At 34.2% G+C, this 72,089-nt stretch overlaps 4 protein-coding genes and 2 pseudogenes across 5 annotated transcripts; 4 read left to right on the forward strand and 2 right to left on the reverse strand.

Moving 5' to 3' along the window:
• Window positions 1–6,528: 6,528 nt before the first annotated feature.
• Window positions 6,529–7,100, forward strand: LOC120176483 (probable protein S-acyltransferase 15). Its single transcript, XM_039182911.1, has 3 exons — window positions 6,529–6,639; window positions 6,730–6,825; window positions 6,891–7,100. The coding sequence occupies exons 1-3, from the start codon at window positions 6,556–6,558 to the stop codon at window positions 6,984–6,986; spliced, it is 276 nt and encodes a 91-aa protein (XP_039038842.1). The 5' UTR covers window positions 6,529–6,555; the 3' UTR covers window positions 6,987–7,100.
• A 7,501-nt stretch (window positions 7,101–14,601) lies between these two features.
• On the forward strand, window positions 14,602–17,281 carry LOC120176556 (annotated as a pseudogene).
• On the reverse strand, window positions 16,790–20,435 carry LOC120176692 (serine/threonine-protein kinase PCRK1-like). Its single transcript, XM_039183072.1, has 6 exons — window positions 20,193–20,435; window positions 19,319–19,739; window positions 18,491–18,751; window positions 18,274–18,396; window positions 17,570–18,162; window positions 16,790–16,800 (listed from the first exon to the last, which is right to left on the reverse strand). Exons 2-5 carry the CDS (start codon window positions 19,703–19,705, stop codon window positions 17,644–17,646), a joined length of 1,290 nt encoding a protein of 429 aa, XP_039039003.1. The 5' UTR covers window positions 19,706–19,739; window positions 20,193–20,435; the 3' UTR covers window positions 16,790–16,800; window positions 17,570–17,643.
• Window positions 20,436–29,984: 9,549 nt separating this feature from the next.
• On the reverse strand, window positions 29,985–52,735 carry LOC120176691 (phenylalanine ammonia-lyase G4-like). 2 transcript variants are annotated; one of them, XM_039183071.1, is made up of 7 exons: window positions 52,720–52,735; window positions 50,201–50,205; window positions 46,828–47,232; window positions 41,461–43,210; window positions 39,068–39,075; window positions 35,140–35,145; window positions 29,985–29,994 (listed from the first exon to the last, which is right to left on the reverse strand). In XM_039183071.1, exons 3-4 carry the CDS (start codon window positions 47,223–47,225, stop codon window positions 41,461–41,463), a joined length of 2,148 nt encoding a protein of 715 aa, XP_039039002.1. In that variant the 5' UTR covers window positions 47,226–47,232; window positions 50,201–50,205; window positions 52,720–52,735; the 3' UTR covers window positions 29,985–29,994; window positions 35,140–35,145; window positions 39,068–39,075. The 2 variants fall into 2 exon arrangements, with proteins under 2 accessions (XP_039039002.1, XP_039039001.1); XM_039183070.1 differs by lacking the exons at window positions 29,985–29,994; window positions 35,140–35,145; window positions 39,068–39,075 and having other exon boundaries at window positions 41,460–43,210.
• On the forward strand, window positions 33,858–37,933 carry LOC120176557 (annotated as a pseudogene).
• LOC120176559 (ATPase GET3B-like) lies at window positions 37,964–41,236 on the forward strand. The gene is made up of 13 exons (XM_039182970.1): window positions 37,964–38,165; window positions 38,233–38,300; window positions 38,397–38,542; window positions 38,741–39,032; window positions 39,126–39,188; window positions 39,367–39,477; window positions 39,886–39,976; window positions 40,098–40,117; window positions 40,201–40,266; window positions 40,508–40,582; window positions 40,658–40,756; window positions 40,864–40,995; window positions 41,099–41,236. The coding sequence occupies exons 1-13, from the start codon at window positions 37,964–37,966 to the stop codon at window positions 41,234–41,236; spliced, it is 1,503 nt and encodes a 500-aa protein (XP_039038901.1).
• Window positions 52,736–72,089: the final 19,354 nt, after the last annotated feature.

Below are 72,089 nucleotides of genomic sequence, written 5' to 3' on the forward strand. Positions count from 1 at the left end.
GAGGCCCGAATACTCACGAAGAGTGGATTAATGATGTTAGTGTTGTGTGGTCTTTGGACCTTAAACATATATGTATAGTTGCATTAGTCCAATACAACATATATCTTAAAGCTTGGCTTGAAGGCTAAATGAGACCGAGCCAATGTTTTAGTTGAGCGGGAATTGCATCGATACTATGTGACACCGGGTTCCCCCTCCATGATCTACCTGATGGCTATGTGTTGAACTATGTTTTGATATAACAATTTAAGGCAAAATGGTTTTTGGACTTGAATTGAATTTACAAAATGTTTTTGGACTTAATTGAATTTATTCAAAGTTTTGAAAGGTTTCAAAAATAATTCAAAGTCCATTAAAATCAGATTTGAGCAAAAATGCTAAAGGGTGTCAAAGTGCATCCATGCATCCCTGCAGTGCATCCATGCATCCCTGCAATGCATCCATGCATCTTCACTAATGCATCGATGCATCATGCAATGCATCCATGCATCCAAACATCGAATGCAATTAGTGCATCGATGCATCTTGCTATGCATCGATGCATCCTTGCCATGCATCGATGCATCCTGCCATGCATCCATGCATCAAGGCTGCGACGGCTAGTAACGGCTAGTTTATTTGAATTTAATGAAGGGGTATCGATGCACCTTGATCATGCATCGATGCATCATGTTATGGGAAGCCTTTTTGAGTAGAAAAATCATCCCCAAACGACTCCAAAACATCCCCAACGGTTATATACGACATCGAACACATTCCAAGCTATAAAAACAAGCTAAAGACACTTGAAGAAGTAAGAGAACAACCATCCAAGCAATCAAACACAAGAGAAGAGTTTTTCATTCTTATTTCATCTTTCTCTTGTAAATATTTTGTTCTTGTGAGCTTAATTCTTGTAAACACCTACCTTAGAGAGGTTTTCTTGTTTACATTTCTTATCCTTTTGTAAAGGGGAAAGGTTCTAGTTTTGCCCGAAAAAACTAGGGAGTTGTAAGGTTATCTCTTTGTCCTCAAAAGAAAGAACAAATTAGTGAATTTGTTGGAAAATCCTTGGTGAGGAGCTAAGGTAGTGGATGTAGACTTTGGTTGATAAAGTCGAACCACTCTAAATCGCTGTGCAATTTTCTATCTTTCAATCTCCTTACTCCCTAAACTTAAAACCATTCCGACCCCTCTTTGCAAACCATTCCGATTGTAGATTCGAGCTTCCGAAAATCCTAACAATTGGCATCAGAGCCTAACTCGTTAAGAAGGTTTAACCACTTTGAGACGATCCTCGAAGAAGCTCTACCAATTTCCGACGCAACCGACAAAGAAATGACTTTTTCCTCCGGTGCTTATTATCTTGAAGAATATCCTATTATGGATTCACAACCGGTCAACAAGCCACCCTTCTTTAATGGAGCAAATTATGCACATTGGAAGAATAAGATGATGTACTTTATTCAATCCTATAATCTAGGAGCTTGGAACTCAATCATGGACGGTTACTCCTCTCCACCCGGCAAGTACAACGATTGGAGTAGAGAAGAGCAGAAAAATTTCCAGCTTAATTCTAAGGCTATACATATTCTATTATGTGCTTTAGGGCCAAATGAATATAGAAGAATATCATCTTGTTCCAGTGCCAAAGAAATTTGGGATAAGCTCCAAGTCACTCATGAAGGAACCAACGAAGTGAGGGAATCAAAGAAAAGTCTTCTCAACCATAGCTACGAGAACTTCAAGATGAAACCCAATGAAGACATCAAAGCTATGACGGATAGATTTTCCGTGATTGTCAACGATCTCAAGGGATATGGAGAAGTAATCCCTAATGAGAAGCTTGTGAGGAAGGTGATCTACTCTCTTCCAAAGGAGTGGCAATCAAAGAAGACGGCTATTATCGAAGCTAAAAACCTAGAGTCTCTCACCCTTGAAGAGCTAATTGGTTCCCTTCTCAATCATGAGATGATGGTAAAGGAAGATGAAGAAAGGGAAGATAAGAAAGAGGTAGGCATTACCTTCAAATCCACCAATGAAAACTATCAAGAATCAAGTGATGAGGTGGATGAAGAAGATGATGAACAAGAAGAAGAGATGGTCAAGCTCTTGAAGGAACTCAAGAGATTCATGATTTCCAAGGAAGTGAAATATGAATCAACCAAGAAGAAGAGTCCTCCGGTGTGCTTCAATTGTCAAAGAAAAGGGCATGTCAAATATGAATGTCATCTTCTAAAGAAAAAGGGGAAGAAGGCATTTGTTGAATCTTGGAGTGATGAAGATGATTCCAATGATGAAGATGAAGTAGTCAACCTATGCCTCATGGCCACTCATGAAGAAGTTGAGGTATCTTCTAACTCAAATGAATTTAATTCATTTACTTTTGATGAGTTACAAGATGCTTATAATAGGTTGTATTTGGGATTTGAGACCATGAATTCCAAATATACGAAATTAATTTCAAAACTCAAAATTAAAGATAATTTGATTTTGAAAGCAAAAGTTGATTTTGAAAATCAAAATGAAATTTTGAAAAATGATTTAGAACTTTCAAAAATCAAAATAAATGATTTAGAAAAGAAAAATTTTGAGTTAGAAGTTAAGCTTGAAGGCTTAACAAAAGAAAAAGAATTAATTTCTAAAAACAACCTATTATGTTTAAATATGGCAAAATGCTCACATTGCCATTTTCATGGTCATTTGGAACATACTTGTCCTTTGAGGAAAGGAAAATGTTTTAAAATTAGACAAGTATGGGTTCCGAAAGGAACAAGGGGCATTGAAACTAACGTTCAAGGATCCAAAGCAATTTGGATACCAAAATCGAAATAAATGTCTCTTGTAGGTGTGTTGGAGCAATGGTGATAAAAATGATGATATTCAAGATGCTCTAGCCACACTTGAAAAAGGAATGGGTAACCTCTAAGCTTAATGCTTTTAATTTTGGTTATATGGTTGCTCATTTGATTTTAAGCATGCATGAGTTTTTATATTGAATGATTATGTTTTGTTTAATCTCATGTATGTTAAAAAGGTTTTATGATGAACATTTTAAAGTTTTAATGATTTTTCATAATTTTTAGTTCATCATAATGAATTTTGGTCAAAATTGGTTTTAATGCAAATGATATCTCTCTAACAATTGATATCAAATTTTAAAGGCTTTGATTTTATAAATTTTAATTTTTGGCCTAAATTTGAATGTTTATGCTTGTGGTCTAAATGAAAATGATATCTCTCTAGCAATTGATATCAAATTTTTCAAAATGCATAACATTTTGGAAAACTTTATGCAAATGCACTTAATTTTAACAATTGGTATTAACATCAAATTTCAACAATTGGTATTGCATTAAGTATTTAAGACTTGGATATATTGAATTTCATGTGCCTCTAACATGTTTGTTATTCTTTGTAGAAATTCAATATTTTGTTTAAGTGTCAAGAACTTAAAAGCTAAATTTTGTTTGGAATGCATTTATTGAGGGGGAGCTTTGATTTTTCAAATGATTTTTAAATGTCAAATTTACTACTTACTCTCCAAAGTTATTTTGAACTTCAAAGATTGAATTATTTTTTATATAACAAAAAGGGGGAGAAGTTTGTGGTTTGAAAAATTCAATTTCTTAATGAAAAAGGGGGAGCTTAACATTTTCATATATTTTCCAACAATTGGTAACAATTGATATCTTTTTCATTAAACAATTTATTAAGGGGGAGTTTTGCCAAAAACAATTTTTCAAATGTTTTGTTATATCAAAAAGGGGGAGATTGTTGAACTATGTTTTGATATAACAATTTAAGGCAAAATGGTTTTTGGACTTGAATTGAATTTACAAAATGTTTTTGGACTTAATTGAATTTATTCAAAGTTTTAAAAGGTTTAAAAAATAATTCAAAGTCCATTAAAATCGGATTTGAGCAAAAATGCTAAAGGGTGTCAAAGTGCATCCATGCATCCCTGCAGTGCATCCATGCATCCCTGCAATGCATCCATGCATCTTCACTAATGCATCGATGCATCATGCAATGTATCCATGCATCCAAACATCGAATGCAATTAGTGCATCGATGCATCTTGCTATGCATCGATGCATCCTTGACATGCATCGATGCATACTGCCATGCATCCATGCATCAAGGCTGCAACGGCTAGTAACGGCTAGTTTATTTGAATTTAATGAAGGGGTATCGATGCACCTTGATCATGCATCGATGCATCATGTTATGGGCAGCCTTTTTGAGTAGAAAAATCATCCCCAAACGACTCCAAAACATCCCCAACGGTTATATACGACATCGAACACATTCCAAGCTATAAAAACAAGCTAAAGACACTTGAAGAAGTAAGAGAACAACCATCCAAGCAATCAAACACAAGAGAAGAGTTTTTCATTCTTATTTCATCTTTCTCTTGTAAATATTTTGTTCTTGTGAGCTTAATTCTTGTAAACACCTACCTTAGAGAGGTTTTCTTGTTTACATTTCTTATCCTTTTGTAAAGGGGAAAGGTTCTAGTTTTGCCCGAAAAAACTAGGGAGTTGTAAGGTTATCTCTTTGTCCTCAAAAGAAAGAACAAATTAGTGAATTTGTTGGAAAATCCTTGGTGAGGAGCTAAGGTAGTGGATGTAGACTTTGGTTGATAAAGTCGAACCACTCTAAATCGCTGTGCAATTTTCTATCTTTCAATCTCCTTACTCCCTAAACTTAAAACCATTCCGACCCCTCTTTGCAAACCATTCCGATTGTCGATTCGAGCTTCCGAAAATCCTAACACTATGTGAGACTAGGAGATCATTTAACAACTTAGTGGGAATTTCACTGATGCTATGTGACACCGGGTTCTCCCTCCATGATCTACCTGATGGCTAAGTGAGACTATATACAAGTCAGGTTTGCATTTAGATAATGCACATCAGAGTTAGTGTTGCATTCAGATAAAGCACAAGAGTGTCATAGTCACATTTAGAGAATGCATAGCAGTTACAGTCAGTGTGGGTAGAAACCTAATAGAGGTGTACTCATGGCGAGGCCCTTAGCAAAGGATTAAGGGAAGCATGAGACTCATACTTTAGAGATAGAACAGTAAAACCCCATATAAGTAGCACTTGGTCGAGATCATGCATGTACCTATTGCTTAATACCATGTCTTTAGCATGCTTGTGTTTATAGAACTCATAATACTGCTCTAGATTAACGATTATACTATTAGGCTTTGCAAGCTCAACGTTCGATTGTTTCCGTTTGCAGTTTGTTAGCATGGGTCGTTCGTGGAGCACTGTTGCAGCATGACTTCCAGTATCTCTTTTATAGTAATGTATTGTAGTTTCAGTAGGCATATGTATTCATAGAACCTTATTCATTTATTCAATTTGTTAAACTCAGAGTTTATATTTTTTTTGATTTTGAATTATGTGTTACAGAACTCCGATTTTTATAAAGTGTTTTCATAACATATAAGCTTTAGAGGACTAAAATTATTATATTAAGCTATATTTGGTGTCTTTCTCAATTTTAATGATGAAGTGACCTATTTGTAATAATATTTTATTTAACTAAATAAATTATAACATGTTTAAAAATTTTATGAAAAAAGAATTGTCAACCGAAAATATCATAAAGAATGTAATATTTTAGAATGCACAAAAAATATTAAGAAAAAATAATATTTTAAGTTACATATATGCTAAAATATTACATTTTGTTTTATAATATTTACGATCGCGTCCCTTTTTCAACATTTTTTAGCCTTAAATTTAAAGTTGTACTGCATGACTGCTCCATAGACTGGCTAGGGTAAAACAACCTTAACATATACGAAACCACTCTTGACTACCTCGGAAAAAATGAAGAATTATAAAGTTACTTTAAAGATTAAAAAACAAAAAAAATATGTTGGTTATCGGAACTATAAAGCTTTCTTCGATCTCATACTTTACGCCACCATTGGTAGAATCCACTCGACAGTATGTATCCTGGCTCCTTGTCTTGTTCCTTTCTTTTAACTTTTCGATGTTGCCCCGAGTTATAACATGAAACATGTCATTCATACGTAATTGTAATAAGCTGTACACGTCAGAAGGACTGGAGTAACAGAAGAACTCCCCTCAAATTTTTTATGTAAGTTGTAGTTAAGTATGTGCATCTGCAATTTATTGTAGTTTCTGTTAATATCGTTTATCAAGTGCATTAAGTTAAGCTCGAATGCTTGATTTACAGTCTCCTGTTTCTAAATATGTTGGTATGTGAGGAGAATCATGTGTGCTGTAAGCTGTTTACTAGCAGAATGATCATGTATTATTCATGGCTGAGTATGAAGAAAATCTCTGTTATCTGGTCTCGGGAGTGAGTGTCGGATACGGATATGAGCCCAACATGGATATGCTCAGTTTTTAAAAACTTTTTACATTTGTTTGAAGAGTCAGTATGCCCTAGACATACTTGTTTGCAACACTCACCCGAGCCTGGTAACATAGCTTGTGTTCTTTCTTCTTGCCCTTCGATTAATTTGTATGCAAGTTTATAAGATATTTAATAAATTCTCAGAATGTGTTGTAGCTTGCTTGTGGTATAATGACGCCTGCGTTATCGGTAACACTCGGGACTCTCTTAGGCTGGCATATCTACCTTATAACTCACAATATGACAACCATAGAGGTACACCGTCGACCGACCATTTGCAGTCAACGGCTTGAATTTTACCCCTCCATAATTTTCTAAACCACCTACAAATTATCCTTTTGCCAGTATTACGAAGGAATACGAGCCGCATGGTTGGCGAAGAAATCCGGGCTCTGCTATCGTCATCCGTTCGATCTGAGTGTTTACAAAAACATTACCTTGGTAATCCTCCCTCCCTCTTTCTCCTTATTCTCCTATCGTCTCTTATTTATCAGCCTGTGAATCAGGTATTGGGTCCCAAAGCACTGAAATGGTTTTGTCCGATATCGACGAGCCATCTGAAGGACGGAGTTAGCTTCCCGGCTTTGCGTGATAGTTCGTAGATGTTTTCGGCTTCCACCGGAGTCGTACCTCATCTCATCACATTGTTTAAAAGGAGAAAGGATGGCTTCAACGTGTTGGCCTCAGTAGGTAAAATGGTCACCCATAGATGTACGCTTTGCTATTTTAATTTCATTGATTCATTTAAGTTTATTCCATTTTTAGACTCTCTTTTTTTTTCTTTTTCTTTTTTTGGTACATTTAAAAGTTTAGGTCAATGGTTGCTCCCGGTCCAGGGTCAGGGTATACTTAAGGCCAAATTGGAATTTACGTAGAACTTTTCTTTTTTATATTTTTACTTGGAATTGAAATTTGAATAATTTGTATAATTTATTAATTATAACGAAAATTAAATTTATCATAATGATTTGATTATTAAGTCTAAATTCATTTGACTTCCTTTAAAACTAAACCATAATAATAAATTTATCTTTAATATTCTTCTAAAATTAAGAACATCAAAAATCTAAAGCAAAATTATAATCAAATCATAATTTTTTGTGATATTTAAAATATTAGTTATAAATTTGTTTTTTAAGCACACATCTTGCTTCTGATTTTTTGAATTTGTATTTTTATGATCTTATGTTTAAGAAAATATAAATATTATTATATTTTTCACTGAAAATATGTTGAATAAATAATTGCAGACTTAAACTAACGAAAGACAATCGAAGAATTTTTCAAGTAAAGTGTTTAAAACTTTGCTTAAAGTTTTTTTTCATTTTAGTACACGTTAAAAATTTAACGTTAAATTTTAAAAAGAATTGAAAGTTTAGATACTAAAACGGACCAAAACTAATAGTTTAAGTACTAACGCGTTAAGTTTTAATAATGGGGTAGTAAAATGAAATAAAAACTAAACGTCGGGTATGATTTTAAAAAAATTGAAAGTTCAGATACTAAAACAAACCATAACCAATAGTTTAGGTTCTAAATTCGTAGTTTATCCTAAAAATTTTAACACTTTTTAGTAATTTATTATCTATCATTTTCTATATTATATATTATGATATTATGATATTTTAAATTTTAAATATTTTGTTTTTTAGTTTTATTATTTTTATGTTTAGCTTTTCAATATTTCAATATTCTTTTATATTTTAAATTTAAATAATTTTATCATTTTTTTACTTATAAACTTTAAAAAAATTGAAAAATCAATCAAACTCTCAAACTTTTCTAAAAAAATCAATTAAGTCCTATACCATGCCATCATACATCGTAATTATTACATCAATGATATAAATCATTTAATAGTGCAAGGTCCAAAAAAAATTCAGTTTAAAGGTCACATTTGATAGTAAGTTTAGGTACTACAACTGATAGAGCCCGTACCTACACCTCAAAAAAATTTATCATATAAATTATTTATATGATATAAAAGAAGAACAATGACACCTTTTAAAAATATTTTGATCTATGTAAAAAGTATATAGCAAAATTCTTTTTAAAAAATCCAAGTCGAAACCATCCGGAACTGGATCTCTAGACCCGTCGGCCGAGTGAATTGCACTCCAAACCTCTTCTTCAAACTCCTTGAGGACGACTTGAAGTTTGTTCAGCTTGACTTGAAATTTTTTCGATGGCAGAGTTGAAGATTTGTTATAGCTTTTTCTAAAATAATTTTCAAAGGTCAAGTGTTGTTCTTTTTTAATTCTCCACGTTCAGTGTGATCATTGATCATACCCACCTTCATCTTGCTGTGAAGTAACTCACCCTCCAGAACTATAACTCTCCTTGACACTTGCGGAAATGTCTTCGATGCCTCTAATATTAACATAGCCACCTTCATCTTTGGAGCGTTCTTTGAAGGGAAACTAGATTGTTCGACCATAAATCATTCCTTCATCGCTTTGGTTCCAAAGAAGAAGTCCCCGGAGTACGTGAAAGACTTTAGACCTATCTCCTTGGTATGTAGCATGTACAAGATCCTGGCCCGTGTGTTGGAAAGAAGATTGGCAGGGTGATTAACGAAGTAGTTGGTAATTCACAATCTGCTTTCATCGCAGGGAGACAAATTGCAGACTGCGCACTCATCGCAAACGAATTGGTTGATGATATGCATAGAAGAAAGAGAAAAACAATGGTTCTTAAAGCAGATTTTCAAAAAGCGTAATCATGACTAGGTCGATTGGAGTTTTTTGGACCTGATTCTTCGTCGAATGGGATTTGGCAAAAGATGGAGACGGTGGATGAATCAATGTATTGGCACAGCCTCCACTTGTGTCCTTGTGAATGGCGTCCCATCAAATAACTTCAAGATAAGCAGAGTCCTCCGTCAGGGTTGCCCTCTATCTCCTATGTTATTTAATCTGGTGGGTGAAGCGTTGAGCAGATTGATCAGTAAAGCGGTTATTATTGGTTTGATTGATGAAGTTCGTGTCGACTGCAGTGACTCGATAATGTCACATATTCAGTTTGCGGATGACCTTATAGTGTTTCCTAGTAAGAATTCGAGGAACTAAGGAGATTTGGAAGCCTATTACAGAGAAAAACCGCTCTCGCCTGGAGGGTAGGATAACACTGGTTAAGTCCGTTCTCTCTAATCTACCGGTGTATTACCTCTCACTTTTTCAATTACCAAGCGTCTTGGCAAGTAAGTTAAGCAGTTGTATCGTAAATTTCTTATGGGGGCAAACGTCGTCGTAGTGCCGTTGTCATCATGGCAGCCGATGCTAAAGTGGAATAATTGTGTTATGTGCGGTGATACTGTAAGCAGGCGTTTCAGGTGCAGAGTTAGGTTGCATCCCCCGTTGTGCTGCATCGCCTAAATCTAGTCTAGTACGAAGAAGCCTGTTGCCGCCTAGGTTTAATAGCTATTATCAATGCAAGTCTCTTCTCTTCATTAGCTAGGTTTGATGTGTTTGAGTAGCGTTTTGTTGTGATCAAAGCCTTTTGCACCTCTGAAGTTGTTGCGTTCTTCTTGTTTAGGTTAATGGGGCTGACATCGAGTGGGACTGTAATTCAGTGTATTTGGTTGAGTATGAAGTGTACTGCCAACACCCCTAATCTATATGTCTAAATGTTGCGTCTCCTATGCACTTTAGGGTATTTGTGGTGCCACTCCTATAGTTGCAGGGTGTTTCAGTATACATCTAATTGAGTGCTATTATTTAGATTTCTCAAATGAGGTTGGAAGGGATAGTGAAGTTTGTGGGTTATGACATGTTTTGAGTGTTATGTTCTAATAATGTATTGTATCGATATCGGTTCGGAGCACTCTTTTTCCACCAACTAGGGTTAGGAAGGTTTTTTATTGAGTCCCTTATCGATGCCTTGTTATGTGTGTTTCTCCCTATTGAGTATGAAGTGTAGTGCCAACACCCCTAATCTACTTTGTCTAAATCTTGCGTCTCCTATGCACTTTAGGGGGTGTTTGGATCAAGGAATGTGGGATTCCCATGAGAATGGAATCCACATTCTCATGTTTGGTTGGTCGAGAATCTCATTTCCGGTAATGTTTTATTACCAATAGTAGATATTTTGGGGTATATTACTGATAATGTCCTTATCTCACTTTCCTTAGGTATTGTTGGATTACCGGCGTTTTGGACTAAAATGCCATTGAATTTTTCTTTCTTTCAAAAATATCATTCTTCTGTCATTGAATAATAAAAATTCTACGAAGGTTAAATTACAAATTTATCCTTAAAATATTTTAGATTTACAAAAAAAGTCTATAATTAAAATTTTATATGAAGTTCAGGGGTTAAAATAAAATTTTACCCTTTCATTAAACCTTTTTATATTTTCAATTTTGTAAAAAAATATATAAATTTTATGAATTTAAATTTTTTAAAGAAAATATATAAATATTTTCCAAGTTGTTAAAAAAATAAATATATAATAAGGATAATTTTGTCAAATATACATTCCAATAATCTTTTATTCCTTTAACCAAACACGGTAATCTTACATTCCTGCTAAATCAACCAAACACAAAATACAACATTCTCAGTAATCATATTCCCTGATAATCTTACATTCCGTGAACCAAATGCACCCTTAAGGTGTTTGTGGTGCCAACCCTATAGTTGCAGGGTGTTTCAGTATACATCTAATTGAGTGCTATTCTTTAGATTTCTCAAATGAGGGTGGAGGGGATAGTGAAGCTTGTGGGTTATGACATGTTTTTAGCCTCTAAAGTGGGAGTGGAACCACATCGGTTCGGAGCACTTTTTTTCCTCCAACTAGGATTAAGAAGGTTTTTTAACGAAACCCTTATCGATGCTCTGTTTTGTGTTTCTCCCTATTAATACATAAAAAAAACTCCCTCTTTTCAGAAAAAAATAAAATTAAAACTTAATTTTCTCACTTAAAAAAAAATCTTCACGTAAGTTTTAAATTTGACACTTTAAAACAAATTTTCTACCTCCATCCTTGAGTACTACATCGATTGGTTTTTTAACGAGGCCCTTATCGATGCCATGTTTTGTGTGTTTCTCCCTATTAATACATAGAAAGCTCCCTTTTTTCGAAAATAAAATAAATTAAAACTCAATTTTCTCACTTAAAAAAGAAAATCTTCACGTAAGTTTTAAATTTGACACTTTAAAACAAATTTTCTACCTCCATCCCTGAGTACTACATCGATTGAGATTTTAACGAGGCCCTTATCGATGCCCTGTTTTGTGTGTTTCTCCCTGTTAATACATAGAAAACTCCCTCTTTTCAGGGGAAAAAATAAAATTAAAACTCAATTTTCTCACTTAAAAAGAAAATCTTCACGTAAGTTTTAAATTTGACACTTTAAAATAAATTTTCTACCTCCATCCCTGAGTAATACATCGATTGGTTTTTTAACGAAGCCGTTATCGATGCACTGATTTGTGTGTTTCCCCCTATTGATACATAGAAAACACCCTCTTTTCGGGAAAATAAAAATAAAATTAAAACTCAATTTTCTCACTTAAAAAAGAAAATCTTCATTTAAGTTTTAAATTTGACACTTTAGAATAAATTTTCTAACTCCGTCCCTGAGTACTACATCGACTTTTCTTCAAAAGTTTGAGGGCTTCTAGATACCATTCAACCGAAACGGATTAAAACACAATTTAAATAAATCGAATTGACTTTATTATTGAAATCGAAATAATTGTCTAAACTGTCAATTCAAATTGATAAATTTCAATTTTCAAATTTATATATAAATAAAAATTATCATTTTAGATTTAAATGTTTACACAATGAATTAAATAATTCGACCATGTTATTTTATATTTGAATAATTAATTTCATATATGTATAATTTTTTATTTTGAAAAAATAATCGGTTTAAATTTCGAAAACTAAAACTAAATCGAATTAATTGTCAAAATCAAATAAAATGAAACTTTCATTTAAATTAATTCAAATCATTTACCTAATTCGGTTTAATCAACTTTTTTCCCACTGCATTCAAATATGCTAAATATTGTTTGGTCGAATATAAATCAATTGAATAAAGCTCGAGGCATAATGCAATCTGTATTTAATGAGAATATTGAAAATAAAATAGAGTAAATTATGTGTTTAATACCTAAAATATCAATTTTGATCCGTTTTAGTACATAAGCTTCTATTTTTTTCAAAATCATACCTAAGATGTAGTTTTTATTTCATTTCAAAATATCGTTCAAAATTTGACATTAAGTTTTTAAAATAAATTTAGGTACTAAAACGAATCAAACCTAATAGTTTATGTACTCAATGCGTAGTTTATCCATACAAAATGTGTTTAAAAGCACCACAATATAAATTTTATTATAAAATATATTAAAAATACAAGGTTTAAAAATATTGGATAGAGTTAAATAATTAATATGGAGATCCTATTATTAAGACAAAAATAAAAATATGCAATTAGGGATGGGTATGGGTCGGGTTGGGTCGGGTTTTTGGTCCACCCGACCCGAGAACAAGAGAGTCTCCACCCGAGACTCAACCCGATCAAAACAAGGTTTCACCCGACTCGACCCGACTCGAATATATGACATAGAAACTCGCCCCAAAATAATAATAAAATATTTTTATTCAATAAAAACAATGACTTAATTGAAAAAAATTATATATAGAGAGGTATTATTGTAATTATCCCTAAATATATAGGGTAAAATTATATATTTTTTCCGGGTCGGGTAGGGTCATATTTTTTTCACCCTAAACCCGAACCCAACCCGACCCGAACACCATATAAAAAAAAACCTGACCCGAACCTAAATTTTTTTTAAAAAAATCAGACCCGATCGGATCGGGTCGGGTTTAAATGCCCATCCCTATATGCAATAGCGTTTAAAAAAATTATCCACACAAGATATTATCGATAATATAAAAGGAAAATATTCAAATAAAATTTAAATAATAAAAAATTTGATTTTACTTGATAAAAAAATCATAAATGGTTATGAATCAGGGTGAAGTACACAAATGGTCAATCAAGAGTGTTGTTTTGTTAAGTCTTCAATTATTAAAAATTACAGAATAGTCCCTTAATTATAGTGTATTACTTTGTTAAGTTCTATGATAATTAAAAGTTGTAAAATGGTCACTTGATTATTAATATATTCTAAACTCGTCTTTTTCGTCAAAAAATTGACAATAGTCTGAGTTTGATGTTAATTTATTGACTGAGATATGATAAAATCTTATCTTAAAACCATTTGAGTTATGTTTTATAGATCGACTCTCTGTTTACATTATGTCGTCCAACCAATGCTTGAAACATTATATTGTTAAGTCAGTACTTGAAAACAACAACGATGCTAAAAGATATCATTAAAATGTGACATTATCATAGCCCAATCAACAGATTGACGTCCAATTCAAAAGGTCGTCAAATTTTTAACGAAAAAAACAAGTTTAGAATAAAAAATGTCTTATAATCGAAAGATCATTTTGTAACTTTTAATAGTTGATAACTCACAAAACAACGTTATATAACCCGGGAGAGCATTTATGTAACCTATAAATTAATGTAAAAAATGTGTATATATATATAGTACTTGGTTTAAGTCCTACATATTTGTTCTGTTTCTTGATTCAGATCTTCATCTCCAGAGAGAACCCAGTTAATTTTATGTACCAGATGTCGAGAAAAAGGTTTACTTTTATGATTCTAATGTGTGTGTATATATATATAATCAAGGAAGAAGCCATCTCAGGGTGATTATCAAGACACGGTTTTTTCAATATGGTCGATGGTTTCTGTTTAATTTAACCCAGAAAATTTTCTGGGAAAAGTTTGGTTTTTAGAGTTCTCTTGTTCAATGCACTCAAGATTTGTTTGTTTGGTTGCCGAGAAAACCAAAGAAATCATTTTTGAAAACTTCAAATTCAATCCCCTACAAATATGGCCTGCCTTTACATTGGAACATTCAATTTTCCCATCAAATTTATTCATTCAAACGAATTCCTACGCGTTATCTTATCCAATTTATTGACATTTTTAGGTGAAAACTAATTTCCATTCCAATCCATATCACATAGAAGGATTAAATTCTGCCATTAAGGTATGGTTGAAGTCCTTATATTTTTCTGATTTCTACTCATAATAACATCCATTACATTCGTAATCATAAACTGCCTATGTGTTGAGATCATAGGATTTTCAGGAGATTAAAGGATACGTAGACGATAATGAAGACCTCGGTTTCGGATCAGAGTTTCTACATCGAAAGCGAAGATGAAGACGAAGAAGTGGAGGAATTCGAGTTTAACAGACATGAAGAAGATGATGGACATGACATTTATAGTTATTTTTCTCCAGCTGAAAACCGGCAACAAAGGAAACCAAGTTCTCTGGCCACTCAATGGTCTCAACGTTACAGGTGATCTGTTTTTCTCGATGGTCCGACACATATTCGAATCCGACAATTTAAATATTAATGTTAGAGTATGATCATCCGGCACATAAAATTCGAAATGCTTTTAGCTTTATGTTAATGTTCCTTTTTTCAGGCATTCTATTGATTTGTACAGTAGTGTACCATCTCCGACCATCGGGTTCTTGGGCACTCCTACGCTGTCGAGACTGGGGAGTTCGTTCTTTCGTCGTCGTTAACCCGAAGATTTACACCAGAAACACAACACACGCCGGCGAGGAAACCGTTGCTACCACCATTGGTAGACTATGAAATACAGCAGGATAAACGTAGCATGCACTCTTTGGTGACTTCTGCGCCGCCATCAAGGTGAACATCCGTGAGATTCGATGACAAAGTGTACGAGGTCGACCACGCGCATGGACTTCCCCTTGCTCGCCAGAGTACCTATGGCCAAGCAGTGATGAATGGTTAGTTCGAATTCGATTTGTTCGGTCGAGGTTAACGAGAAACATTTGTTAAAAATAAGCTAAAATTCTACATTTTGTGCAGGGATCAATGTGCTATGTGATGTTGGAATCCTTTCCACCCCATATGCAGCCAAAGAAGGAGGATGGTTAGGGCTTATAATATTACTAACATTCGTATTGCTTCCTTATTACACTGGCCTGCTTCTGCGCCAATGTCTGGATAGCTCACCCGAGCTCGAAAATTACCCCTGATATCGGTCAAGCTGCATTCGGTGCCGCCGGTAGAATCACCCTTTCGGAAAGTCATAACCACTATATTGTTCCGATTCTTCATTTTTCTCGAAATACTCGTCTTTGAACCCATATCCAATACATATCTTGGCATATGACCACTGATTTTAAATTTGCTCTTGCTTCCTTTTATGTGGATGCAGATAATTTTGTATGTGGAATTATATGTAAGTGCAGCTTTCCTTTTCCTAAAATAATTATGTATGTATACATGTATTTGCCTTGTTACACTGTTAACATGAGAAATAAGCATTGTATGCATGGATGTATGCATACATGGATGCTTGCATGTGATAGATACTACTTTGAACATTGATTCTCATCTTCAATGTAGGCTTCTTGTATTGACTATATAATTCTAGAGGGTGATAACTTATCATCCTTATTCCCGAATCCGCATCTTAGTTTGGGCAGATTCGAGTTGAGCTCGCATCGTTTCTTCTGTCTGATGACTACCCTCGCTGTTCTTCCCACCGTTTGGCTCAGAGACCTCAGTATCCTTAGTTACATCTAATGTGATAAAACAAGCTGTTCTGTGGTAAAATCGGTAGTTTGGGCGTTTCGAGTTGAGCTCGCATCGTTTCACTCTCTTTTTGTGACGTAATTCGAGGTTGTCTAAGTGCAATCTGTGTGTGTTTTTACAGCTGGAGTTGTTGCATCATTGGTGGTGGTACTTTGCTTGTTTTGGGTTGGCTTGGTGGATCAAGTTGGGTCTCAAAACGAAGGGACATCATTGAATTTCGCTACACTCCCTGTCGCTGTCGGACTCCACGGTTTCTGCTATTAGGGCCATGCCGTTTTCCCTAATATATACACTTCGATGGCAGAGCCGGCTCAATTCTCTTCAGTACTCTTACCATGGTAAACTAAAGCCTCATCAAATCTATTTGTGGTGTTACTCTCTCTCGAATTGTTTTTCCGGTTCACAATCGCACTCAAAAGATCGATCGCGCAATGTGTTGCATTGTATCGAATATTGTCATCTTTGGTTCTAATTCTCCATGCAGTTTTGGAATCTGTAATCTGTTGTATGCTGGAACTGCAGTTGTAGGGTACAATATGTTCGGAGAAGCGACGGAATCACAGTTTACGCTTAACATGCCTAAAGATCTGCTTGCTTCGAAGATCGCTGTTTGGGCGACGGTACGCTGTTCTATACTTCGTTACAAATATGTCGGACTTAAGAACTTTAAAAAAATGAAAAGTCGGAATAACATAATCGATCATTACCTTCTTCAAATAGCATTTGATGACTTCTGTATTTAGCAAGTAATATCCATATGTGAAACTAATATATACTCGACTTTTTTGTTCTTTTGCAGATTGTCAACCCATTTACCAAATATCCTTTTTCTTCGTATCTACGTTACTCGAACTCGAGTTTTATATCTATGTTAGTCGAACTCGAGTGTAAGTATGAGATACCGATATATATATTATGCATGTAAGCCTTAATTAGACCAAACATATGCATTAACCTTGTCTCCGGTGGCAATGAGTCTTGAGGAATTGTTACCGTCACAGTATCTTAAGTATCACGTCTACTCTATTGTGATCCGAACATTACTGGTGATATCGACCTTGGTCGTCGGTCTCGGTGTTCTGTTCTTCGGTAAGCACCTTTACATCTTACCTTCCATGTTCGAAGGGCATAAACCTCTCGGAATTTCATTGAAATTTCCGGGTTTTCGTTGGAGATTTTTCTTCTTTCGCTGGGCTTGGTATTGTCGCTGATAGTCGTAAGTTATCGTTCTGCCATTGTTAATCATGGATGCTCCTTGGCTGAAATAAACATAGAACTCAAAGACTAAGGTCCTTTTTTTCTGATGATTTACTTCCATTGCAGGCCTTAATACTTCCTCCTGCTTGTTATCTAAGCATCCTGAGGGGTAAAGTAAGTCGTATTCAGGTACAATCATACGAGTTTCGGACACGGGTATTTATAGGAGATGATACGAGTTTCAGACATGAATAAGATACTTTAAATTTCCTCATTTTTGAACTGGTTTTTATATATGAAACTTCCCACAAAACCTTTACAATTGTTTTTACATGAATATATGAACGTCAACAAAATTCGAACTAAATAGTTTTGTTTATGTAGTTCTCACGATCTTCGGTCTCCATGTTCGCCAAACCGAACACACTTTGTCCCCGGTTATCAGATCAACGAACCTTCTTTTCAAGCGCTCTCGTTTCGATAGTTCAGAAGCATGTTTCTGAATTGAACTCTTTGTAGTGGGCTGATGGCTTACCACATCTTCAGTTTCCATGATTTCATTCACCATCTGTAGAACTTCGCTCATTTTCGGGCGTTGTTTCGCCTGCCGAGCCAAGCATTTGTTGGCTACCATTGCGAGTTTACGAGCGGACTTGAAGGAATAATTGCCTTCAAGCCTCGGGTCCAAGATCAGCACGAACCTCTTCTTATCAGATAGGTGTGGCCTCACCCAGTCCAAGAGCTTTTGTTCATCCTTGGGGCGGTTACGATCCAATGGACGCCTACCAGTTATGAGCTCATAAAGGAAAACTCCGTAGCTCCATACATCGCTTTTGACCGTGAGGCGGCCGGTTTGAATGTATTCAGGAGCTGCATATCCGATGGTTCCTACAACCTGCTCAAAACCGGGACAAATCGGTACCTCTATTTCCATAAAACAAACATGCTTACGAATATTCTGCAGAATTAATATCAAATCCAAGAGTTCAAGGCGATATGAACCTACCGCAGTTGAAACATGGCTTAAACCATCCGAAGGCCCCAGTCTGGCTAACCCGAAATCCGAAAGCTTCGCATTCCAATGCTCATCCAAGAGTATGTTGGAAGACTTGAAATCTCTGAAGATAATCTGTAACAATGTGGTGACTTTGGGTTTCGATCACAAAATGAAGCATCGTAGTTATCAATTTCCGTTATGCTATCTACTGAGAAGTAGAACAAACCTGAAAATCCATTCCTTCGTGGAGGTACGATAAGCCCCGAGCAGCATCCCGAGCGATTTTTATTCTTGTGGCCCAAGGAAGAGTCGTATGAAACCGGCTTGACAAGTGATCCTGCACGCTCCGGTTCAACATGTACTCATAAATCAGTAGCCTCTGTATCCCTCTTTCATCATCCTCAGCACAGTAACCCAACAGTTTGACAAGGTTTTGGTGTTCAACTACCCCTAAAACATTAACTTCAGTCACCCATTCTTTGTGCCCCTGTAAAAGAGCATATCATAGGAACCTATTAAATCATCAGAGCTTTCGGTTTTTCAAAACTAATTCTAACCGAAACCGTAAAGAAATAGATTCGCAACCTTAAACGGAAGAGTCAAGATGCATTAGCCTATGGCAAAACAACTTAGCTTGAGTCTAGGAAAAAAGGCATTGGTACGGCTATACTAGTATATCGAGGACTTCGAACATGGTGAAATGCTTCATAGTGTCGACGATCGAATATCTAAACTATACAACTTATCAGACATCAAAGAGGATTTTCGGGTGATGCCCTATGGAAGGATGTGCTAAGGAGAAAGCCGGGCATTCATAGAGTATATCATACGGTTCGGCTAAATGAAACTATATATATTTCCTTACAATAACAGCATTATATCATCTTCATTCATGTAAACAATGATCTTAAGAAACATATGAATTATTGGAATTTTGTATGTCAAACGAACTATCGATACCCCCTCCATGTATTAACTTCATAGGATACGATGCCAAAACTGATAATTCACTCACAAACTCGAGAACATTGTGTTAGAGAAGCAGAAAATTCACCTGCAATCCTCTTCTGCTGAGTTGTTTAACAGCGATTTCGAGCTTCTTGGTGGAATCATCGGTGCTTCTGATTACACCTCGATACACACAGCCGAATCCGCCTTCTCCGATCATCAAGGACCGACCGAAGTTCTTCGTTGCAGCCTTCAACTCCAAGAATGTGAACTCCCTGAGATTACTCTGTCTTTGAGACAAAGCAGCAAACGAGTTCTTGGTGGTCGAAGATCCAGTGCTGCTAATCTCAGAGACATTCTGAGAGTTAAACTCAGACCCTGATCTCCTCATTTCGAGATCGGTCGACATCGATTCGGAGGATCGAACCGAAATAGACTTTGCAGTTTTCGGTTCATCATTCTTCTCTTTACCAGAGAAATGAAAACACTTCATTGCCCCCTTTCCCAAATGAAACAAACAAACCTCACTGCATATTAACACAAACAAAACAACATGATCAACTCAAACAACCAGGGACGTATGTCCAATTTTATATTAGAAGACGAACTTAAACTTAAGGGAGATGACCTAAAATTCAGGGGGTAAACTAAAATTCTTAGGAGGGGGCGAAACAGTTTTCAATTGGACAATACATAGAAAAAATTTAAAATTTATAGTAATTATAAATTTTCAGGCCCCCTCCCCCGTCCATCCCTGCAAACAACAGCTCCAAAGAACTCATCAATGGAAGAAACAATCAAAACCCAGATTTTCTGTTTCTTCAACAACGTGAAATCCATTACTATATCATGTTACAAGCCAAAGGAAATATTTTGATAAAGATGTGAACTTCCAACAACATTTTTTAACTACGAAAGACCAAAGCAGCATAAATTCAAACACTTTTCGTGCAGAAATGAAACAATTTCAAAGAACTGACCTTCTCTATTGATGTTTTTTGTCTCCACAAACAAAAAAGACAGAGCCAGAATTTGGAAGCTTATCATATAAAAGAGAAACCCAGAAAGGGAAACGGAGACGAACTCTCCATGATTTAAAGCAAATAACAAGTCAAAGCAAAGGAGATTAATTGTAGCTCAACAACCAAGAACCCCATTTGGCAGAACAAAAAGCTTCGGCCTTTGAGTGAGTAAACAACAAAAATCCAAAAAAAAAATAATTGAGAAAAAAAACTAGATGAGATTATTATAGTACTAATTTGTGGGATTTGGGGTGTCACTTTCTTCACAAGAAAGGGTTTTTAAGGTGAAGAAAAAATCATGGAGAACGAGTCATTGGTGTGCCATATCTGTCAATATTTTTAAAAAAGAAAAGTATTTAAAGGTGGTCGACAGTTGGAAGAAACCATTGACGTAGCTTGCAACCATGGGCTCTAAATTGTTTGTATGAATGTATCCTAAAACACCAAGAACAAAACATATGAATTCTTTAATAAAATACCAGGAATAAAGGGTTGTTCCAACTTCTAGTTGTGTCAGCATAAGCTGTTTTAGCATGAAAAAAATATAAATAATTTGAATTCTAGAAAGTTGATAAAATAATTTTAAGATTTAAATGCACGTTATCACCTAAAGTATGCTATTTGTATCGAGTTATCCTTTAAAATTATTTCTAAAACGTATTATCTTTTGAAATTTAAATTATTATCTCGTTTGTTATAAAAACGCAATGGTAAAAATAATAAAGCATCACATAATGGTGTCGTCAAATTCAGGGTTAACTATTTATTTATTAATTATATTTGTGTTTTGTCTATTTTTCTTTATTAGTTTTGAAAAATATAATATATGATTATTTTCGTTTTTATTTAATTAAAATGTTGTCACCCCAAATTAATTGTCGTTAAATATTTTGGCATCATCACACATTTGGTTTATGTTATTTATATATTCTCTCAATTTAATTTTTTTTAATAAATTAAAATAAATTTAATTCTCCAATCGAATGATATCATGCGTCATCATTTTAGTTGGAAAATTAACTTAATTTTAAATATAATTTATTTTTCATCAATCAAAAGGTAACATATCACCATCTAGTTGAAAGAATATTAAGCGAATCAAATTAAGGTCAAATGGATTTGAACCTAAGTCATTTGGAAAACAAAGCATGTACCAAACCATAACTAGGATTTATACTTGTCTTAAAATAGACAATACGGTTTATGTATTTTGTATCTTAATGTATAAATATTTAACTTAAATTTATAATATTTAATATTAACTTATTAAAAATCTTTTTATTAATTTAATTTAAAATATTTTTATTTTAATTTAATTTCAAAATATATTTATGCTAAAATATTTTAAAATTAAGATAAGAATAAAATATTTAATGATCTAAATAATAATATATATTTAATAAACTGAGATAATACATATTTTAAATTTTAAATTCAGATAATATATATACTTTGAAAAGTTAAAATAATAATAAAATAAATTTTTAAAAGTTTAGATAAGAATAAAAAATATTTTATCTTAATTTACTAAATATATTATATTGTTACTTTACATTATTAAATATATTTTATTTTTATCTTAATTTTAAAATATTTTAAAATATTTTTAAATTAAAATAAAAATAAAATATTTTCAATAAGTTAATAATAAAATATATTTAATAATAATATAAAATTCTTAAAGTTAATATATATAAAAAAATATTATGAATTTAAGTAAAGTATTTATACACTAATATTCATATTGTCTATCTTAAACCAAGCATTGGTTTTGACTTAATGGTTGGGTACATGTTTGGTTTTTGAAGTGACCTAGGATCGAATCTCTTTAACCCTAATTTAATTAATTTTCTTTTCTTTTAACCATAGGGTGTCATGTAATGAAAAATATATATATTAAACTAAAATAAAGTTCATCCGATTGGATGATTAAATTTATTTTAATTTATTAAAAACGTAGAACTAAATCGATAGAATATATAAATAACAGTAACCAAATGTGTGATTATACCAAAATACCATGCACCTAATCTGTTAACTATTAACAGACAGTTAAGCCGTGGTGATCATATCTTAGTTAACTAAAAATGAAAGTGACCATATCTTAACTAAATAAAAATGATCATATATATATTTTTTAAAATCAGTGAGGAAAAGTGGATAAAATACAAAACATAAGTGATCAATTATGTAGTTAGCCCTAAATGTTAAGTGATTAAATATGTAGTTTATCTTTGTTTTGAATGGAGTTAACGATTCAAGGTAAATAAAGTAACAATTTAAACTTCAGGAGCCAAACATTCTAACAAATATTTTAGGTGACAAAAAAACCCTAAAAAATATTTTAGCCGACAACTCGATACAAATTTCATACTTTAACGGGCAATGGTGCATTTAAGCCTAATTTTAATTCAATTGTGATATAATTTTATGGTAAACCAAGTATTTAGTCACCTAACTATTTGGGTGGTTTTGTTCTGGAAACTCAATTATTTTTTTTTCAAAATCATACTTAATGTTATATTTTGGTCACTCATCGTTAAAAAATTAAATGTTACATTTTGGTCACTCATCGTTAAAAAATTAACATAACTACTTACATGATATATATATATATATATATATATATTATGTTACACTAACTTATGATGACATATTAACATCACCTCGTTACTTTTTAATAGCATGTGACTAAAATAACATTTGATATGATTTTGAAGAAAAGAATAGTTTAGTATCCAAAACAAAACCGAACGAATAGTTAGATGACTAAATACGTAATTTACCGCAATCTTTAATATATATTTAAGTTCAAGCTTTTAAATTAACTCATTTGTTCAGTTAGAAGTTTGACGGCCATAAATGATTTAAGAAATGTACACAAAAATTGATTATACAACACAAATATATATTTGATAGTGTTATACTTTTTATTTAAAATATTTAAGTTTTAACGTAAAATAAATGTTTAAATTATATTTTTTATTTGATGTAATTGATTTAAAAAAATGTATATTATGATGTTTCATTTTAAGATCTAGAGTTTAGGGTTTTGCAGGAAGAAAAAAATCATGAATGGGCATAGACCAATGGTGATTGATTAGAATCGTACATGCATTGATGACCATGTCATTAGAATCGTACATTCATTGATGACCATGTCATTAGTACGGCTAAATTACATAACTGACACCGTTTGCTTTAAATTTTTTCTTTCTGACACCGTTTGACCAATATTTTCAGAAGTAGCACCCTTTCTGCTGAGTTGGCAAAGGCGCGTCTCCGGAGACGCGCTTTACCCGTGTTTTCGCTGAGTTGGATGCCACGTGTGGAAGGCGCGTCCCCGGGGACGCGCCTTTGCCAACTCAGCAGACACGTATTTGTTTTATAATAAATAGTTTATTTTATTATTATTATAAAATAATATATTATGTAAAATGTTTCGATTATAATGTAAGAATTATCAAATGTATTTTGTTAATGTGTGTTAAAGGTGGAGTGAATTATCTACATTAATATGATATAACAATATATGAAAACCAGTTTTGACTTTATTGTAGTTATAGGAAAAATGTATGAAATTATAATATTACACATATGGTTATATTATTATTTTTGATTTTGATTATCGATCTATTAATTTTATCAGTTAATTATTTAAATGTTATCAATCTAGTCATCTCATATCAATATTTAACGAAAATATTGATGCATAAGTTAATAAATTAGTATAATTACATATTTAATCTTCAAGACTTACATATTTTATAAAATTAGTCTTATTGAAAATTTAATTTAATAAATTTAATCCTCCAATCAGAACATGAAATGTGTCATCGTATACATAAATTTTTTAATAACTTTTAATTTGTTTAATTTAATATTTTTCTCTACTTAGAAAGTGGAATTATTATTATATTTTAAAAAAATTATAACTAATAATATTAATTATTATATTAATAAATATATTAATATATTTATGTATTTAAAAGTTAAAAAAAATTATTTAGGTGTACATACATTGACAAATTATATAAATGCAATAACATTAAATTATTAGAAACAAAAACATTCATTTAAATACAATATTAATTACATAAGAGTTAACGGTTATATGATGATAACAGAGCTGGACATTTTTTTCTATTGTGCCCGATGTTTCTACAATGCCCACATCGTTTTTGTTCTGTTGACTTCTCCCGAATATCCATATCACAATGTATTCTAGTAGATTTTGGACGACCTGAGTCCCTCAATAGCAATGGATCTGGTACAATTGTAAGCCAAGTTTGAATCTCATTTGGGTCTCTTTCGTTTCCTATGGGCGGAAACTCAAATTCATATACCTTGAATACTTGTGAAAGTTGGTATACGGGATCAACATAATTTTTGTAGTCCAAATGCGAATGTGAGCAAGCAGCAATGACATGAGAGCATGGATATTTGAGTGCTTGAAAGAAACCACAATCGCACCACCTCTCTTGCAGATTAACTCTGAAAGAGTTAGCTTCAATCCCTTGCAGCGGACGTGGCATTTCGGTTACACGAAACAATTCACGGGTGCGAGAAAAATTTGTAACTAACATCCCATTTGATGCAGCCACTTTTTTCTGTAAATCAACTACTAGACTTGGGTGGTAAATATGTCTGTTTTGCATCCAAGTAAGAGCTTGTCCACCGAGCTTTGCAAAGAGTTGACCCAAACGAAATAAGTCGTTTTAACCAACGCCGTGACTGGTAAATGACGCGCCCCCTTTAAGGTTGAATTTATTGCTTCAGCCAAGTTTGTTGTCATATGACCATAGCGATACCCCCCGTCATATGCATTTGTCCACATTTCTTTGCTGATGTCCATAATGTACTCGCACCCCTTCTTATTTTTGCCAAACAGCTCTTGTAGCATCGACTCAAACCTTTGAGGTAAGAGTTCGTAACCTAAGCCATTAGGAATATGTAATAGTTAATATGAAGTATAAATAAGTAATAAGAAATTGATAGAAAAATTGGGAAAAAGTAACATACCCATCCGCACGACTAACTGACGTTCATCGTTCTTCTTGTATTTTCCGTAATAGTTTGCAGCAATATGACGGACACAATAACGATGTTGAACATGTGGAGGTCTATACATTGTACCCAAAGAGTCCATTGCTGCTTTTATCCCGGCTCCTCGGTCTGAAATAATGCATAGTCGTTCCCTGGTGACAACATGTAAACGTAAATTTTTAAGGAAAAAAGCCCAAGACTCAGTGTCTTCTCCTTGAACGAGGGCAAACGCAACAGGAAGAATATTGCGGTTTCCATCTTGGACCACAGCCAATAATAAAACTTGCTTGTATTTCCCATACAAGAAAGTACCATCAATTTGGACAATTGGTTTACAGTACTTGACTGCATTAATACACTGAGGGTAAGTCCAAAAGACTCGGTAAAATTGGCAGCGATCGCGAACCATTCGATCATTCACGTAATGATGTTGAGTTTCGAACTCAACAATTGTCCCGGGATTAAGTCTTTTCACAACATGAAACCAACTGGGCAGCTCGTTGTAAGAGGAATCCCATTCGCCATGAAGTTTGCAAATGGCATTCTGTTTTGCCAACCACGCTTTTTTATATGAGACAGTGTACCCATATTGTGACTGTATAGCAGAAATCAACACTGCAACAGCTATATGAGAGCTTTGCTTCACAATGGGCATGATTGCTTGACAAATAATGTTGGAGTCCAAGTTGGGATGATCCTGGTTTATACCTGTTGCACAACATGTATGAGGACCATTGTATCTGGTTAGTTCCCATAAGTTGTTCTTCCTCTTCCTCTTTGATACACGGACCATCCATTGACATCCGTTGTCACGTTGGACGCAGTAGCAGACATATTTCTCCGTGTTAGATCGATCAACTCGGGACTGAACTGAGTTACGAATATTGTAACTCTTTATTGCCATCATTGCTTCCTCCTTCGATGCGAACTCCATTCCAATATGTAAATTACCGTCATTGATTGATGATTGAAGTCCATAGTTGCCAACATCAGGAAGATCTGGAAATTCAGGCTCATACATTGCATCATAATCAGCCTCATACATATGTGCAGGAAGTTCGGCTGGTGTTATATTTATCAGAACGTCATCCTCGTCATCATCAGAATGTACGTTAAACTGTGGTGAGTCAGGTTCAACGAATAATCCCGTTTCAGCACCATCTGCACCTGGCTCCCGAAGAGGTTCTTCTGGTGGAGATGAGGGTTCCTCCGATAATCCAATGTTGAGGTCAAATAAGTTCCCACTTGCGTGTCCTCCCCTTGAACTTGAGGCCATTGTATCATGTGGGATGTGAATATACTGTCGTCTCGTTGGCATTTCCATATGTAAGTCGAAAACATTGGCAGATGAATGTCTGCCCCTTGAAGTAGAAGAGATGTTGCCATATGGATTATTGGTGAAGCCACGTGGGTTGAGATCATAAGCAGTTGCAGATGAATGCCTTCCTATTGAACTTGATGGCATGGTATATGGCGTTGGATCCGCCATTAATGATGTGAAATCATTATAGATCAGTTGTGTCGGGCTATCAACTTGATCAGTTTGATATGCAATGCCAAAGTGAGAGGAATATGAGAGACCACGAGTTGCACGAACCTCAATAAAAGTGGCATACATTTCAATAAGAGATTGTGAACTCCCCATATGAGCATCAACCATCATAGAAACATCATCATCGTTTGAAAGCTGAAATGATGTATACGTGAGCGGAAAAAGTTCAGTAGGAAATCTGTACTGAAGTGAAAATAATCTTCTCTGGCCTGCTACACGAATCTTTAACGAAATTTTTGTGATTAACTCCTCAATTGTGATGTTTCTCTTCAAGGTTAAGGGGATATAATGATCTGACTCAAAAACAACCCCCTCTTCAGCTTCCTTAATTTCTCCATCATACAAAACAACAGCAGAAAGATGACTCATTTTCAGAGAATTTGAGAATTTAGAGTTTGGGAATTTGAGAATTTGAAAGATTGTGAACTGAAGTTTGTTTTGAAAGTTTATAATACGTTGCATATAATAATGTCTATAATCGGAGTACTATTCACATGAAGGCACGTTCCCGGGGGGGCGCCTTCCATTATTTCGTCAGAGAATATGTTATCATTGCCCTATTATGTCACTCATGTCCCTCGGGGATACTAGATATATACCTATTATTTCACTATTCACATGAAGGCGCGTTCCCGGGGGCGCGCCTTCCATTATTCGTCAGAGAATATGTTATCATTGCCCTATTATGTCACTCATGTCCCTCGGGGACACTAGATATATCAGTACCTATTATTTCTCAGGGGATATGAAGGCGCGTTCCCGGGGGCGCGCCTTCCATTATTTCATCAGAGAATATGTTATCATTGCCCTATTATGTCACTCATATCCCTCGGGGACACTAGATATATCAGTACCTATTATTTCACTATTTACATGAAGGCGTGTTCCCGGGGGCGCGCCTTCCATTATTTCGTCAGAGAATATGTTATCATTGCCCTATTATGTCACTCATGTCCCTCGGGGACACTAGATATATCAGTACCTATTATTTCACTATTCACATGAAGGCGCGTTCCCGGGGGCGCGCCTTCCATTATTTCGTCAGAGAATATGTTATCATTGTCCTATTATGTCACTCATGTCCCTCGGGGACACTAGATATATCAGTACCTATTATTTCTTAGGGGACATGAAGGCGCGTTCTCGGGGGGGCGCCTTCCATTATTTCGTCAAAGAATATGTTATCATTGCCCTATTATGTCATCATGTCCCTCGGGGACACTAGATATATCAGTACCTATTATTTCACTATTCACATGAAGGCGCGTTCCCGGGGGCGCGCCTTCCATTATTTCGTCAGAGAATATGTTATCATTGCCCTATTATGTCACTCATGTCCCTCGGGGACACTAGATATATCAGTAAATCAGGTAAATTATAACCAAAATTTAACTTCTTTTGAAAGTTCAGCAAGTTAAGAATAACTTAAATTAAAACGTTATGTGAAGTTTGAATAAATTAGATAAAATGTTATGGATAAATTGAATAAATGTGAAGTGATAAGTTGATTGTGACATTGAAATTGAATGGAATGAGCATTGAAATGTGACATTGAATAAATTGCCAATTCACCCCCTCTTGGCTGATTCCGTCGATCGATGAACTCAACATAAGTTGATTTTAATGTATACGTTTTAATATATATGTTAATGATAAAATCATATGTATGGATAAATTTAATTTCAATTTAAGTATTGTGTACTATAATTGGAATATAACTTTTAATTTCGAATACAATTGGAATATTAAGTTGAAATTTAATGTTAAATTTCGAATACTATAATTTATATTTTAAATTTGAATTTGAATAATATTATTTTTATTTTTATTTTAAATTTTGAATAATATAATTTGTATTTTAAAAACATTTATCAAACATTTAATGTTAAATGTGAATAAAAAATAACATTAAAAAATATGTATGTAACAACCATGAAACATTTAAATAACATAACCAAATTACATAAAATTCTGAAATATAATTATTTAAATAACATTAAATATAACTGGATCACCGATGTCGTCTTCTCGAATGAGTTCCACATGGCGGTGGTTGTCTATTTCGTGGAGGATTTCTTCGTGGAACTTGTTCTTCAGTCTCCTCATCTTCACTATCATCATCAACAGCATTTTCTTCATTTGGTGTAGATGACGCTGAAGGGGCTGAAGGGCCTGTATAAAATAACGACCCTGGAGGAGTGCTAGTAATAATCCCACTGCTCCCCGGGAACTGTGAAAACTGTGGAAACATTGGCATCAATGTATGTGATCCAGATGGAGATTGAGGTGTCTGCGGAGAAGCACCACCAGCCAAATAAGATGCATATGAACCATATGCTGGATCATTAAACATAGTCGTATATGCACCTCCATATGGTATAAAACCCTGCGGGCTAGGCATGTAACCTGGTGGGCTAGGCATGTAATCTGGCGGGCTAGGAATGTAACCCTGCGGGCTCGGAATGTAACCCTGCGGAGATGGCATATAAACTGGTGGGCTTGGCATATGAAGTGGAGGGCTGGGCATGTACCCCTGCGGCATCGACGAATAAGGATGTTGTGGTGGGACTGATGCAGAACCGGTAGCGCCTTCTCTCCGTCCACGCGTCGGGAGACGATGATATTGAGACGGTTGACGTCTTTCTCGGCGCCTAGGAATGTTAACCCCTCGTGCTTCCGCCGAAAGTAGAAACGGCTTCCCATTTTCATTAAACCAGTCCATATAGTTATCCGTAACCATATGACCAGTTTCAGCGTAATATTGTCGAGGGGCCAACAGTGTATATCGGTTCTCCCAAAGCGCAATCCAATCTCTGTGTCTCACCACCCAGTTAACATCTTTCTTTCCTCGTCTATCTATGTTATGCACGTCGTCTAAATTCCTAGGAGCTCCAGGAATATATTGCGTACAACCATACTGACGGAGCACGCGATCAACTGGATGCCACTCAATAATAGCATAACATATAAGAGGTATAACCGATATCCATACCTCTAATGACCCACTAAGGTGGGGTAGGATGCAAGCTTTCACTTCATCGCTCGCATAAGGTATCCACTGAAACTGAAATATAAATATACAATTCAAATAAATAAAATATTCTAATTATATCTAACATTTTAAATTAAAATATTAATAATTAAAAAAATTTAAAAACATACCTCAGACCCAGCTTTCGTATCAATAAGTAAACGAATTTCCTCTAACCCAGTAGGTATACTTTTATGGTCCTTTCTTTTCATCGACCACCTATGAAATATAATATAAACTAAATATCACCCTATTTAATTGAAATTATTTAAATCAAAATTTAGTTCGAAAATTACCTCAACAATAAGGGGAATACGTATGGTTCATTCACGATCGGGCATAAGAAAGGCATGCGGAACCACGCCCATGATTGTAGAAGCAGAAGACATCCACCGATAGCAGTTTTCTTATAATTCGTCGCCCGACACATTTCTCTAAAGAGAAATGCCAAAACTGCAGCACCCCAACTATATCTTCCAGCTTCATCAAAATCGATCAGATGTCGCAACCACATACAATGCACCTGGTTGTGAGATTTGTCGGGCATCAATATTCCTCCAATTATTCGTAGAATATATGCCCGAGCACATGCCTTTGCTTGATCCTCTGAAGCATTTTCATTTAAAACCTCAAAATTAGCTTTCAACCAAGATAAAGCTATTCTACCTCCATTAAACTCTGGCGGAGCAGCTCCAAGATAATCAATGCACATTGATTGCCAATCACCATCCTCCATACCACACATCATATTTCCGTCGACGGGAAGCCCCAGATGCATAGAGACATCCTCCAATGTAATTGTCGCCTCTCCACATGGAAGGTGAAAAGTGTGTGTCTCGGGCCTCCACCTCTCAATCAGTGCAGAAATTAGGACAGGTTCGAGTTTGCAACCGCCTATAATTGTTGCAATATACCCGAACCCGGCAGAAGCCAAATATGGCAAAATACGTTCAGTTGTCGGTATACGTGGATTTTTAATGAAAGTCTCTAAAATACGATCAGCATCCTAAATAATATACATTATAAAAAATAAAATTAATATAAATTCATAATAACTTTAAAATAAAATAAATTTAAATATTAACATTAATTATAAAAAATATTACCATATCGCTAAAATGTCTGGAGATATGATCAATATCCAATCGCAACAGCATTTCGTTTTCCATTATAACTGTAGACAAAACAATATAATTAGCAAAAAAAAAATTAATAATTCTAAATAAATAATAATTATATAAATATTATTTTAATAAAAAAAATAATATTTACATAAATATATTAATATAAAAAATAATAACTATTTAAAAAAATACTAACATAAAAATAAATTTCTTACCACTAATAACAAATTTAAAACTCAAATAGTTGGAGAATTTGAGTTATATAAGAGAGGAGAATATGATTTTGGTGTGAAGAATGAGGGAGTGTTGAGGGGGTTTATATAGGGGAGGAGGAGGGGTAGTTAGGAAAAACGGATGGGGGCATTTATGACATTTAATGGAAGGCGCGTCCCCGGGGACGCGCCTTCCACACGTGGCATCCAACTCAGCGAAAACACGGGTAAAGCGCGTCCCCGGGGACGCGCCTTTGCCAACTTAGCAGAAAGGGTGCTACTTCTGGAAATATTAGTCAAACGGTGTCAGAAAGGGAAATTAAAAAAAATGGTGTCAGTTATGTAATTTAGCCCATGTTATACCCACTTGTCTCATTGCCTTCAATATTTGATGTGGACAACTCATCCATAGAAGTTACCTTTTAGAATTGGTATTTTTTTATAAATAAATTAAGGGTAAAGTATATAAATGGTCCCTTGCCTACAGCGTGGTGTTTTATTGACTCCCCCGACTATCAAGAGTTATAAAATGGTCCCCGACTATAGGATTTTACTTTGTTGATTCATTTGACTATTAAAATGATAAAATGGTCACCCGACTATTCATTATATTCCAAATTCATCATTTTCCATTAAAAATTTGATCACAGTGTGAGTTAGATGTTAATATACTATCTAAGATGTGATAAAATTTAATTCCAGAATCTTAAACGACTATCATATCTAAGACATCATGTTAACATCCAACTCAGATTGACGTTATTTTTTTAATAGAGAAGAACGAGTTTGCAACGTAATGAATATTTAGGTGACTATTTTGTAACTTTTAATAGTCGAATGACTCAACAAAGTAACATCCTATAGACGAGAGACAATTTTGTAATTTTTGATAATCGAGATAATTAATAAAACAACACTTATAGTCGATGGACTATTTGTGTATTTCACCTAAATATTAAATAATAAAACTTATAAATATGATTAAACTGGTACGCGGTTACATTTTAGGTCCAACATTTATTTTTAAATAACAAAATAGATGAAAAATGAATTGTTGTTCTTTTTTATCGTATTTTCAATAATAATTTTCTTTGACCATTTTTTTTAGTAAAGTGTATCATGGTTACCGGTGTTTTAGACTCTCGGTGTAGTTTTTTTATTGGTATTCTTTTTGGTCTTTCGTTTTTCACTGAATATATGGTTGGTTACTTTTCCGATACTCGGTTCCTCTGTTCGTTTGTACAAGACGGTTCGTTGGTTATCGTATATATGTGCCGGATGAGATTGCTGTTAAGGGGAGATCGCTTTTTCTGTTGGCTATTTTGGATATTCTTCAAGTTTCTCTCCTTCATATTTTAAAGCTCGAAGCCGTTGGTGTGTTCAATTTATGTACGCCGTTGCTCCACTTGTTAATGGTTTTGTTTATCGTGCTATCACTAAGCGATCATTGTTATATTTTATTTATGATAGTCTTGATTGTATTTATTCAGTCTGTAATTGACAAGACGTTTGTTGATACGACTTTAAATAAAAGAAATATCTTGAATATTTTTTTAAAAAAAATTCAAGTTCAGTTTAGTCTTTCTTGTTTATATGCTATACATTATTTCTGTACTTTTATGATTGCATAGGATAAATGCTAAATATGTTAATTACCAATGTTTTCATGTTTAATATATTTTTCAAGTAATTAAAAGAACAATGTAGCATTGGAAAATTTTATAACACTCAACGAGCACTGTTGAATACCATTAACGATGAGTACCGTTGAACACCATTAATTTAGTTTATAAAAATTTAAAATTATAAAGGATTCAACATATAATTAAAAATTAATTGAAAATTTAAAAGTAAATTATTTAAAATGAAATATTAATTACATTATTTCCATAATTTTTTAACAAATTTTAAATAATTTTTTAAAGGTAAACTATAATTTTTTATTGTTAAAAATAAATTATAAAAAATAATGCAATTAGTATTTTATTTTAAATAATTTACTTTTAAATTTTCAACTAATTTGTAATTATAAGTTGAATTGTTTTTGAATTTTAAATTTTTAAAAAATAAATTATTAGTGCTCAACGGTACTTATCGTTAGTGGTGTTCAGCAGTGTTTGTCAAACGTGGCAGACTCGTCCTAAAATATAATCAAAGTCATCATATTAACATCTAGCTTAGACAACCGTCAGTTTTTAATAGAAAATCACGAGTTTAAAACATAATCAATATTAAGATGATCATTTTATAATTTTTAATAGTCGATGGACTTAATAAAACAACATTATATAGTCAGATGATATTTTGTAATTTTTAATAATGAAATGATTTAATAAAGTAATATCTGATCATTTGTGTAACAAAAGTTTTTCCTCTCAAAGAACCAGACACCATAACCATTAACCAAGCATGGCCAAGCCGGCAAACAAGACGAAAGTCCAAAGACAAGGTTACTTCTTACAAAGGTCACACTTTTCATCACCTTCCTTCTCGCCTTTCCCAGTTTCCCTTTTGATAATATATCATAAAGAAAAAAAGGGAGGGGGGCTTGACTTTGAATCCCGCAACTTGGTCCCTATAATGTTTCATTTAGCTAGAATGCATTTATATTTATCCTTAATGAAAACCCCAAAAGAATTCTCTCTTTTTGGGTTCCAAATGCTCAGAATGGGGTTGAAGAAGCTAAAAGTTTGCACCTTTTGGCCACTTTCAATCTGGGTTTTTGTGCTTCTGAGTTCTGAGTTTCTTGGTAAATACGGCACAATGTCAAGATATCAGCGATTATGATCAAGGGGAAAACCCTGATGTTCTTCCCATTGTTACATACCTTGTTAATAACAGGCTTTCCAATCTCACCAATCTTCTCAGGAAGTATATCAGTAAAAGAGCAGGTTTCTGCATAAAGGACCAATGAGTTCCCCCCCCCCCATTGTTATACTTCTTGGCAGGGAGTTGAATTGTGGTTGCGATCGCATTTTCAGTTGCGTTGCGTTTAATAGGGTGCCATGCAATAATGGTTTCGAATTATACCGTTGCAGTCGTATAACGGTCGTTATTCCGACAGCGGACCGAACTATTTAAATCCATGCTTGTTGGTTCTCTGGTTGTTGAATTGAATTTGATGAGGAAATTAAAGGGGAAACATTGGGGCTTTAATTGGTTCTATGTTTGATGTTGCTTTAGGGTTCTTGAATTTGAATCTGATGAGAACAAAAAATGAATATTTTGTGCATGCAATGGAATTTGATCTTGTTTTTAAGTTTGAACTTTGAAGCTGAGTTTATGTTTCAGGAAAACCGAGTGGAACAAAGCTTTTAATTTTGAATCAAATTTGGACTTCTTGGCTTCATGCATTCTTCAAACGAGAGGTACGCTTTCGGACTCGGGTTCTTAGAGGATCGAATCGGGTACTAATTTGCTAGATATTGCCTTAAGTAGAGATTTACTTGAAGCTTAGACTGATTGAATTGCAGTATGATTTATGTTTTCTCGCGTTTTAGTAAAGTGTTGCGGTGTTTATTGGTTGAACAGGGAGTATCATGAGGCGTGTTTGCACGGCAGCGGAGGCGAAAATCTACATCGATATGTTTTTTTCAGAAATGCCAGTGTTTTGAGGCCTAACAGGAATTGTAATTTAACCTCATGGGTTTCCGGTTGTGATCCGCGATGGGCTTGTAGTGTCGGTCTGAATGAGACGGTCGACATTGAGAATTCTAAGGTCATTCCTTCTAGGACTACTGATTGTCAACCATGTTGTGCAGGGTTTCTCTGCCCTCGTAGTCTTACGTGCATGATCCGTAAGTCTCTGAGAATCTTGTAAACACTTTCATCTTGGACAGCTAGTCCCTATTAATTACCGAGAATTCCGCAAAACAAACTGTGTTCGACATTAACACCGCTAGAAATCGTGTATTTTTGTTAGTTTACGGCCTCGTAACACTTTTTTCTATACTTTTTGTGCATGCTTCATTGGATTCTGTCTTCCGAAAGCTTGTCCGTTGGATTCCCATTGTCCGCAAGCAACACTGAATACCAATACAAGCCTATGTGAGCCGTAAGTTCGTAATATTTATGCACATTTTGTTACAAGTTGAATGGCCTATGGTTGCGACAAAGTTCCATATTAAACGGAATTATTGATACGGTTTAAGATATAATTACCAGCTGCCTCCGGGAAAGCCGAACCATACGTGTGGAGGAACCAATTTATGGGCTGATATTCGTACCAGTAGGGAGGTGTTCTGTCCGGTGGGGTCGTATTGTCCATCGACGGTACAGGAAAGACCTTGCAGTAGTGGGTATTGCTTTGCTTCCGACGTTTTGCGATTTCATTCTTTAAACATTTGTCATGCCTTAGCATTAATCTTTCTTGATGCTGTTGTATTTTGTGTGTGTGCCTTTTCAGACATTACTACAGGAATGGTTCAACATCTGAGAAGCGTAAGCCGCATACTTAAAACATTATTTTTTTTATGCCCGAGTTCCGACTGCTCTCGGAATACATCTCGAGGCTTAACGTTGTCTGGATTGTTAGTTTAACCCTTATTGATCTTACAGGCTGCTTCAAGTTGACTTCTTGTGACTCACACACATTAATTCAAGATCTGCATGCCTATGGAGTTATGCTTATAGTAAGTTGTTCGCTTTTTTCGGGCAGCCGAATAAGCCAAATAACTCAAGATCTCCTTTGCTTATGCAGGCTGCTATTGTTACTTTGCTCTTGATTATCTACAACTGTTCCGACCAAGTTCTGAATATGAGGGAAAGACAACTAGCCAACACCCGAGAAGCAGCTGCAAGAAGTGCAAGGGAGAGGGCGAAAGCACGGGAGGGGCGGAAAGCTGATAAGAATGCTGCTACAAAGCTTGCAAGTGGACTACAAACTCGTATTTCACAGAGAATTTCTTTTAGAAAAGCCTCAAGGAACCCGATTTAAAATATTTGATCAAACAACGTTTGAAACGGATGAACACTTGCATACTACCGTACATATGAGTACTTCAAGCGAGTCTCTATCTTCGTCTCCACCATCCAAGGTACAATCAGTCGAGCCAAACAATCCAATGCAGGTGATGCATGAAATTGAATACACCCCTGAGAATTATGTTGAATTTGATGTCGGTAGCCATGATAGAAAATCTAAAGGCCAAACTACGAAGGGAAAACGGCCAGCCAGATTTTTAAGTATGCATCTGCTCAAATCGAGAAAGAGAAAGCTCAGCAACAAGACGATAAGAATCTTACGTTCTCGGGAGTGGTTTCTATGGCTACCGATCCTGAAATGAGGAAAAGGCCTCTGATTGAGGTCTCTTTCAAAGACCTTATGCTCACTTTGAAAGGAAAAGATAAGCATCTTTTGAGGTGTGTTATTGGAAAAATTAAGCCCGGTTGCATCACTGCTGTCATGGGACCTTCTGGTGCTGGAAGAACGACATTATTTCTGCTCTGGCTGGAAAGGCTATTGGTTGCAAGATGACTGGTTTGATTCTTATAAATGGAAAGAACGAATCAATCCGCTCGTATAGGAAAATAATCGGTTATGTGCCACAAGATGACATTGTGCATGGGAACTTGACAGTGGAAGAGAATCTATGGTTCAATGCAAAGTGCAGGTACGCTAGATTCAAACCCGTTTTTACGATACCGACATACATTTGAAACATGTGCTTATTAAAAATAAAATCTTGTTTCCTTTCTGAACCGTGTTGAAGACTGCCTGTGCATTTAACGAAACCGGATAAAGTTCTTGTCGTTGATAGAGTTATGAGTTATAGTCTTTGGGACTTCAGACGGTGCGTGATTCCTTGGTGGGGACCGTAGAGAAGCGAGGCATCTCAGGAGGCCAGAGAAAGCGAGTAAACGTCAGTTTGGAAATGGTCATGGAACCTTCACTTTTGATCTTGGATGAACCGACATCCGGTTTGGACAGTGCATCCTCTCTGCAGCTTCTTCGAGCACTTCGACATGAAGCTCTAGAATGAGTAAACATCTGCATGGTGCTTCATCAACCGAGAATGACGGAAGCCAAAGTACAAGCAACCGATTATCTCATCTTACTGCTTGCTGGAGCCTGCTTAGGAACAATAACTAAATCGGGCGAAGAAAACTTCGGGGCCATCGGTTATACTTATACCATAATTGCAGTCTGCAAGTCGGACCATTGTCACTTGTGCTAGAAGGATTTCTTTGAACTACTATATGCTCTTTCGATTCGTTCCCATGAAAGTCGCAAATGAAACATAAATTGCATATCGGATTTCTTACCATAAAGTTCCTCATGGTTTCAGCCCTTCTATGCAAAACAGCCGCCTTGAGATCGTTTTCGGTCGATAAATTACAGTACAGGAGAGAGTGCATCTGGCATGAGCAGCTTGGCTTACTTTTTGGCCAAAGACACAGTCGACCATTTTAATACCGTGATCAAGCCCGTGGTGTCTCTCTATGTTCTTTTTCTTCACAAATCCAAGATCTTCGTTTTCGGAAAATTGTATCGTCTTGTTGTGCCTAGTTTACTGTGTAACCGGTATAGGCTATGCATTTGCCATCTTCTTTCAACCTGGTCCTGCCCAACTGGTGAGCAAAGTTTAAACCATATTGAGTGGGAAAATAATGTCTTTTACCGATTTATAGCGCCGTTTATCTTTCCTTTCACATCATGATGACAGGTAGCAATATTTTATCCAAGTGTTCATATTTCCTTTAACGAAACAAAAACAACTGTTGAGAGCAGCTAGAAAAAGAAAAATCAGAGAGGGAGAGAAATAATGGCAAAAATAGCAGCTTGGAGTGCTTCTTTCACATCATATTCTTTGTCTTTCAACAAGATTTTGTCTCCTACGAATCCCATGGCAGCTCTTGGATTTTCTGCTTCTTCTTCGGCTTTTCCTTCACTTTCCAGCAAACCAAAACGACCAACAACTCTTTTCAAGGTGCTTCCTTTACTCCGTTTTACTCCTTTTCCTGACTGTATCTTTCTTGGGTATCACTTTGTTTTATGTTGTAAATTCAGGGATTTAAATTGCGGTTGTCGTAGGCTTTTCAGTTGTCTTTATCGTGATTGCGGCAATAGCAGGTGTTATTGCTGTCATTGCGGGTGTCGCGGTTGTGCAATAACGGTTTTGGACGGCAGATTTACTGTTGTATAATTGCAGCTATTCCGATAAGGGGCCGCTATTTAAATATCTGTCTGTAATGTAGATAATTTTGTTCAATGGAGTAATAGTAGGTTATGTAATTGTGGCGAAAACCCGAAAAGTGATGTATATTGGAGCTGAACTTAGATTTTTCATTATTAATGGAGTGATTGTAGGATATGCAATTGTGGCGAAAAGCCGAAAAGTGATGTATATTGGAGCTGAACTGAGAATTTTTTCATTATTAATGTAGTAGGTTATGTAATTGTGGCGAAATCCCGAAAAGTGATGTATATTGGAGCTGAACTGAGATTTTTCATTATTAATGGAGTAACTGTAGGTTGTGTAATTGTGATGATTGATGTTTTTGTTATGCCATGCTGCTTTGTGTTTTGTGATAATGAGTAGTTCATGCCATTGTTGTATTTTCCTTAAAAAAGAGCAAGCATATTCTAGCTGGATGTTTCATTTGTGTATTTGGTTGGCAGTGAGATCGGTGGCTGCTGCTGCAGAAGACGTAGCGGGATTCTATGAAATGGTTTCCGGGACGGAATGCAAGTACTGCATGCTAGGCGGCAAGGGAGGCATAGGAAAGACGAGCTGTGCTGCTTCATTGGTTGTAAAATTCGCAAACAATGGCCACCCCTCTCTGGTTGTATCAACCGATCCAGCTCATTCGTTGTCGGATTATTTTGCGCAGGTTTCGACCCACTCCCTCATGCTTTTTGCCAATGCTTTTCTCCCTGCATTTATCTTTTCTTTGGCTCAGTCTATGAGTTCATTTTTTATCTAGGATTTGACTGGAGGGATGCTAGTACCAGTTGAAGGACCCGACTTCCCCTTGTTTGCTCTTGAGGTATATGGAATAAGCCCCTAATCAGGTTTTGTTAGTTTTTCTTGAACAATTCGTTTTGATTTGCTGCAGACCGTTGTTAAGATCATGTATTCTATAAGAGATAACTATCTGCTAGTTATGGTTTTCGCGATTATTTTTCCCGCATACTTGGTGAGTTAAACTCATATCTTTAACACAGATAAACCCGGAAAAGACTAGGGAAGAATTTCGGGATGCAGCTAAGAACAATGGCGGAACTGGGGTCAAAGATTTTATGGATGGCATGGGACTCGGAATGCTTGCAGAACAGGTGAAGCTTTATTTCTATGTTTGTTCATTGTAACTTAAGATACTAATGCAGTACTTCGCTAGAATTTGCACCACGTAAATGCCATGGAAGGTCGCTTAATCGTCGCATTTTGGCCGCTAATTTTTGTTGCAAGCAAAGTTTCTTCCATATGAACCCCAAAACTTTTATTAGGTTGGAGCTGCATCCTTTGCGTGCTTCATGCCTCTCTCGATTGCATTCTTTATGCGGAACGGCATAAGTTTATGCATACAGTTACTTACAAAACTACAGTAACATGGCAAATTTAAGATGCTAAACCATGAAGAAATCCGAAAATCTTGCCACAAGAATTTCCCATTGTATTCGAGCGCATTTTCGTGACTCTAAAACCATGATTTCTGCTTCTGGTGCTTCTTTCGACATATGTAGTTAGGAGAGCTGAAATCGGGAGAACTACTCGACACGCCGCCTTCCGGTTTGGATGAAGTGATAGCAATTTCAAAGGTATGTTATGTGCTCTGTTTATTTTTGTTTTTTTAACGCCGCTTACATACCTTTGAGCTCTATACAGACTGTTGAAGCTCTTTTCTAGGTGATGCAATTTCTTGAATCACCACATTACAGTATGTTTACTCGAATAGTTTTCTACACTGCACCGACTGTTACGGTATCTTCTTTCGATTCTGCGGCACATGATATTTGAAGTCATCCCAACAAACTCTAATTGATGAGAGTTCTTTTCAGGGACATACATTACGACTTTTGTCATTGCCGGACTTCTTGGATGCATCTATAGGCAAGATATTGAAGGTTGAAATGCCGACTTGAATTATAAAAAAAATGCAACATTTTCCATTCATATTTGTTGATTTCGTTACTGGAAATGAGCTTGAATCGAATACCGAAAACCTGGAGGAAAAATGTTGTAAACATGTGTGGGAATAGCTGCATTAGTCAAATCGGAAGTTTAAGAATCCGGAACTGTTGCTGTATCCATTTGATAGTATCATCTTCTCTTGCTATGATTTCTCACCGATGCTTGCTTGTACAGCTTAGACAGAAGATAACTTCGGCCACCTCGGCGATTAAATATGCTTTCGGACAAGGAGAAACCCCTCGAAACGCTGTAAGCATGATATAGATGAGAATTGGCACCAACATCATCGTCAGCATCTTATTATTATTAGTGTTATTTGCGTAGGCTGACAAGTTGGAGCAACTGAGGGAGAGGATGGTGCAAGTGAAGGACCTTTTCCGTGACACGGATTCTACCGAGTTTGTCATCGTCTCAATCCCCACGGTAACGCCCTTAATAATTATATTCCAGTGTCATTGTCTACATGGATTCTTCGGTTACTGTCTTTTGCTTCCAATAGATTGCTTCCATATCACGCTTTCTTTTCCTAGGTAATGGAAATCGGCGAGTCATCTAGGTTGCGTGCCTCCTTGAAGAAGAACGTTCCGGTGCGGAGACTAATCGTTAATCAGATTCTTCCTCCATCTGCTTCGGACTGCAAGTTTTGTGCAGTGAAACGCAAGGTAATAAGCAGTTTACTTTCATAGAAAGATTATAAGACCTCGAGTATATCGGGGGACGAATGGTGCTAGATTAAAGTTTTTCTCTGTTGATTGAATATTCCAGGATCAGATGCGTGCTCTCGATATGATCCGTTACGATCCCGATATATCGAGCTTGAAGGTAATCCAATCACCACTGGTTGACATGGAGATTAGGGGTGTTCCGGCACTTAAATTTATGGGGGACATAATATGGAAATAAGCACTTAAATTTTCATTTTACTTTAACATGAAAATTATTTTTTATTATTGTATAAAATTTAAAAATTCAATAGATAAAGTTAAATAAATATTGAATTATCTTTCATATTAATTTTGAATTACACACCAATTAAACAAACTATACCACTTATATATCAGCACAAATTAAACAGTTTAAGTTTGTTGTAGTTTGCAAGCTTTGAAGAAAAAATAAAAACCTTTTATTTAGCGAATAGGCAAAGGAGCACCGTTCCAGTCTTTCAAGCAATCCAGCAATGGTTCAATCAACTTCCCCTCGCACATTGCTGAGAAAACCTTGTCACATTCTTCTCCCGGTGAAATCGCCTTCTCCCCGGTCAACAAATCAGTCCCCAGAACTCCCCTCACAAACTTGTACAACGGGTATGACCTGCATTCCTCGATCTTGTTCTGGATGGCCGGGTTCCCGTTCTCGAATTCGGTCCTAGCGTTCTCGACTTCTTTAGGCAGATGTGTTTTCAGCTCTTCTTCGAATGCACTGATCTTTTGGAAGATCGAAGTGGTCGAGTCGTGTTCTTTCTCGCCATTCATCAGCGCATGGTCTACTAGTACTTGTCTCAGCTTTTGAATTAAAGGGTAATTTGGACTGCAGGGATCGTCGATGTATGCGTAGAGATGTTCGCGATCGACAACTCGTAGAAGGTCCTTTTCGCAGAATCTTGATGGGTGAAGTTCGCCGTTGGATCCCATTGTTAGGACTCTTTTAGCCACTTGGCTAATTGTGTTCTTCACGGTGTACTTCAAATTCTCTTCCAAATGCCTCAGGTCAATGGCTTGGCAGAGGGCGACCAAGAAAGTCGACGACATGAGCTTCAATATGTCGATAGCTTCGGCTGTCTTTCTTGCTGAGATTAAGCCTAAAGAGTTCACATCTTGGTTATGTTGCTCGGCGCTCTGCACATGGTTGGTAACGGGGTTACCGAGGAACTGAAGCTCAGAACAGTACGAAGCCATCGCGATTTCAGCTCCCTTGAAACCATAGTCCAGGCTCGGGTTTCGGCCTCCTGACAAGTTCGAAGGCAACCCGTTGTTGTAGTAATCATTAACTAGCTCAGAGAATTGAGCAAACAAGAGTTTGCCGATCGCAGCAATGGCTAAACGAGTGTTGTCCATCGATACACCGATCGGGGTACCCTGGAAGTTCCCTCCATGTAAGGCCTTATCTCTCGAGACGTCAATCAAGGGATTGTCGTTGACCGAATTGATCTCTCGTTCAATCATTTTGGTCGCAAACCTTATTGTTTCGATCTGAGGACCAAGCCATTGAGGCGACGTTCGAAGAGCGTATCGGTCTTGTTTCGGCTTCTGGAGAGGGTCCATTTCATGCAACTTTTGTGCTGCTTTAATGTAAGAGCTGCCATCCAAAATATGTTCCATAATTGCAGCTGCTTCAATTTGTCCAGGATGATGCTTCAATTTATGAGTCAAGTGATCTGTAAACTCAGGTTTCCCTTGCATAACTTCAGCAAAAACGGCTGACAAAACTTCAGACAGAACAGCTAACACATTTGCCTCGTAAAGGACCAAGGAAGCTAACCCGGACCCGACCGCGGTTCCGTTAACCATAGCCAGACCCTCTTTCGGTTGCAACTCGAAGAATCCACCATCGATCCCAGCTTTGTTAAAGGCCTCAGTGGGGCTCAATGTCTCACCATTAGGTCCCAATGCTCTAGCGTTGGGCCTGCCGGTTAAAAGGCCGGCGATGTAAGAAAGTGGGACGAGGTCACCGGACGCGGAAATTGAGCCCCTGAGTGGCACACACGGTGTTATGTTGACGTTAAGGAGCTTAGTGATGGCTTCAAGGATCTCGAATCGAATGCCGGAATAGCCTTGCAGCAGTGTGTTGATCCGGACAAGCATGGCGGCCCTGGTCGCGCCATGGGGCAAAGTGTGGCATGACTCGGTCCCTTGACCGAAAACTCCGGCATTCAAGAACCTAGTCGCACCAAAATCATGTTTAGCCACCTTTGTGTACATCATGAAATAATATGCGCGTCATGAAGTATAACTAAAATATATTGAAATAATTTGAAAATTATAAATAAAATATATCCAATCTGTCGACACCGTTTTTCGCCCGGGCGGGGAAAGACCGATACCGACTCGGGGGTTTTCTCTTTGAAAATCATTTCAAAATGTGAGGAGTCGCCACCAATCATTTAAGGTGAGATTGGAACACCGTAAAAACCGGATGATTTTAATAAAACCTTTCATTTTAATAAAATACCGAGCTTTAGGTCTGCGAAAAATCCAAAAATCGGGTTCGGGAGTCAGTTACGTGTGGGGAAGGATTAACACCCCACAAGCGCCCAAAATTTGGTACCTAGTTGATTACCCTATATTTAAAATCGGAAATTTTGAGTTCGGTCTTTATTTAATTTAAAAATCATTAAGGATGCAAAGTTTGAAAAGGATATTCGTTTATTGAGACCAATAACATTCGCCCCCGAGCGTAAATGCGGGAGATCAGTTATTGTGTCTAATAACCGAACATTGCCTCGTTTTTTTTTAAATCATGATGTGGTTTTGAAAAGGATGTCGACTTATTTAGGGAATTACCAGTAGTCACCCCCTGAGCGTGATCGCGGGAGATATACTATTAATTCCTTAATAAGTGAACAGTGCCTTAGATTTATAAAAATAATGCGATCAAGCAAAATTTTATTTAATCCTAATTATACTAAAAATAAATTAAGGCTTTTTTCTAACCTACGGTGTCAAATTATGGAAATTAAAGAATCTAAGGGCTTATATCTAAAATGTAGGCTCTAATATTAATCATATTTAATTATGTCAATATTTAAAGTCTAATTGAAGTTCGAGAACTAAAAAAAAATCAGAGAACTAAAACAACGGGCTCTGAAAGATTTAAAAATCTAAAGACCTAAATTGAACGTTTTTAAAGTGAAGGGATTAACCTACTTATTAAACTAAAATTTTTAGAAAATATTAATTATTAATTAATTTTAATCGAACAATTGATTCGAGTATTCGGGGGTATAATGCGAAAACTCGACTCGAATTGCCCCCTAATTAAACTACAGTGTCATCCTAATTTCTGATTTTGATTCGAATATTAATCCTAATTAAAAATAAAATTACAAAATAAATTAAACAAATACTAAAATTAAACAAAATAGTAAAAATTACAAATAATAAAGAAAATTAAAATACAAAGATCTAAATATAATAAAATTTAAATATAATGACTAAATTGCGAGAAAATAAAAGAAAGTAACTCAATAAAAAGTAAACAGGGACCAAAATGCAAGAAAATAAAATTCAGTAACTACATTAAGACTAATAAGTACTAAATCAAAATAAAATAAAAATACATGCCAAAATAAAATATATATAGAAATAAAAGATGCAGTGACCAAAATATAAAAACACTCTAAAATTAAAGGTACTAAAACAGTAAATTTACCAGAAAAATAAAGCATGCATAGAGAAATGGTTAAACATCAATTTCGGTCATTACAGTGACTAAAATGTAAAAAAAGAAAAAATTAGAGGCATTTAAGATGTAATTTTACCATTAATCTAGCATATATATATCAACCTTTACTCTTTTTTGTTTCATTTTTACCCAAAACACAAAAAAAAAAGGAAAGAGCTCTTGAGAACTCTCTCAACCATTCCACCACCAGCCAACTTGCTCAACCCCGACCACCGACCGGCAGCCACTCTGGCCTCCGTACACGGTGGCCGAAAATTCTAATATCGACTCAAATCGCCCCAAAACAATAGATCTACCCATTAGGCACCCTCATTGGGACTAAAACCACCAAATAAAGCCTTAAAGTACCCGAAAATACCCCGAAATCGCTCGGTTTTCCCAGATTCCGGCGACCTCCAACGAGGCCCCTTTGGCTCAAGTAAGCCTCGATTCCTATTTCTTTTATTTCTTACTATAAAATACACATTATTTATGTTTTTTATTATTCCGAAATTAAACAAAAAAATCAAATATTATTGTTATTTCGAAATAAAATAAAATAAATAAATTGAACGTTGTTGTTTCGAAATAAAGTATAAAAAACTAAAAAATAACTACCTTGCAAAACTGCTTTGTATTTCTACTGGAAAAAAAACCCCGATCCCTTCAAATTATTTTTCTTGACTTTTATAGCCAAATGTTTACATAATATAATCATAAAATATTACAAATGTTTCGGTGATTTTTTGCATGTCTCTGCAGGAATCAAGGGATGATGGGAGCAGGTGAAGTGGATAAACTGCATTTGACGTATGATTTGAAAATTGGGGATTACACAATCCAAAAATTCAGATCACTAACATTATGATCCATATTCGATTAAAAAATTAGATATATAAATTTTCAGATCGGATATTCGAATATCCATATTTGAACATAAAACTTAATTTGACAAAAAATTCATATTTAAATTTTATATTTTGTGAATTTATACATCTTCTTGAATATTCGAAAATCCAATTAAAATTTAATTGGATCTTACCCCAATATATATATATATATAATTGTTCACACAAAATAAACAATTAAACATTTTAATTTTTATTGGATTAGATTCTTAGTGTTTACTGGACTAAATTTATCTAAACTCTAAAGACCCAAATTTAATTGAAATTTAGATAATTTAAAAATAAAATTTAAATAACCCACTTTTTTCTTGAGGCTCAAATTTAATTTAAAATTATCTAAACTTTAAAGAGTCATATTTAATTGAAATTCAATCTAAATTATTCAAAAATCAAAAAAAGCAAGCACGAATCAAGTGGCCTCCGTGGTAAATAATTGTTGTTATTCATTGAGGATCCGATTTCAAACACCATAGATGACAGAAGTGTGAGCATTCAATGTTAAAGGATTGAAAAATATCTTTGAATTGATAATATTTTGTACTTATCACATATTAATTAAAAAATAAAAAAGTGGGTAAACTACGCATTTAGTACTTAAACTTTTAATTTTTTCAAAATCATACCTAACGTTTAGTTTTCATTTTATTTTAGTACCTCACCGTTTGTACCTAAATCATCAATTTTTGTCCATTTTTAGTACTTAAACTTTCAAATTTTTTCAATACTAAAATAAAACAAAAACTAAACTTTAAATATAATTTTGAAAATATTGAAAGTTTAGGTATTAAAATAGATTAAAACTGATGATTTAGATACTAAACACAAAATTTACCCTTAAATATTAATAACATAGAATAATGAAAATAAATGTTGATATTTTAAAAATAAATAAATAAAGAAGGTTAAGACAGGCGGAAAAACACAAAGGGACAAGTGAATGGATCTTTCACATAATTAATGAGTAAATTCAACCACCGAACATGGCGGCAAGAGTGTTGTTCTACTAATTGTAGCCAATTTAATGCATCAGTTAGGGTTTAGTTACCTAAGTTAACGGATTAACATATCTATACGAAATTTAATTAATATCCTTATACAGTGAAACGACTTTGAAATATAAATATAAATACTTTAAAAATAAAATACTTTTAGATATAAATATAAATATGACGTTAAAAATAAATAATAAATGAAATTCAAATTTACCTTATAAGCTCCTTTTGGAGAGCAGCGCCTTGTTTGGTTCTCCGATGAGAGGTTGCGCCAAAGCCGGTGGTGACTCCATAACTGTCCATGCCTTTATTCATTCCTTCCATCACCCAATCACTACTCGCCTTTACGGCGGGCCGCGCCGCCTCGGAAAGCTCCACCTGGACGGCGGCGTTTCGGTTGGCAATGGCCGTTACCTGAGCTATCGTTAGCGTCTCGCCACCGAGACGGACCACCGGCTTCTTGTACTCCTCCACCATCCGCTTCACTTCATCGAGATGGCTGCCTCTCATCGACTGAGCCGACGCGGCCCAGTTCAAGGGATCGGACTCAGCAGCTGTGCAGAAACCGTTCCCGCCATTGCAGTTAGCTGAAAACATCTCCATCGGCTCCATTGAAGATCTAATGATTGAAAAAACACAGTTTTTTTTTCTTTCTGGAAGAAAATGGAAAAGGAAATTTTCAGGGAAAGTAAAAATTTTCCTGAGTTTGTTGAACGATAATCAGTAGCTTTAAATAGAGGCAAAATTTAAAATAGGCTTAATATAAAAATAAGTGTCTAAATTAAATTTAAAATTGATTTTTTGATATTTAAAGATTTTTTTTTATAAAAATATATACCTAATGTTTTCACTATTATACTTTTAGTTGTCTACTGTTAAAAAAATTGTTAAATGACACGTTTCATGTTTATATTTTATATATATTTTTTTAAATAAAATATTTTAAAAATATATATAAACGTGACATGTGTCGCTTTATATTTTTTTAACGATTGATAGATAAAAGTGTATCGATAAAAATATTAGACACCTATTTAAAAAAAAAATTAAATATCAAAAGTAAATTTTAGTTATAATTTAGGTGTTTATTTTTATATTAATCCAAAATAAAATGACATTGAGAGTTGGGTGGGTTAGTTGAGAACATTACGTGGCCGTGGATCTTAGTTATATTTTTGTCGTTGAGATGTCAACACGTGGGCTTTTCTCATTGGATACCACTTGCATAAATCCCCCACAGAATTGAAAAATACAAAATTTTTCTATCGAAGGGAGACGGGGGTTGGTGAGCACTCGAGGAGGCACGAAATCAACCAGGTCATCCCCCATTCTTCTAATAGATTCGAATCTAACGAATTTTGATCCGATTTAATTTTTTTAGTTCAAGTTCGATTGGATCTAGGATTTATAGTAAAAATTATTAATCCGACTTGGATGATAGTATAATCATCTCTTATACATTTAATGATACAATTATTTCTTATATACGTATCCATTTGAGTTGACTGTGAATTTTTCCGCTAAGAATTATATCAAATTTTAGATCAAATAAAATCTTCTTAAATTCAAATCGAATGACAAATAAAAGATACGATGTACAAATTATATTGGGGTTGGGATAATCCAAAAATCTAACTTGACTCGAATCGTACCTACCTACCCCTAACTAACGTTAATGATTAAAATGGTTAAATAATCTAACAATTATCAAAGTTCAAGTCTTATTAGTAATTAATTTGGTCTACAAAAATTTCATATATTATATAAATATGTGATATCTTAAATATAGCTATGGTATAAAAATGCAACATATTACTGAAAATTATTTTTTCTTCAACAAATTACAAGCTAATATTTAATAATTAGATTATTTATTTATAATATATATACATATGTGTGTGTGCACGCGTAAATACTTCGTATACACGCGTCGGCGAAAAGTATATAACAGTACAGAAGATTATTTCGTTTCAGGTAGAAAGTATGAGGACTAATAAGTGACTTTTGAAAATATGGGGACCAAAATATAGTCTCGAGAAACCACGAATGATATGTATTTGTACTTAAAAATTAAGATCACGAATGACTGCAATTGTCATATCACGCATCATATATGCATCATATATATATATATATATATATATATATATATATATATATATATATATATATATATATATCTCTAATCCTCATCTCTATTCTAGAGTAATTCATCTTCATCACTATCTCTACATTACCACTAATTCTATTTTATTCACAATATTTAACTATTATAATATTAATTTTAAAAATATAAAAAATCAGAAAAAATACAAAAAATCCGAAAAATTATAAAAAAAAATTAGTATGATTATTTATCTAATTTAAATGTATTTTTACTTATCTTATAATTTAATATATTTTATTAAAAAAAGGCAAGATGTAGCTTAAGTTACAGTTCCACGCTAGATGTGGCGCGACACTATAGCATTTCTCCACAGTAGCGTTTTTTCTGGCGCAGGGTTAGAGACTCTACTTTAGAGAAAATCTCCAAAGTAGAGAAGCATTGGAGATGCTAATGTATTACTAGTAACATGCATTGAAATGCACTACTAATATAAAATAGGGTAAAATTTATAAACAGTTACAAAATTTTTTATATTTATTTTATTTATCATTGAATTTTTAAAAATTATAAAATAATCATTAAACTTTGAACTCTGTTAAAAAAATAAATAACAATAGTTAAATGTTATTAAGAAGTTAAAAACGTACTAAATTAATAAAGAAATATTTTATTTAATCCCTTGTAATCACCATTTTTCCCGTGACCCAAACAAAAAATCAACGGGCCTCAAGCCCAAACCAAACTAAACCCGACCAAGCCTAAATCTAAGACCCGACCCAAACCCGAATCAAACCCAACCCGGATCCTAAGCCTAACCTAGCCTTAGCCGCCCACTTCACCAATCAGCTCCTGCCAATCCTCTGCCCCAATCCCAACAAAGTCTTGTATGCACGCCATTGCTCAGGTCCAATACTCATGCCACCAGCTGCTCCACTCCATCAACAACAAACAACAAGCAAAACAAAACAAAGAATTATCATTTCTTTTCTCTTCTCTGTAATGGGTATAAAACCCCAAAGCAAACCATGTACGAGGAGAGACCTCGAAAAATTCAAAAAGCAATAAAAAAATCAGCAACTGTTTTTTTAGAAACTAATTATAGCATTCTTTCCCCCTTTTTTTTGGCTCTTGATTCGTAAGTTAAGCAAAACAAAGGTAAAAAAAATCAAGAGAAGAGAAAGAGAGTTACCTTCAGTCAGGCACATCGACGGCGTTCGGAGGGTCGGTTTGTGGATCCGAAAGGTGAGAAGGACCGCACGAAAGAGGGGACCAACATATTTTGATTTGGGCCCGATCCAACAGCAGACAGCGGAGATTCGGGCGGTGGAAGTCGAGGGGGTTCTCGGCTTGTTTCGTGGCGTTGGGGCCATTTTTTACAAAACTGAGCCCGAATCCATGACCATCATGTCGAGAGGAGCATGCCCGTGAAATTTGGTGGCCACCGACGATCGCGGCGACCGGCAAGGGCCCGACGACAGACGATTACTAGAGAGAGGGGAGAGTCTCTCTCTCTAATTTTTTTTTAAAACGAACAAAAAAAAGGAAAAAAAAGGTTTGAAATTATAGAAAATTTTCTAAGGAAATTGCTTTCTAGTCCCCCAAATTTTATTGTGTTTTTGCAAAATAGTCACTGTCAGGAACCGTTTTCATAATTTTCCCATTTACATGTACGCTTTGTATTTTTGGTAAAATTGCAGTTCAGGTCCACCTATGTTTGACGTGTTTTTCCATTTTGGTCACTCGACCTTTCGTTTCTAATTTATTCCAATTTTATCATTCTTTTTTATTTTATATTAATTTAGTCACCTATTTGTGTTGTTATTTATTTAAAATTAGTCAATGATTTTTGTTTTGTTTCATTTTAGTCATTAATTAGTTCTCTTTTTATTTTATTTATGAATCTGATGCTATAGTTTTTTAATTTTTGCATTTTGGTCACTATTTATTTCTTATTTAACTACTAACTTTATTTTCTTGCATTTTAGCCACTGTTATTTTATGCAATTTAGTCACGATTTATTTTTATTTAGCTACTATTTTTTATTTTGTTACATTTTAGTCCTTTATATTCATTAATTGTTTTTATTTTAGCCTTCAATTTTAAATTCCTTTTAACTTAGTCCTTGTTAGATCATTTGTCTTTTAAATTAAACATGTTTTGATTTTGATTTTAATGTTTTAGTCCCCATCTAGATTACTTTTATTTTAGATTTAGTCCTTAAATTAGGAGAATTCTTAATTTGGTCTCGCTTTTGCTGGAGGTTCTAATTTAATTATTCGAATCTTAAAATTAATTTAGGTTAATATTATAGCCTCTATTTTTAGATTAGATTTCAAATTAGTCTTTTAATTTAGGGAATAATACGAGTTGGTCCTCGCCTAAATGCTCGAGGGACCATCTCGGTTATTCGATTCAATAATTGGTTTAAAAATCAAATAGGGTTAATATTAGAACCTACACTTCTAGGTTTGTGCCTAACTTTCATAATTTGACACTTTAGGATACAGAGAGCCTTAAATTACCCTTAGTTAATTAGGACGGATAAAATTTGTTAGATTGCATTTTTAAAACCCAAGGCAATGTTCACTTATTATGGAATTAATGGTGTATCTCCCGCAAGTATGCTCATGGGGTGACTACAAATGATTCCCTAAATAGGTCGACATCCTTTTCAAGACCGCATCATGATTTCTAAAATTAATACAATGTCTGGTTATTAGGCATAATAGTTGATCTCCCGCGTTTATGCTAGGGGTGAATGCTATTGTCTTTAATAAAACGAATACCCTTTTCAACTTTACATATGTAGTGATTTTCAAATTAAATAAAGATCGAACTTAAAATTTTTAATTTTAAATATAGGGTAATCAACTAGGTACCAATTTGGGCGCTTGTGGGGGTGCTAATCCTTCCCTACTCGTAACTGACTCTCGAACCCGATTTCTGGATTTTCACAGACCTTAAAACTTGGTATTTTGATAAAAATAAAATGTTTTATTAAAATCATCCATTTTTATGGTGTCCCAATCGCACCTTAAATGATTAGTGGGGACTCATCACATTTTGAAATTCTTTTCAAAAGAAAAATCCTTGAGTCGGTATCCATCTTTCCCCGCTTGGGCGAAAAACGGTGTCGACATCCCTCAATTATAACTAAAATTTCATTTTAATATTTTTATTAAGTAGTAATTCTTTAAAAATATAAATTTTAGAATTTTTTATAATATATGAAAATATTTTTTTAAAATAAAAAATATTTAAAAAAACAGTTATCAAACAATGAAATTAATTTTTTGTTCAAAAAATTATTTTATAAGTAATTATTTATTTAATTATTTTATATTTTTAAAATAAAAATTTATAATTTTTGACGTCCTAAAATTTATATTATCGTATAATATTTTTTAATGATGTGAAATTTAAGTGTAATTTAAAAATCATACGTCCATAATTTTATAATATCATATCAAATAATTTTTAATTTATATGGTACAAATTTAATATTTATAATATAAAATTAAAAGATGATATTTATTTTAAATATATCTATTTTATTTTCAATACAACGAACCTAATAAGAATTATTTCAATAAAAATTAAGAATAAAATTAAATTTTTGTTACAATTGAAGGGTCAAATGTAGGCCTGTAAATGAACTGGACATTCAGTGAATCGTTCATGAACCGTGCGGCGGGAAATTCGTTTATGTGTGATTATTTATTAAATGAACGAACATGAACAAGATTTTGCGTTTGTTTAATTAAATGAATGAACACGAACAAAGGGTTCGTTCGTTCATTTACGTTCGTGAACATTCGATTATATGTTCGTTTATGTTCGTTCATTTATGTTCGAATAGAGGGCGAGTTGAATATGTTACAAAGATTATTGAAGTTTGGATTTCAAGAAGATTGTTTTGTTGAACAAATTAACTTTAAGACTTTATTATGTCCATATAGCTTATTTATGATTTATGTATGTTTTTTTCGTATTCGAACAAATTAACTCTAAAGTTACAAGTTATATTAATGAATTTTAAGTTGTTATTCTTGTTGTTTACTTTTTTTTTACATTTATCTGTTGTGTTGGAATATGTTTGTTTTTTGTGTTTGTGTTAGTGTTATTTGTTTGTGTTTGTTTATTGTGTTCGTTTATGTTCATTTATTATGTTTGTTTATGTTCGTTCGTTTGTGTTCGTTTACGTTCGTTTATGTTCGTTTATCATTTAAATGAACGAACATGAACAAGCTATATTTCTTAATGAACGACCATGAACAAGCTATATTCCTTAATGAACGAACATGAACCAAAAAAAATTGAACGTTTATGTTCGTGTTCGTTTATTTATTAAATGAATGAACATGAACATACTTCCGTTTGTGTGCGTTCGGTTCGTTTACAAACCTAGTCAAATGAGATTTTTCTTAATGGTTTTGTGCCCATTTTGTAACAAATTTAAAATTTAATATTCATTGTGTAACTTTTAAAAGTTAAATGTTCAAAAGTGGAATTTTGGCATAGTTTATTGACCATTTGTAAATTTTACCCTATAAAATTAGTAGTAAATTGCAATGAATGACATGCATTCTAGAACTTTTCATATATATATATTGGAAAATTCTACAACACTCGACAAATACTGATAAGCACCATTAACGATGAGTAATTTTAATTTAATTTATAAAAAAAATTAAAATTTTAAAGGGCTCAACATATAATTATAAATTAGTTAAAAAATTAAAGTAAATTATTTAGGGTAAACTATAACATTGACAACTCAGCTATTTAGCCATTTTATTTTTACCATCGATCTTTCAAATTTGTCAATCAGGTCACTTAACTATTTAATTGTTGTCAATAAAGTCACATGTCGTTATTGAAAGTGTTGACGTGCCAATTAATAAAACTGACATAATTACACATTTAGTGCTCAATAGTTATATATTCTATCAATTTGATCATAATTTTAATTTAATTTAATAAATTTAACCATCTAATCATTTTTTACATGTGTCACTATTTTATTAAAGGATTTGTTTTATAACTTAAATTTATTTAATTTAAATATTTTTTGACCCACTCGTATCACCATCTGATTGGAGGAAAAACAATTAACATAGTAAAGTAGTGTATAAAAAGAGTTCATGAGAGTTGAACATGGGTGTAATTGATATAGCATGCAAGCCTTTCCCACTAAACCAATCATATCATTTGTTTAATGCTTGAAAAAAAGAAAGGAAAATGGAAATGAAGTGATCCAAACATGAGCTAAAAATCTTAAGAGTATTAAACCATTAAAATAGATCACAAATTTTATTAATTGTTAGATAGATTTTATATATTTTTTAAATATTAGTTGATACAATATTAAAAAAATGAATTTAAGATTTGTGTATTTTTAATCTAAATTTAATATTCTTCTCACATTTATAATTCAATGATTATATAAATAATTTTGAACTAAATATTTTTAATTTTATTAATAATTTTATTTTTATAATTATTAATTAAATTAAAAATATTCGATTTAAGATTATATATAATCATTAAATTATAAATGTGAAAAAAATAAACACTAAATTTAACTTATAAAATATATGCAATTGATATCCAAATTTAAGATTTGCTTCAATGTTATATTATGTCAATGATTACCAATTTTATTAACTGTCACATCAACACTTTTGTTAAATATTAATGTCACGTGGCTTAATTGAATATAATTAAATAGTTAAGTGATCTGATTGACAAAATTAATAGATCAATGGTAAAAGTAAAAAGGGCTAAATAGTTAAGTGGTCAATGGTATAGTTTACCCTTAAATAATTTACCTTTATATTTTTAACTAATTTATAATTATACGTTGATTATTTTATAATTTTAATATTTTATAAATTAATTTATCGGTGTTCATCGTTAGTGGTGCTCATTATTGCTTGTCGAGCATGGAAGAATCATCCTATTTATGATGAGAGATTGAATTAAATGTAATCATTTTATCATAAAATATATAAATAATGGTTAAACTAAATAAATATTCCTCTTAATTATTAAACTTTTAAAAAATATGAAATAATTATTAAATTTTTTATATGATTATAAAATAGTCACTTATTTTTTTTATTAAGCTAAGGTGATTACAAAGTAGTATTTGTTCTTAAATACTCTCAACCATTTGACAATGACAACTCAATTACATTGCTACCATTAGTGCTCGAACCCGTGACCTATAAGAATAATAATGATTCCTTTAACCACTGAGGTAAGTTGGTTCATGTCACTTAATTGTTAATTGTCATTATTTAGTGTTAAGGAGATGAATAACATATTAAATAAATCGATAATATTTTATTTATATTTTTAATTATAATTAAGATTTTATTTTAATATTTTTAAACAATGATTCTTAAAAAATAAAAAATATATAATTTACATATATAGTTATAATTTATTTTTAAGATTATTATTTTGATATTTTCTTATAAATCATGATCAGTACTCTCAATCTTTCAACTATATTAATCATGCACTAACCAATAATTCATCTCTTGCGAAAGTTTTTTGCTTAAATAAATTATAATTTTTAATTGATATAAATGGTCCTGAAATCCTCAATTTTAAGACAACTCGCGTTGGAAAGAAAGTACCAATTTTATTTATAATTGAAATATCAAATGAAATGTAACACCCAACCCGTACCCGACCCAAATACGAGTCTGAGATGTCACATTGACTTTTTAAAATAATATTCGTATAAAATAATAGAACATTTGAACTTATATTAATAAAATACGATCATATATTGTTGAATTATATTTGTTAAAACCAATTTGAAAAAAATACGTTTTCATGAACAGTAAAATACGGTATGAACAGTATCGTATGAACAGTACTGTGAACAGTACCAAATGTTAAATTTTTTCCAGATTGCTTCAGGGGAATCGATACCCTGATACAGGGTATCGATTCGCTGCTACAATACTGCTACAGTAACTTCGGCAAACTTGTATAAAACTCATAAAATACTAAGCTTTCACTCGTATAAAATTTCCATTTACAAATACACATTTAAAACATTAAAGAAAACTCAATCATATGATTTTACAAACCAATAAAAACATATCGAATTCATATATTTATTACATGCCAATCACTATCATTATTACAAAATACATACTATTTAATTCTTTTCTGATATGATCTTTGGAAAGGAGAAACTGGCCTGTCTTGCATAGCTTTTATCAATCTTTCTCTTCTCGAAACCTACGTGTGAAACAATCACACGCTAAGTCATAGACTTAGTAAGGCATATACATAATAATGATGCATTTCTTATAAATATAAATATGCAATCTATGAATTCAATCATTTCACATATGATTTCCATATACATGATAACAACATAATAACATATGATAATGCAAACACTTTTCTAAGCTCATTAATATGCTTATCAGTACTTATATTACTATCACTATATTCCTTTTTATCATATAAATATATATTGAACATTTTTATACATACCTTGGAACACATATATCATTTCACAACAGAGCATACATAGTATCATATCAAATTTTCCATGTTATCCAAACTTAATTCTAACACTTCTAACTTCTTATACTCATAGATGACAAGTCAAATTCATCATCCAAATTCATTTAAACCTTCTTACTCAAAATTTCACTTAAAAACTCATTTTCTTTAATCCGTATAACTCTTTTATCTTTTGATTTGACGATAACTTAAGCTTTCCTTAAGTTAGTTATCATCTAATGATCAAAACACAACCTTTAATTCAACAAATAATCAACTAATTAAGAAACTCACCTTTGCTTGTATGCTCCACGGTGGAGAAGAGAAGAAGATGAGAGAAATGTGTGGAATCACAATGAATTCCACGTGGGTTTCCCTTATCTTATAAGGGAAATAAAAATCTTTCATGTCTAATGACCATTTTACCCTTTAATTCTTTTAATAATTACTAAAAACTTTCAGGAAATATCTCCACATAAATCATTGAACTATTCAACTATTCTACTTTTATCCCCAAATTCTAAATTTTTACAATTTAGTCACTAACCCGTAGTTTGGGATGTTACATGAAATATTGTTTATTAATTTAATATGTAACACTATATTTTTAATAATAATTAATGATCATTGTTGGAAAGAAATTAATAAAGTTTTTCTTAAAGGAAATTAATAAAGTTATTAAAATATAGTGAAACTACTTTAAAAATAATTAACACTTTAAAATTAAGTTGACAACAAGTGTTTGGAATTATTAAATTTAAATTCATACTTTGGAGAATATATTATAAGAAATAATAATCATATATTATAAAAAATAAACAAATAGCTATTAGCATGCACAAGCTGCCCTTAGCATGTGAAGCTGGACTTGACTTCAATAGAGTTGGGAAATGTACATGCCCTACAAAACCAACATATTAGACATTGATATTTCTCATTAATAATAATTTTATTTGGACTCTTCAAGTACATTATATCCTGTAGAAACTCTATAAATTAATAATGTCGGGACCACACAATTTTATTAATTTAAATAGATTTTTTTTAATTCAACGAACCTACATTATTTTTCATGAATAAAACATATACATTGTATTTCTAAAAAAACAAAATTTATTATAGTATGTAGTAATAGTTAAAACTTAATTCAAGTACATCTATTATAAGAAAATCAATCGTTATATGAACAACATCAAACCTTTGTAATTTTAGAGATGAAATACATCTAGATTTAAATTTTAACGGAAAAACGACAATAAAATCATATTTTATAAAGTGCTATTAATTATAATTAATTAGGAAAATAAGGATATTTCTACAATGATTGATAAAGTTATTGGCAGACGAGGATGATTTTAAAAAGAGAAAAAAGCGTCAGTGACCGAAAATGCCTTATAATATACGATTTTAACCAACTTTTTTTTGATTTGTCAAAATGACCAACAAAATCGCAACGCGATTTATAAAATCGCAACGGTGAAAAGAAAATCGCAACGCGATCTTCCAAGAATCGCAACGCGATTCCAAGAATCGCAATGCGATCTTCCAAGAATCGCAATGCGACTCCAAGAATCGCAATGCGATCTTCCAAGAATCGCAAAACGGTCAAAAGAAAATCTCAAAAGTAGTAGAGCTGCTGGTATTGCATTTGTATCTTAAGAATTTTCTCTAAAAAGATAGTATCCGCGCGGACGTGTCGAAGACACGTATGACCACGACCACGACCACGACCACGACCACGACACGACCCGACCCGAGACGGCGGCGGCGGCAGCACGCGCGAGTCCCCCTTGTTCTCTTTCACTCAACAAGGAAATGAGAAATCCAAGCCTTAAATACACTTCCCAATAGTGTTTCCAATACTATGTGGGATTGAGCATTACCAACAATTTGAGAATTGAAGATGACTTTGAATGAGTTATTTGAGGTTGGATCGTTTATGTGTGGCTTGTAAGTATTACCAATTGACACAAGAAGAGCTTTGTATAAGGTGAAGTATTCATAGTCTCAAAAGAAAAAGAGTAAATAATACACAAGCAGATTGCAAAATTTTCATTCTTAAACACGATAAATCTAAATGTACAAGAAAGTATTTTATTTGAGGGTTTAGATGCACTGAATAAGGATTAAAACATTATTACCTAGCTCAATTTTCAAAAGTTTTTCGTGGACGGAGTTCTTGAAATTTTGTGTTATTTTAGTGCAATATTCGGTGCACTCTCTGACTTACAAGCCACACATAAACGATCCAACCTCAAATAACTCATTCAAAGTCATCTTTCAATTCTCAAATTGTTGGTAATGCTCAATCCCACATAGTATTGGAAACACTATTGGGAAGTGTATTTAAGGCTTGGATTTCTCATTTCCTTGTTGAGTGAAAGAGAACAAGGGGGACTCTCGCGCGCCGCCGTCGCCGCCGTCTCGTGGTCGTGGTCGTGGTCGTGGTCGTGGTCGTGGTCGTGGTCGTGGTCGTGGTCGTGGTCGTGGTAATACGTGTCTTCGACACGTCCGCGCGGATACTATCTTTTTAGAGAAAATTCTTAAGATACAAATGCAATACCAGCAGCTCTACTACTTTTGAGATTTTCTTTTGACCGTTTTGCGATTCTTGGAGTCGCATTGCGATTCTCTGAGTCGCATTGCGATTCTTGGAAGATCGCATTGCGATTCTTGGAAAATCGCACGCGTTGCGATTCTTGGAAGATCGCGTTGCGATTTTCTTTTCACCGTTGCGATTTTGTTGGTCATTTTGACAAATCAAAAAAAAGTTGGTTAAAATCGTATATTATAAGGCATTTTCGGTCACTGACGCTTTTTTCTCTTTTAAAAAAGCCATCGACGAATAATGATAACTTTAGCAAAATCACCGGCAGTTGCCAATACATTTGCTCCATTTTTTTTTTCATTTCGGTACCATATTATAAAGAAATAAAAGTGAAGGATTAAAATAGGAATTTTTCATAAATCAACATTAACTGAATTTTGAGCTTATTCCTTAAATTCACATTTCAATTTAATATAAAATTCGTAGTGTAAAATTATCTCTATTTCTTTAATTAATCTAAAAGCATTCTCAAATAGGGATGCGCATGAGTCGGGTCGGGTTAGATTTTCGCTCCACCCACCCGATCTGAAAATTATACATCTTCCACCCGACTTGAACTTGATCCGAAAAATACACAACTTTCATCCAAACCCCATTTTTTTTAAAAAAAAACCCGATCTGATTGGGTAAGGTCGGAACCCGTATGATTCGAGTCCAATACCCATCCCCATTTTAATTATAAGAATGATAATAATATCTAAATAAAAAATTCTTACAAAATTTTCATCAACTTTATTATATATACATATGGTGGAAAATCTACCAACCCCATTTTAATTAATTGATTGTTCAATGGTTGGTAGGACTCTAAAAAGATCTATTTTAATTTCTAAAATTTTTAATTTTTTTTATAAAATATAATGTTAATTCTTTCAACAATTTTATCTATTTTTTTTTTATTTTTTTCTAATTTTACATCCCTATTTTTTCTCTAATTTTTCTAACTTTTTTAACATCCCTATTTTTCTATTTTTTTTCTTATTATTTCCCTAACTAATCCTATATATAAAGTCCTCTAACTATCATGCATTTTTCATTTTTCTCCTAAAAAATAAATAGAGAAATAAAATGTTGTTGAAGTGTTTGTTTCAACTTAGAAAAAGCTAGCTTTTATGGTCAATAGTGGCAAAAAATTATGCATTATCCAAAGAAAAAATGAATCAATAAATAAGGATGGTGCTTAAATGAGGTATAAATAAATAGATAAAGATATGAAGGGGAGTTGTTAAGCTTGCAAGTCATAATCATCACCAACCACCCCTTATCTCCTTCCTCTATAAGGGGCAGGTGGAAGCCAAAGCGTCTAAAAATGTAACGGAAAAAAATTAAATATTTATTTTTTAATAAAAAAATTAGATACCGAAAATCAATTTTGTGTATAGTTTATATAATTATTTTTGTACTAAGCCGAGCTTTTATAACTTTTTACATGCAAAATTCACATGTCATAAAGAGGATTTTGTAGGGTTTTTTTTGGCAAAGAAATCATAAGTAAATCAAAGTCAAATGTACATTTAGAGCATCCTTCTAAACTAAGCAAATGTGTTCTCGATGTCATTGTGATTAAATAAAAAATAACGATCATAATATCATATTACAGTCACAGTTAAAATCGTTTTAATTAATTCGGTCTCAAAGATGATTGTTGCGATAACAACGTCGAAATTTCTAGTTCCGAAGAAGGATTTAAAGGTTTTAGGTTCGGGCTATTTCTAAACAGACACCCAAACTCATTGAGAATATCTCGGGAGACATCGACGAAACAAAGAATGAAATATGCTAAAATGGCAATGAGAATAATGAAGAAGGATGTCATCGAAGAGCGATTCGAATCCTTCGTGAAGTGTTCGAGTGCAAATTTCAGCCAATATAGTGTCAATCCATGCATGATCACTTCATCGGCTTGTAGAATTTTAGGGTTTTCCATGTTGATCGAAGCTTTTTTGTGTGGGGGGAATTTGTGGGATTTTCATCTTTAATTTTGATCTTTAAAGGTTTGATTTAGGGTTTCTAAGAGACGCTATTCAATGTTTGTTGTGTTGTTTAGGGTTTCTAGGTGAAGTATTTGAAATGCCCCCCCCCCTATATTCATGCATCATACGAAGATGTGCCCTAAATACATGGAGATGGTCGAATTGATTTCATTTGGATTATGAGAATAATATTTATTTTTTTTATTGAAATTAGATCATTTTAATTTCATCGTAAGGTTCTAAAAATATAATCAAATTAAACGTTTGATAATAAACGTTCAAACACTCCCATAAAAATCGTGTTCTGACACGACACCCTCTAAAGATAATAAATTGACTATCATCTTCTTAATCACTAAGACCGTTTAATTCGTATAAAGGGGCTACATGAAATGAAATAATGAAGGATTAAGAGGGGGTCATGGCTCCATTTTTTTTGTTTAATAAAAAAATTAAATTTATGTTAGTTTAAATATTTGAATCTTAATAAGAATTAATGGATCTTAAAAAAAAAGTCAAATTAAGTACTGCCTCTTAAATTTTGGGTTTAATTACTCATTAAGTCCTAACAACTTTAAAGTCAAGTAATTTGATTTTTTTTCTAATGTTTGATCCTAATTACATATGTGGTTATGTGTATATATTATAAAAGCAACAATTTTTTGGGTGTAGTGATATTATTTTTCTATACAATATATAAATTAGGCACAACCTTCGATTCTTAAATTTAATAATATTGTACACTTAAATAGGGGTTCAAAGTCCGGTTTTAATCGAATTAACCGACCGAACCGAATTAAACAGTCAGTTAATTTTTGGTTCGATCGGGTTAACGGTTAGGAATTTTTTTAAACTTCAGTTATTCGTTAACTCGGTTCGAAATCAGTTAATTAATCGAAATTTTAAATATTTAATATATTATATATATTATTTATATATTAAAAGTATTTAAACTTCGATTTTAATCGAATTAACGGACCGAGTTAACCGGAAATATTAAATATATAATATATATTATTTATAAATTTTGGTTAATTCGGTTAACCGGCATATTAACCGAATTTTATTTGATTTGGTTAAAAAAATTAAAAAAAATTGGTTAACATCTTTTATTATAATTTGGTTAGATCGGTTAACTGAACTGACCGATTGAACACACCTACACTAAAATATATTTGAATCTATAATCTCCAATATATTACAATATTTGATACTATCAATTGAACTGTGATTCAGTCAACACCCGTCTTTAAAAAAAATTGAAGTGATCTCAATGGTGTATACACGCACTTGTGTAAGGTTATAAATGAGACGAAACAAATTGTAGGTAATTTGATTTTAATTTGGTTAAAATTTGGTCAACATTCAAATTAAATGGATTTAACTCGAGCACGAACTTAACTCGAGTTCTTAACAAATTGAAGAGAGCTATTTTATACCCGACTCAAAAAGTTAGCGAGCAATTCAAAAAATAATATGTTAGAAATTTATTTTTTTAAATTAAATTATCAATAATATTAATATCTATATGTTATTTTTAAATATATATATATATATATATATATATATATATATATATATATATATTTTTCATGTACTTAATGTTTATATTCGAGCTCAAGTTCGAGGTAAAATCGAACTCATGTTCGAGGTTCAATCAAGACAAGTATAAGAATGCTTGTAATTCAAGGTTTTTTCAAGTTTGAAGTTCGGGTATAGCTTAAAAAATTGAAGTTTTTGAAATTGAGTCGAACTCAATTTTAAACTTTTCAAATCGAGTTGAACTCAATAATATTCAAATTCAACTCGACTCATTTACGACCCTGCAATATTTAAATCGAGTTGAACCTATCTTTTAGGGGATAATCTAACCTTTAACTCAAGTTTTCACCATAACGTAATGAACCCAATCAAATGTATTTAATAGGCCCATTATCTAGAATTTGAGCTTATAATAGTTTCTCTGCATGGTTATGTTGGGCTTTAATTTTTTTCCTTTATTTTTCACATTTTTATAATAGAGGAAATAACCTCAGTGACCAAAAATGCCTTATAATATACGATTTTAATCAACTTTTTCCGGATTTACCAAAATGACCAATAAAATCGCAATGCGATCGCTAATTCGCAACGCGATCTCCATTATCGCAAATTCGCGTTGTATTTCGCGTTGCGATAGTTGAAAATCGAGTTGCGATGGTCTACAGTGTCGTTGCGATTTTCCCAATTCGCAATGCGAATAAGTAAATCGCAACGCGAATTGGGAAAATCACAACGCGATACTGACTATCGCAATGCAATACTGACTATCGCAATGCGATAATACAAAATCGCAACGAGATACTGACTTTCGCAACGCGATTCTGACTTTCGCAACGCGATAATACATAATCGCAATGCGATTTTCAAAGCGCCATTAGTATCCTGGCTAAGTATTTTATTTTTAAATTCTAAACACGAATATTAATATATTGGAACACTGAACCGTCCACAGTATATCCCGTAATCGCAACTCATAACCTAAAACCTAAAATCACAACTCAGTCTCATCTCTATCTCTCACTCTCTCACCCATCTCCGACGAAATCCGTCCCCATCTCCGGCGAAATCCGTCTATCTCCATCTCTCAGAGCCACCCTCACAATCAGAAATGAAAAATCAACCAAATCAACCAACAAGGGTTAGTTTTTTTAATTATTTTCTTTTTGAAATTTTTGCATTATTATTAGGTTTTTCATATTGAAATTGATGATAAGTTTACTGGTAATTTCAATAATAGATTAACCATTTCACTTAGATTGCTTATTAAATCAACCGAGAATCGCAACGCGAAATGAAAATCGCAACGACAAAATCGCAACGCGATTTTAGTTTCGCGTTGCGATTCTCTCGTTGCGATAGTCAAATTCGCGTTACGATAGTCATTTTCGTGTTGCGATTTTCATTTTCAGAAACTATTCTTCTTCTGCAAATTGAAACTTGAATGAATTGCATTACTTCAACCAAAAAACAAAGACAAATACGAAATTCACAGTGTTGCAAATTTAAGTTTGAAGAATAAACTAATACTCTTTATGTTTATTATTGTTTTTGGTATATCTTCACAGTGTAGTTTTTGGTATATCTAACTTAGTATGTTTATTGTTTTTGTAGAACTTTTATTCGGCTCAATTGACCTTAAGAAATAAAGTCAGCCTGGCCAAAACAATTGCGTCGAAGCTTTCACATGCACAAAGAAAAATATTTGAGGATACATGCTTCGGGCCATGGCTGAAAGTACAACATCCCGGTGGAGATGCGATGTTGATACACCTGTTTCTTCAAACCATGACTAGCGATCTACCAGAGACTATAAAACGTCGTGATGAAGAGATATGGTTTGATTTTCCACCGGCGTATACGTGTTTTGGGCGGGAGGAGTTTTGCTTAATCACCGGTCTACGCTTCGGACACGATGATGTAGGTCGGTACACTAGACACATTACCCGCCCATCATGGCTATCCCGGGTTTTTCCTGAGCTGGAGAGGCCGAGTCTACACGTAGAAGACCTGACAAGATTGTTGAATAAGAAAGATGGTTTTACTCGGATGGATGACGTCGACGTTGTCCGAGTATGCCTTCTAATTCTTTTGCATGCCGGCTTTTTAGGCAGAGATGCCAGACAACCTATTCCAAATGATCTAATAAAATTGGTAGAAGACCTAAATGCGTGGAACCTGTTTCCATGGGGCTCGTATTTATGGAAAGCTACATGGAATAAGTTATCGTCTGCCTTGGATGATCGAAAAAGTTTGCATGGCAATGGTTCTAAATACACTTTGACAGGCTTTATTTGGGCCTTTAAGGTAAGAATTTTTATATGATGTTTCCAAAATTATAAGTAATTATTTAACAATTACTAATGTTTGTTATTATATTGTTTGTAGATTTGGATATTTGAGGCCTTTCCCGCCATGAAGACATATGCAATAAAAACTTCAAATGATATTCCCAGGGCTATTTCCTGGAAGAGGAAACGGACCTTGCAATGGGAAGATTTACTACGGTATACGACAATAAATAATGTAAGTTAACATAAATACTACCATATGTTTATAAACAAGTTATTACTAGTACACGTTTAACTTTGTTTGAGCTTTTATATTGTTAGGAGGCCAACACTCCTCTACAGAGACTGACACCCACAGAAGCTGAGCTTGCCACTGATTAGTGGCAAGCTAGTAAGCGTTTTTTTGATGGAATGGTTGATGAGCAGCCTCCACTTCGGGAGCCATCACCTCGCCCAGAGCTATCACCTCACCCAGAGCCATCATCTGATCGACCCGGCTATACACCTCCACAACGACAGCCATCACCTATTCTGTCACATCATCGAGCCTCTTCTCCACCATCACCGCAAGATAGGCGACCGGCAAAGATGCCACGACGTTTATCTCCCTGTTCTCCACCTCAACGGGATGAGTTAGGGGAGTTACGTGATGAGGTCAATGCCTTGCGTGAGGAGGTCGGTACTTTACGCAAAGACGATGGTGCATGGCGTGTTGAGGTGTCTACATTACGCGGTGAGGTAGCCACTCTGCGTGAGATAGTAGCATCGTTGTAGAATGAGGTTCATACTCTACGCAACGAGGTAAGTTTAAGATTTTTCATACTCGTAATTCATTCGGTTGCTGCCAATACTGCTAAACTATTTTTGTTAGTATTTGTTTTTGGTTTTGTTTTTGTCTTTTGGTTGAAGTAATGCAATCCATTCAAGTTTCAATTTGCATAAGAAGAATAGTTTACTTTCGCAACACGAAAATGACTATCGCAACGCGGAAATGGCTATCGTAATGCGAAATGAAAATCGCAACGACAAAATTGCAATGCGAAATGAAAATCGCAACGACAAAATCGCAACGCGAAATGAAAATCGCAATGCAATTTGTGTTTCGCGTTGCGATTTTGTCGTTGCGATTTCATTTCGCATTGCGATTTTGTCGTTGCGATTTTCATTTCGCATTGCGATTTTGTCGTTGCGATTTTCATTTCGCATTGCGATAGCCATTTTTGCGTTGCGATAGTCATTTTTGCGTTGCGATTTTATGTTTCGTGTTGCGAAAGTAAACTATTCTTCTTCTGGAATGTTTATATATGTTGTCTTTTTAAATGTTTATATAAGTGCTTACTTCTGGAATGTTATCTAAGCATTTTGTGAACTATGATAGAATAATGACTTGGGTGAATACAATGCTAGTTTGAAACATATTTGTCTTTGTTTAATATCATGTCTGTTTATTTACTGATTTATGTATTAATTTTTTTTAGCGGCCCGATAAGGTGGATGCTTTACGTCGGGTTTTCCTTGCACGACGGAGTTCACGCATCAGACGGCGTGGACGTGCTATTACGTCTCCATTCACCCCAATGGTGCGAAGACTCCGCAAGAAGAAGCCTGACTCACCGATCATCCCTCAAGAGTCCCCTCCAATCGTTCAAGAGGCCCCTATCCTCCTTCAAGAGTCCCCCCCACCGTTCAAGAGGCCACTGTCATCGTTGAAGAGGTCCCTCCCACCATTCCAGAGCCCGATTCACATGGGGTAATATATCGAAGTATTGAGAAACCCCCACCGGTTCCGGACATGATGGATGAGAGTTGGCTCTCGTATGAGTTACCGGCTAGTACCCTTCCGGTATCTGAAGTGGAGAGGAGACAACTACAGGAAACAATTGTGGATAATACCCTTTGGGCTAAGACCGCAGTTGATTTTTATCTACATGAGTGGAGCCAAGGGTGTTACACTGACATCAACAAACTCAACGATGAAATGTTTTTGTTGCTTGATCGGTCTTGGTGGGGTGTGCTATTAGGGGTTGAAGACAGTGGCCATTTGGATGGGGAGGTAAGTCTTATATTTGTCTTATATATGATTTTGATTATTTTTTTAAAAATTAATGTAATTCACTAATATATGTATTTTTTTTGTAAAATAGCATATCGATGCTTAGGTGTCACGTCTACTAATAATAAGGAAGCTTAGGAAAAATAAAAAAAATTCGCGATATACAATAATGCCGGCGGCTTTTCACGCAGTTCACTTGAAGAATCAACGAGATGAATCATTTTCGTTGGGCAATGGACAAGCTAAACTTTATCCTGCATGGTGGGAGGTCGATAAGGTTAGTGTTTATTTTTTAAATGTTTTAAAGGTGTTCATAAATAAGTGCGCAAATAAATGAATTATTACTTATGATTGCAGGTGTTTATCCCTGTTTTGGAACGTCGTCACTGGCTTCTCGTCCAACTTCAGCTCCCATCCCTGAAGATAATAGTGTATGACAGCATGATCAATTACATATCACTGTCTGATTTGAGAGATATTATCAAGGGATGGAGCTCTCATTTGGCTAAATTCTTGGATGGGATTAATTATTGGACTCATTCTGGACACAAGAAGCCAAAGAAGTTCAATGTCACAGTTGTCAGAGACGAGACCGCGCCACAGCAATCGCCGGGAGCCAAAGGGGATTGTGGTCCTCTCGTATGCATGTGCTTGGTGCGTTTGACGACGGGAAGCACAGAGTTTTTACCTCCCACCGATAGAGATAGAGCTGCAGTAGGCTTGTGGTTTCGGCATTATATGGCTAGAGCAATATATTCGAGACGCTGCCTACCTGCATCCGCGTTATGAAAGTGTCCATTGTTAATTGGTAAGTCAAATGCAAGTTTTGTTAACATATATACTCCTTTTGGTTTGAAAATGTTTGGTTAAGTACCTAGAATTCAATAATTTACTGTTTGTAGGTTTTAGATGTGTAGGAAGTCTTGTTTGAGCAAATGTTTGGTTTCTGCAGGTTAATCCTTAAGTGAGCTGCGTGAAATGGATGTACGGGGTCACAAAGTTGTTGATTCATTGATTCAATAATTGATGAAGAAATAAGAATTATTATTATTTTTTGATTGTTTAATTGATTTGTAAAAGATGATTTGTAAATGTTGATTTGTTTAATTGATGTGTACATAATTCTTATTTGTGCTTGTTTAATTGATTGAAATGTAATAGTTGATTTTCAATCTGCATTATGTTGAAGGCAAAACAGACTATCGCAACACGAAACTGACTATCGCAACGAGAGAATCGCAATGCAAAATGAAAATCGCAATGCGAAATGAAAATCGCAATGCGAAATGAAAATCGCAACGAGAAAATCACAATGCGATTTTCATTTCGCATTGCGATTTTCTCGTTGCGATAGCCATTTCGCGTTGCGATAGCCATTTTCGCGTTACGATAGTCAAATGAATGTCTAATAAGTGATAACAACTGAACAGATCATAGCAATGTTCAAACTCAAGTTACTAATACATGCCTAACTGAAAATGTTAAAAGTGCACACATAAAATACACATAATACAAAGTTTGCATTTAAAAATCACCTAAGTTAACGGTCCCAAAAGGTGAAGCCGGTTGTGATTGGGATTTTGAAGATGATTTGTAAATGTTGATTTGTTTAATTGATGTGTACATAATTCTTATTTGTGCTTGTTTAATTGATTGAAATGTGATAGTTGATTTGTTGATTTTCAATCTGCATTATGTTGAAGGCAAAACAGACTATCGCAACACGAAACCGACTATCGCAACGAGAGAATCGCAATGCGAAATGAAAATCGCAATGCGAAATGAAAATCGCAACGAGAAAATCGCAATGCGATTTTCATTTCGCATTGCGATTTTCTCGTTGTGATAGCCATTTCGCGTTGCGATAGCCATTTTCGCGTTGCGATAGCCATTTTCGCGTTGCGATAGTCAAATGAATGTCTAATAAGTGATAACAACTGAACAGATCATAGCAATGTTCAAACTCAAGTTACTAATACATGCCTAACTGAAAATGTTAAAAGTGCACACATAAAATACACATAATACAAAGTTTGCATTTAAAAATCACCTAAGTTAACGGTCCCAAAAGGTGAAGCCGGTTGTGATTGGGATTTTGAAGATGATTGCGATTTTGATTACCTTTTGCTTGACACCATATGAGCTTTGGATTTTGATGAGGATCCATATTTTGGTAGAGGAAAAGATGATTGTGATGGCACTAGTGAACCACATGTCAACCTTGTATGACCACTTTCCTTGCACCGACTACATGTCGATCTCTTCTTCTCTTCACCCTTAGACGGTATACGATCGTGACTTTTTGGTCGGCCAGGTAGCCTTCTGTCCATGGCTGGTGGCAAAACTGTTTGTAAGTCATCTGGTATGTCCCACTCAGAAGGATGTGGAATAGGGTAGACAATCTCGGCATAACTCTGTCGATATACTTCTGTAGTGTAGCAATCTATAGCGTATGTGCTTGAATCATCTTGGTTTAGATGAAGATCAACTTTTATAACATGGCCACACGGATAACCAGATGTTTGCCATTTCATACAACTACACGTCCTTGCATTTAGATCGACAAGCCCATTTAAGTTATTATCCAGTACTTCAAACAAAGTGTTTGAACATGGTTCAACTCTCCATGACGTTGACTTCACAACACGTTTCGTTATCTTTTTTTCAGTCTATGGTGTAACACGATGTTCCAATGTTCCTGTAAATTTAAATAAATAATACTTAGTAAAATATATGATAAGTTACGAATTCAAAGAAATAATACATGCATGGTTTCTTTTCTTGTAGTACCACTGTTGAATAGAGGCTCGAAAAAACTCCATTAACATAGTAATGGGTAATTTCCGGGAATGACGACTTAGAGCGTTGATTGATTCTGCACTATTAGACGTCATGAAACCATATCTTGCTCCAAGTTGATGTACTCTTGACCATCTTTCAAACCCGATCTCTTCTAGTGTTTGAGCACACTGAGGCAAAACACGTCTTAAACAGTTTATATGCTTATTGAAATCCACTTCCCGATAAGCTTTTACAGCCTTCCAGTATGTCCATTTGTGCTTTTTTATACCAGCAGACCTTGATTTTAGATTTCTATACAAATGAACACCACAAAGTCCATGAAAAGCATCTGGGAAACACCTTCTAACAGCGTTGTCAATTGAGTTTGCCCTATCGTATATGATTGTCAGATTGCTAATAGGACCTATGCAATCCCTAAGATGCCCCATAAACCATGTCCATGAATCAGAGGTTTCAGATTTGCCAACCCCGTAAGCTATTGGCAATATCCCATTGTTAGCATCAATGGCTACTGCTAATAAGTTTACTCCAAGGTATCGACCTTTCAAATGTGCTCCGTCAACTATAATAACTGGGCGCATGCAAGTAATAAACGAACAAATCTACAAAATAATATACACAAGAAATATAATCATTTAAATGTGAAATGCATGTAACTAACAAAAATGAGTCAACAGAATTATATTGATTTACTAACCGCAGCACCAATGGCGATAAACAGCAACTCAAAGCGTCCATCTCTATCTGTTTTGATATGAGTTACCGACCCATGATTTTTCAGCTTTAAATTGTGACAATAAGCCGGCAATTGGGCAAACGATGCTTCTGGCGACCCCCTCAATAATTCCAAGGCATAACATTTGGCTCTCCAAGCCTGAGAATATGATATACTAATCTTGAACCGAGCATTCATGTCAGTCATAATTTCTTGTCCCCGATATACTCTGCCATTCAAAAACATTAACTCAGCTAGAAAACCACCCAACACCTTTTTGTTTGCCTGTCTATGGTGAGGAAAAACTTGGGTTCTTGAACATGTATGTTTATCAATAAAAGTCCTAACTTGAAACATTTCGCAATCTTTTATCCTCTTTGCAATCATACGCCACGTACAGTTTTTGTCAATCATACACCTTGTTTCGAAACGATCTTTGCTTGATTTGTTAACTTTTAGTTGATAGCCATCTTCCACACATTTCGTATACAAAGCTATCTTCAAGCCATCTTCCACACATTTTGTTAACTGACTAGTACTCACAATTTTTTCTGTTGGCTCATCATCGTCTAATTGGTCAATACGAAAACCAGAATTTGGTGCTGAAAGTTGATTGGGATTTGGATTAGAGAAAGGTTGTGGGTTTTGAGAAAAACTTAGTTGATTACTACCCGCTACTGACCCAACAATACTACTTCTAGGTTCAACAACATACAATGTAACATCATCACTTGAAACACTAATGTAAGCAATGAATCGTTCAACATCTTCATTGTCGGTTAACAAATAAACTTTACAATTTCTCTGATAAGATAGCCTAAATCCACTTAGGGGCTCTAAATTCAATTTCTTTGAAACACGTAACATTAGAGTTTCATAAGTTAACTTTTTTAATGACAGTTTTAGTTGAAGATTCATGGGTAAAGGCATATATTGTAAAACACCATGAACATTCTCCCATGACCCTCCAAAACACAAATCTATCCAAACATGATCAATATTAGATGATTTCATGGTTGTAAATTAATTTACTAAACAAACGAGCTGCGAAACTAAGACCTGTTGCCGGATGGGGAAGGATGTAGGAACGGATGTCACCAGAGAGAGTGAAAGATGGAGATGAAATGAGTTGCGATTTAGGGATTTAGGTTATGAGTTGTTGCTGCTGCGTAGATATATACCCAAAAAATTTGTGTTGCGGAACTAAAACCTGTTGCGAACTTTGAAAATCGCATTGCGATTCTGTATTATCTCGTTGCGAAAGTCAGAATCGCGTTGCGAAAGTCAGTATCGCGTTGCGATTTTCTCAATTCGCGTTGCGATTTACTTATTCGCATTGCGAATTGGGAAAATCGCAACGACACTGTAGACCATCACAACGCGATTTCCAACTATCGCAACGCGAAATGCAACGCGAATTTGCGATAATGGAGATCGCGTTGCGAATTAGCGATCGCATTGCGATTTTGTTGGTCATTTTGGCAAATCCGGAAAAAGTTGGTTAAAATCGTATATTATAAGGCATTTTTTGTCACTGAGGCGATTTTCTCTTTATAATAATTATTGGCTTATAAAACTTCTCTTAAATAATTTTTTATTTTCTACTATTAATCTTAGTCTTGATTTTCTTTCCTCCAACAATTTTAAAAAAATGTAAAACTAAAAAGTTTTACACTATGTAATTGGATCATTGTCCATTTATGAATTAGGGATGGACACGGGTCAGGTTTGGGTTGGGTTTTGGTCAACTCGATTCGATCAAAAAATTTTATATCCTCCACCCGATCCGACCCGAAAATTTTACATCCTCCACCAATCCAAACCCAACCCAACTTTTTGAGATAAAATTTG

The sequence above is a fragment of the Hibiscus syriacus genome, unplaced genomic scaffold, assembly GCF_006381635.1.
Source record: "Hibiscus syriacus cultivar Baekdansim isolate YM2019G1 unplaced genomic scaffold, ASM638163v2 tig00112249_pilon, whole genome shotgun sequence".
Lineage (NCBI taxonomy): Eukaryota > Viridiplantae > Streptophyta > Magnoliopsida > Malvales > Malvaceae > Hibiscus > Hibiscus syriacus.

What these genes read in the sequence shown, in the direction of transcription:
- LOC120176483 (XM_039182911.1), top strand. Translation starts at nt 6,556, where the DNA reads ATGACGCCTGCGTTATCGGTAACACTCGGGACTCTCTTAGGCTGGCAT. An exon ending in ACAATATGACAACCATAGAG is followed by an intron (nt 6,640 to 6,729) that starts GTACACCGTCGA and finishes TCCTTTTGCCAG; the next exon opens with TATTACGAAGGAATACGAGC. An exon ending in TTTACAAAAACATTACCTTG is followed by an intron (nt 6,826 to 6,890) that starts GTAATCCTCCCT and finishes CCTGTGAATCAG; the next exon opens with GTATTGGGTCCCAAAGCACT.
- LOC120176692 (XM_039183072.1), bottom strand. Translation starts at nt 19,705, where the DNA reads ATGAAGTGTTTTCATTTCTCTGGTAAAGAGAAGAATGATGAACCGAAA. An exon ending in TCAGCAGAAGAGGATTGCAG is followed by an intron (nt 18,752 to 19,318) that starts GTGAATTTTCTG and finishes GCTCTTTTACAG; the next exon opens with GGGCACAAAGAATGGGTGAC. An exon ending in ACGAAGGAATGGATTTTCAG is followed by an intron (nt 18,397 to 18,490) that starts GTTTGTTCTACT and finishes ACATTGTTACAG; the next exon opens with ATTATCTTCAGAGATTTCAA.
- LOC120176559 (XM_039182970.1), top strand. Translation starts at nt 37,964, where the DNA reads ATGGCAAAAATAGCAGCTTGGAGTGCTTCTTTCACATCATATTCTTTG. An exon ending in TTTTACTCCTTTTCCTGACT is followed by an intron (nt 38,166 to 38,232) that starts GTATCTTTCTTG and finishes CGGTTGTCGTAG; the next exon opens with GCTTTTCAGTTGTCTTTATC. An exon ending in TCGGAATGCTTGCAGAACAG is followed by an intron (nt 39,478 to 39,885) that starts GTGAAGCTTTAT and finishes CGACATATGTAG; the next exon opens with TTAGGAGAGCTGAAATCGGG.
- LOC120176691 (XM_039183071.1), bottom strand. Translation starts at nt 47,225, where the DNA reads ATGGAGCCGATGGAGATGTTTTCAGCTAACTGCAATGGCGGGAACGGT. An exon ending in CTCCAAAAGGAGCTTATAAG is followed by an intron (nt 43,211 to 46,827) that starts GTAAATTTGAAT and finishes TGGTGCGACTAG; the next exon opens with GTTCTTGAATGCCGGAGTTT.